At 39.2% G+C, this 60,948-nt stretch overlaps 4 protein-coding genes and 1 long non-coding RNA gene across 6 annotated transcripts in view; 4 read left to right on the top strand and 1 right to left on the bottom strand.

The window, feature by feature from the left end:
* Positions 1–2,942: 2,942 nt before the first annotated feature.
* On the top strand, positions 2,943–23,151 carry LOC122994705. Its single transcript, XM_044369524.1, has 15 exons — positions 2,943–3,203; positions 4,272–5,486; positions 8,525–8,733; positions 8,858–9,029; positions 9,181–9,231; positions 9,522–9,627; positions 11,819–11,835; positions 12,931–13,473; positions 14,752–14,955; positions 15,025–15,186; positions 19,432–19,586; positions 19,948–20,205; positions 20,965–21,136; positions 21,441–21,482; positions 22,565–23,151. Exons 2-15 carry the CDS (start codon positions 4,347–4,349, stop codon positions 22,664–22,666), a joined length of 3,333 nt encoding a protein of 1,110 aa, XP_044225459.1. The 5' UTR covers positions 2,943–3,203; positions 4,272–4,346; the 3' UTR covers positions 22,667–23,151.
* Positions 23,152–23,354: 203 nt separating this feature from the next.
* On the bottom strand, positions 23,355–33,742 carry nr2f6a (nuclear receptor subfamily 2, group F, member 6a). Of its 2 annotated transcripts, none has more exons than XM_044368237.1 (6): positions 33,652–33,742; positions 32,485–33,284; positions 28,819–28,913; positions 26,970–27,304; positions 26,494–26,740; positions 23,355–25,743 (listed from the first exon to the last, which is right to left on the bottom strand). In XM_044368237.1, the coding sequence occupies exons 2-6, from the start codon at positions 32,751–32,753 to the stop codon at positions 25,469–25,471; spliced, it is 1,221 nt and encodes a 406-aa protein (XP_044224172.1). In that variant the 5' UTR covers positions 32,754–33,284; positions 33,652–33,742; the 3' UTR covers positions 23,355–25,468. The 2 variants fall into 2 exon arrangements, with proteins under 2 accessions (XP_044224172.1, XP_044224173.1); XM_044368238.1 differs by having other exon boundaries at positions 26,970–27,301.
* LOC122993370 lies at positions 27,004–33,978 on the top strand. The gene is made up of 4 exons (XM_044367498.1): positions 27,004–27,128; positions 32,599–32,820; positions 33,165–33,219; positions 33,736–33,978. The coding sequence occupies exons 1-4, from the start codon at positions 27,004–27,006 to the stop codon at positions 33,976–33,978; spliced, it is 645 nt and encodes a 214-aa protein (XP_044223433.1).
* Positions 33,979–48,976: 14,998 nt separating this feature from the next.
* Positions 48,977–54,129, top strand: plvapa (plasmalemma vesicle associated protein a). Its single transcript, XM_044368879.1, has 6 exons — positions 48,977–49,696; positions 49,982–50,060; positions 50,175–50,887; positions 51,601–52,504; positions 53,026–53,083; positions 53,768–54,129. Exons 1-6 carry the CDS (start codon positions 49,301–49,303, stop codon positions 53,799–53,801), a joined length of 2,184 nt encoding a protein of 727 aa, XP_044224814.1. The 5' UTR covers positions 48,977–49,300; the 3' UTR covers positions 53,802–54,129.
* A 6,365-nt stretch (positions 54,130–60,494) lies between these two features.
* Positions 60,495–60,948, top strand: part of LOC122994121 — a 1,448-nt gene continuing 994 nt past the window's right edge. The window contains exon 1 of the long non-coding RNA XR_006406517.1: positions 60,495–60,775. This is a non-coding gene — a long non-coding RNA (uncharacterized LOC122994121). The remainder of the gene's footprint in view (positions 60,776–60,948) is intronic.

The following is a 60,948-nucleotide window of genomic DNA, read 5'->3' as shown; positions in this document are numbered from 1 at the left end:
AGCCCTCAGTGCAAAAAGACAAGAGAGGAAGCAGGTTGCAGAGTACTGAAGATGAACCTCAGACTACTGGGGAAGGACAGGGGGAGGAATCAGCTTGCAGGGTGTTGAGGATCATCCCAGAGTGAGAAAAAGGTCCTTCAGGGACAGCTTGCGGCAGGCACGGGAAGTCATTTATTGAATTTATTACAGGCCCACTTTTCTCCCTGTCTGCCCTGGGAGCTAATAGCTAGCAGCTGCATAATGCTTAATGCCCTCCCTATCACTTTCAGCTAACATGATTTGGCATACACTTGGGGAAATCAGAGAGAATAGGAATATTGATCTTGGTTTTTGGCCTTTTTTTAGTGTACGATGCTGTAGTGGCGGAGAGTAGGTGTGAAGGGCCTTCTCATTCCACCGAATGGTTTTTTTGAGTGTCATTTAGTTCAGCATCCATCGTTTCTCTCTCTTTCTATCTTTCGATCTCTATCTATCTATCCGTATCTCTTTTTCTGTTTCTCATTTCTCTTCTCTGAGAGATCCGAGGCAGAATGAACTGATACAAATGAGGTTGTCTGTTGGAGGCTGCCGTAGCTTCCCTGCTTCATTTAGCTGTGAAGGAAGAAAAGAGCCTTTTTTTCTGAGCCCTAAAGCCATGTGTCAGGACATGAAGCATGGACGTGTAAATATCTACAGTGTATATGTGCATGTGTACACTAGGACACACACACACACACACACATACACACACAGAATATATACATGTGGACGCTAATGTGTCCTCCACTTGACAGAATCATTTCAGCCAAGGCTAGAAATTCAGATCTATGATCACATCTCACATCAAGTGCTGTTTTTTTTATCAGTTATATCCATCTACTAATACTAGTGTTCAACACTCATCACTGTCTCATCTATAATAATATATATTCCATATAATGCATGATCATCCTGTGCATCAACATTTATTGAGGCACTCCAAGTCAGATAATTGATTGATATACGAATGTCACCTTTGAAGGAGATTTCTCATCATAACCCAACTCACAAGGTTAAGAAGAAACAGAGAACATTATGAAGGCTTGAAGAAATGCATGGGGGTCAAAGAAAAAACTGCATTAATAGACATTCTGGGAAATATCTGTATTAATTTTACCACTGAGTGTTAGATGATAAGATTGATACCACTTTGATGTTTGCACAGTAAATATGAAGCTGTGACCAAGAGATGTTAGCTTAGCTTAGCACAAAGACTGGAAACAGAGGGAAACAGCTAGCCTTGCTCTGTCTGAATGTATCTGCCTACCAGCACAACTACATCTTACCAATGTATTTGTGAATTAGTGACCACGGCCAAGAAAGCAAACAAGCATATTTTCCACTGTTTCTTCAATATTTGCATTACTCACACATGCTTTTTCATATCTATCTCATATAGTTATATATATTATATAATAAACAGCATCATTTCATCTGTGTGAATTTTATTTCAAAACATACATTTCACAGTAATTTAAATGTTTGATTCATAATTTATTTCAAATATTCAACATACTTATGTTACACAGAAGAACAAGATATTTATGTATGCTCTTTTATGTAACTATTTTACATGTTAGTCCTCTATTTTATATATAATCCATACCCTTCTCTCCACATGATTTTTGCATTGTTCTGCATATTATTTGCGGCTGAGTAGGCACCTGCGTCAGGAGTAGAGGACATGCAAGGCAGCACCAGATGAGGTAGCCCCGGGCCAAGGCCACTGGTGGGACTCACTACTCACTTGAGAGAGTGGGTTGCATTATGTGTTTACTGTACTGTATTGGCTTATGAGTACTGCAGAGTGTGTGTGTGGGGGTGGAGAGGGGGGGGGTCACTACAGATGTCCTTGCCCCGAGCTTTCTCTACATGAAAATCAGTGCTGCTCTGGAAGAATCGCTGGCACAGAGTGACGTCACATTATACAGCAGGAATGATCCCCGGAGTCAAATATGGAGGGTTAAATCTGAATAGAAGCCATAGTGTCATTGCTAAAGGGAAGTGTTGCAGTAAGACAGACTGCAAACTGGGTTACGTTAAAAGTGCCTGCAGTTAGCTCCTTGGAAACATTATCTCAATGTATTTCATGAATTTAGCTACTATTCTTTACACATGGCTGAAGAAACATGTCCTAAAGACACTGGAACAATGATGTTAGCTGATGTTCACAAGGGACAGGTCAGGTATAAAAACATAAAATGCAACAGAGAGTCAGAGAGAGACAGTAAATGGGATAAAGAGGCAGACCACACTCAATAATATATATATATATATATATATATATATATATATATATATATATATATATAGAAAGAGAGAGAGAGAGAAGGAGAGAGAGAGAGAGAGAGAGAGAGAGAGAGAGAGAGAGAGAGAGGTGGCAATGATGTGCAGGAGAAGCACAGGAGCTTGCTGCCCTCTAGTGCCAAACACTTTAGCTCCTCCTGTGAGTACAACACAATATGACACAGTTGAGATGAAAATGAATTATTCATAAATGACGGGATGATAAAGCAGTATTTCACAGATCTTAGATATGAGATGTAATTGATACCGTAGGACTGATATCAAACATGCTTGTCTCAAAAAAATGAGTGTAATCTCCTGGACAAGCTACTGCTGTTGATAGTCTCAAATGATATCCATAATACTTTAAGTACTACTAGACAAATGGGCTTGTATATGTATCCAGAACTTCATGGAAAGCAGTACTGTGAATGATCCTGAGGAAATAAAGTAACTTGAATTGAATTGTATGAACTCTAAGCAGCCTAAACAGCTGTCCAGGCCCTATCAAAGCACTTGTGGTGAGTTATTTGGATTTCATTTCAGGGTAGCTCACACCTCCTCTCCTCTGTTTTTAAATATCAACAGCTAGCCTCTCTTTCTCTCACAGTCAGATTAACCTAGTAGTGCCAGTCACCACCTCCAGCACAGGGGCAGTTCAAGTTTAATGTTTAAGCTTTAACTCCCCCTTTCAGCTCTCCACACTCATTGGCCAATCACCCTGTGTGTGTGCGGAACTGAGCGTCTAACACCAGCAGTGAGTCACCTGAGAGACTGACTAGCTGAGTAGGCCTGGTGGACAGGGAGGCCATTTCACAGTAGCTATCAGTTCCTGTTTCCTTATAAAGAAGCTAAACACCTGCATGACCAGACTAAAGTGAGAAGTAGAGGCCAAGCAGGTAAGGAAAGGTGGTGGTTTTCAGATAGTTTTCATTTTTCTCAACAACAAATGTGCTCTGTGTTGTTAATGTGTTTCCACTTTGGGGTGCTGTGACAGTTTCATGACTGTTGCTGTGTATTAAGAGCTTGTGCGGCAGCGTACTGTGAGTCACAGCTCAGCTTAAAGTCCTCTGTTATTAGTTGAGCCTGAGCAGCGCTGTAGCCTGGGATCTTACAGTGGAGCTCCATGTTGTGTCCTCTGTTTGAGTTGTTCTACTGTGTTTCTAATACTGATCTACACAATATGATGATGATGATTTTAGCCCCTGTGATACAAATAACATATATTTTACATCACAGTTGAGTATTTTGCGAATACTGTTATCAGTTGTTTTCCATTCAATCATTCAATATAAAATCTTTTTTTTTTTTAAATCAAAGTCACTTTTTTTATTGTTGTGACTGCATTACCATGTAATGATAATGTAAGATTTACAAAAAAGTAATGTCTTTATGTTTATTGTGATGGATTATAAACTCAAACCAGTTTAAGTTGCTCTAAGTGGCAAAGAAAAACTCCCTCTTAAAAGGAAGTACTGTGTAGATAGATAAGCAACTGTTTGCTAACAGGTTTACAACTTAAAAGGTGATAATATGTCAGTGTTGTGTTTGCAGGTTGTTTCTGCTTTTCTCCAATGGTAGAAAATTCACGTCAATCAGATTATATGATTATACACTGCCCTGCATTCAAAAATGTCAGTACAAATGTGAAGTATACATGCGAACGAGAAACACTGGAAGAGTCTTTTAAGATTAATATGACTGCTACCATTATTTCATGCTGTCTTTATCTTAGAGAATGAAAAAAATCTGGGTATCACAATTATATCTCAGTTCTTTTTGTCAATACAACTTACACATTTATGAAATCTGATATAAAGTTCAAAATTCATAAATCTGACTCTTGCACAGACTTATTTTGTTGTGATTCAGGAGTGTTAATCATAGATTTCAAAGCATGGTACATTTATACTGTATGCTTGCATGAATAAATACACAAAACTAATAATTTATCTTTGCCCACACAGTTTCTCCTTCTTCATGTCTCATGAAGATTCTGTGATTGCTCCTTTTTCAATGAATCACCAAAATCAGCCCGCAGCATGAAAGGCTGGAGCAGGAAATTCACAAGGCAAGAGCCAGAGAGTGTGGTCGGGTCCTCCTCTAGCAAGAGGAACTCCATTAGTGATCCACCAGTGCCTGTGTGGGTTACTCACACACCCACACCAGATAATATCAAGGATGATAGTGACACTTACTCCACAGGCCGCACATCCAGCACTCCACCTTACGCAGAGAAGGAGGATGATGACAAAAAAGGGAGCATGAAGGACAGGCTGAAATCCCTCATCCCACATTCTTGGGGGGGCATTGTCCATAAATGGTCAAGGAAAAGTGACAGTGTAAATGACTCTGAAGCCAGTACCAGCAGGATCCAGATCCTTCCCAATGGGACCAGGGTGAGCCCTCCTGTGAGTCCACTGGTGGAGCGCAGGAACTGGGATGAATCACTGGATGACTCCAGCCAGAACTTTAAGCCTTTGTTAAGGGAGAGCCCCACTGATGATCTGTTTCATCAGGGCCCACGAGAGGAATCTCTGCTGACTAGCATCCACCCTGCAGAGTACTACGCTGAGAAGTTGGAGGTCTACAACCAGAAGTACTCTTACTTGAAATCGTGGCCTGGCCTGCTCAGACTTCTTGCTGGACTTGAGCTCCTATTTGGGGGGATGGTCATTGCTTGTGTCATTGCCTACGTCCAGAAAGATAGTGAGTGGTCCAACGCCTACGGCCTCTATAATGGTGTATATAACAACGGGCAAGGTCTGTCTGGGTACAGCTACAGAGGTCCTATGACTCCCTTCATTCTGGCTGTAGCTGGAGTCTCCTGGATCATAACACTGATTCTCTTGGTGATGGGAATGACTATGTATTATCGTACCATCCTCCTCGACTCCGCCTGGTGGCCTCTCACAGAGGCCTTCATCAACGTAGCGCTGTTCCTGTTCTACATGGCAGCAGGAATTGTGTACCTGAATGACTTGAACCGCGGGGGGCTGTGCTACATGACTATAGGTATCAACCCCATCATGGCCAATCTCTGTCGAGTTGACGGGGGCCAGATGGCGGGAACTGCTTTCATCTTCATCAACATGGCAATATATCTGGGAAGTTTCCTGGTATGTCTGAAGATGTGGAGGCATGAGGCAGCACGCCGGGAGAGGGAATACTTTGAAAACAAGGTACAGTTCACTTCTGTGGAAATTTTAGATGAAAGACAAGCTCATTACTTCTAAATTCAAAGTGTGAGGGAAATAATCTTAAAAAAATATAAAAATGCTTATGCCTCTTATTGAAGACCTGCATTTAGTTGTATATGGGAGCTGCTCCGAATAAATACAGTTTTGGAGGTTTTTAAGGCAAGGCAAGTTTATTTGTATAGCACATTTCAACAACAAGGCAATTCAAAGTGCTTTACATAAAACATAAAAGGCATCAAGACAGAATGTAAAACCAACACAAGGCAATATAAAAAGACATTTAAATACAATTAAAAAGTCTTAAATAAGTAAAAATAAGCTAAAATAGAATACACAGAAAAGACAGATAAAACAGGAGAGTAGAAGTTACAGTGCAGTGTAAGATATTAATAAAAAGCCTCAGATTTGATTTGATAAAAGGCAGCAGCAAGCAGAAAAGTCTTCAGCCTTGATTAAAAAGAACTGAGAGTTGCAGTAGACCTGCAGTTTTCTGGGAATTTGTTCCAGATATGAGGAGCATAAAAACTGAACGCTGCTTCTCCATGTTTAGTTTAGACTCTGGGGACAGAAAGCAGACTTGTCCCAGACGATCTGAGAGGTCTAGAGGGTTCATAACGTAGCAGATCGGAAATGTATTTTGGCCCTAAACCATTCAGTGCTTTACAAACCAACAGTAGGCTTTTAAATTCAATTCTTTGACAGACAGAAAGCCAGTGTAGTCAGATCTGACAACTAAAGTGATGTGAGCCACTTTCCTGGTCTTAGTGGGGACTCAAGCAGTAGCATTCTGAATCAACTGCAGCTGTCTGATTGATTTTTTATGGAGACCTGTAAAGACACCGTTACAGTAGGCGAGGCTACTGAAGATAAATGCATTGACAAGTTTTTCCAAATCCTGCTTAGACATAAGTCCTTTAATCCTTGAATTATTCTTAAAGTGATAGTAGGTTGACTTTGTAATTGTTTGTAATTGTTGAAATTCAGGTCTGAGTGCATGACTACACTAAGATTTCTGGCTTGCGGTTTGTGGTTTTTAACACTATTGATTGAAGATGGGCACTAACTTTCAATCACTCTTCTTTGGCTCCAAAAACAATTACCTCAGTTTTATCTTTGTTTAATTGAAGAAAATTTTGGCACATCAGATAGTTGATTTGTTCAATGCACTTACTCAGTGCTTGTATTGGACCATAGTCTCCTGGTGATATGGTTATGTAAATTTGTATGCCATCTGTATAATTATGGTAACATATTTTGTTGTTTCCATACTCTGATCTAGTGGGAGCATGAAGATGTTAAACAGAAGTGGCCCCAGAATGGAGCTTTGGGGAACTCCACATGTCATTTTTGTCTGCTCAGATGTGTAATTATCTATAGACACAAAGTAGTCCCTGTCCTTTAAGTAGGATTCAAACCAGTTTAGTACTGTGCCAGAAAGTCCCAGTTGAGAGTAGTAGAAAAGTTTTCCAGTTGGCCTAGTGATATGTTGTGGTCGACCGTGTTGAAGAATCACAAGAATATGTGTGGTTAAAATAGAATGCAACATATAGAAAACAGTGCAATGTTCTCCTTTAAAGTGTTCACTGTCACTGGTTTTGGACAGTGCAGTCAGCTTCTGAAGATTTAACCCATGCTTTTTCCCCTTTACTCTGTCTCTGTTGCTCTATCACACACACAGGTCTTAGGTCACATTATGTGTGAGAAATAGGAAATGTCTAAATGTATATTTGTCAAGTTAAGAGTTATTTTAAGTAGACATGTTATATCAAACACCACATTTATAGTAGGAGAGAGTAAGCAATACTTTTACCGACTGCAAACCAGCCAACAACAGGCCCAAAGCAGCAGGGCAGAGCAAATCCAATTTATTTTAAAGTCAGTCAAGACAATCTGCAGTGAGCGTGCTCTTTTTTGGAATTGATATGTCAGCTTTTTTCTGCTGGCCAATGCCATGGCAAACAACCAGGATTCTTTCTAAAGCTGTAAATCACTGTTTTTTCATACCTTTATTGACCATGCAGCCCTCTTGGTAGAAATGTGCCTGAAGTAGATAAGTTAAAGGTGAAGTAGACTGAATTGTTCTGCTACTATGCGTTTGATGCTTTTTCTCAATGAGGAACATATTGTACCTGTTACAATATATCCAATATATACAATGTGTCCCACTGGTGTGGCAGCAGATACATGTGTCCCATGGCATGCTGGGTAACCCAGTTAGTTCAGTGTCTTTAGTATCCACACTGCACATGTTTATTTTTGATTTGACAGCACACTACTATGAGCAAATAACTCCTGATAGCTGATAATGGTATACTAACATCAACACTGTTATGTTACAGCCATGTGACTTAAATCCTAATAATGGACTCGCCATTGGCATCTGATATGATTTAATTAGCACAATACACCAGATTAGTAATTCAGTAAATATCCAATTCAATATTTTAAAGCATTAGATTAGACTGACAAGAAGTGGTGTCTGCTATCATTGGCACAGACACATAAGTCAATTTCTCTCCATGTTAATTCATACAGATGACTCAGATATACAAGCAATACATCTGCATGCTCAATACAATATAGTGATATGTGCAAATAAAACAGACACAATGTTGTTGATATGTACCAAGAACTTGATTGTTCCCTTCAACAGCTATCAAGCTTATTACTATTTGCAAATGGAGAACATGGAGTGCAGCATCACAGCCACCATGGGTGAGAAACAGCATGGTCAGCTAATATATTATGTCAAATAAGAGAGGCTGAGAGGCCAGGAGTGAACATAATAATTTCATCTCCCAGCTGAGGGAATGCAGCTTCACAGGATTAGCTTGTCAAAGCAAAAGAATGGGCCAGTATTTTTCCCCTCTAGCTGTGCTTTTTTTGTATTTCTCTGACATTTTGCTTAACCTAAATTTTCCCCCTCTGCCTCTTAAAAAGCTCGTTGTAATGATGACACAGGCCTGCACACACTGTGTGGTTCATGTTTTCTGAATGATACTCTTAACTTTCACCTTTAGCCTCAAGAAGAGCATCATCACTACATCCCACTCGCCCCCCAAAGAACAAAACGCATATCATTCAAGGATGAAACAGATAGGTCTCTGAGTAAAGATCACATCAATCAGCATGCACCAGTCTCTGAGGTCCATAAGCATCCAGTCAGTCTGAACAGAACCACAGCGCCTGAATACATCCCCAAAGTACACATCATCGCAGACTACATCATGTGAGTAAACTTTTCAAGTATAGATGTTAAGATATTCTTTCTTAATCTGACACCTCACAAAAAGAAGAATCAGTTCATACATGTCATGCCACTTCTCAGTCTTCCCTAAAATCCTTTCCTGTAGGAAGTATCCGGAGATCAGCTGCGTGGAAGAAAGGGAAAAGTACAAAGCTGTTTTCAATGACCAGTATCAGGAGTACAAGGACCTTCACAGAGACATCAGCACCACCCTCAATAAATTCAGAGAGCTGGATGATATGATGGCTCGACTCCTCAAAGATGGAAAAAGCCAGCAGGTGAACTGATATACTATACCAGGATTTAATATGAGGTCAAAAGGTCATGATTGGACCTCTTAATTGTACAGAGAAATTAAAAATCTCCATTCCTACATTGAGTTTGAGTGTTTTATGTCATGTGCAAACCATTTGATTATCATTTCTTTAGGATCGGCAGAGGATTCAAAACATTCTGAAGAAGTATCAGCAGAAAAAGAGTGTAAGTGATGGAGTCCCGACGCTTTGTCTGTTCACTCTGAAACAATTAAAAAATCATTCTTAAATTTTAACCCAGAGATGTGTTAGAAATGCTACTGTTGTGTAAACATCCAGGTAATATTTGCTTTTTTCAATAATGCTGTCCACTGATGCAAATAATATAACTCTGGAAATTCTCATTTAACACAGCTGCATTATATAAACAAATCAGGCAACAGCTATCAGAAGAAAAAGAAAATAAATTAATAATCAATAAATTATTCTGTGTGTTGGTGTGTGTGTGTTTTACAGGAGCCTGCATTCCTAGAGAAAAAGGAACGTTGTGACTATTTGAAAGCCAAATTAAGCCACATAAAAAACAGAATCCGCACTTTTGACGAGGAAACCATGGCAAATGGTCGGACATGAAGAATACCAGAGAGAGAATATCTGCAGACATCATGACAAGACAAAACAAATAACATATTTTTTGAAATCTGTGCTTTGTCTCTTATTTGTGAAATGTTGCATCAGTATATTGAATGCATTGGGACTATTGTGTTTTAAGTGAAAAGCATATTTTTCTGAGATAGACACATGGATTACGGACATTTTTTATGGGTATCAACATAAGGTTAGAGTTAACATGAAACCTTGTGTATGACATAATAATAACACCTGTGCTACAGCATCATAATGGATACATGATACACTCCATCATGACATACAGTTTTCATTGTATGTCATGATGCATTTTCTTGTTATATTCATGTAATTTGTGTCAATGATGGGAAATAACATGCCGATTTAATGTTTATTTTCAAATTCAAGTCCTGCCAATTATTGCAGTTTTTACAAAATGTACTGTATATGAAAATTTGTTTGATAAAGTTTTTTGTTTGTTTTTTGATTTTTTTTTCTGTATGCTGTTTGTTATTTGCACTACCATTTCATATTGTCTTTACAACTTATTTTTGGTTCTGCGTTGGCAGCTTCAAGACTAATGTAGGCTACTTGGTTTGGTTCTCACCACCTAACTGTTAACTGATCATTAGGTAATCAATGTCTTTTATGTTTTTTTATTGTCTTTTCGTTTTGTGATTTTCTGTATAAGCACCAAAGAAAAATATCTGTATTATAATTGTTGTTGTTGAAGAATCAAGTGAGTATTGAAAGCTGTGAATCTCAGCACCCTGTGAAGTGTTTTGAGTTGTTAGTGTTAATCAAACACTCAGTAAGCACACAGTACACATCTTTTTTACACCTTTGACTTATTATACTGATATTTAGCTTACTAAAAAACACCAGAAAGCAATTTGGGTAATAGAAAAACACCAAAGTTGTGTTTTAATCACTGTTTAGGTTTGACTGTTGGACACTGTGTCAGTCGTCTAGGTGTACATTTTAGACAGCAGCTATCATCCAAAGGACTATATCCAAAACATATAACATGACAATTGATTATTTCACCAAACTACAAAATTTAAAACAAATCTATTATTACTTCCCTTGAAACAATTGTAACTGAATGCACATTGCGTAAATTGAAATCCCTTAAAATGGAGTTGTCACTTTGTTGCTTTGTCTGATTAGTATAAAACATCTTAGCGATGACATACTGTAATAACCATCCATCTCGTTTATCATATGGAACCAAATGCTATTAGATGAAACTCCCACACTTCTGCTGAGTTTTACTGCATCCACTCAGCTATAAAAACACCATATATGCCTACATTATCATCAGTGCCTAACCTACAGTTTCATAACAACATCAGAGTGTATCGAGCTATGATTACATTGTTTTTCTCCTCTTTTTTATTCTGTTGCGTCAAAGGAGACAGCAGCATTTCTGGTCATTTGGACCTTTTAGTGCAGCAGTACAAAGACAGTGATGTTTGCTGCAGACTATTGGCTGGTGAAAAGTAATCTAGACACATGTATACTACAGTAGAGATAGTAAAGCCACAGTTATTGCCTACTTTTCAATCACTAAACCAGAAGTATTCTGGGTGTTGGTTCACTGCATGTTGGACTATAAAGATACAGTGGGTGGCTGCTTTCAGTATCACACTGACACTATAAAACATTAGTTTGCACTTCAGTATGTGTGGGGTAAGTTTTTCACTGTATAACCACTTAGGACAACAGCTGGCTACATAACAATGACTATTAAATGTACTACTACCAATTACTACTATAATAATAATGTTATTATTGGTAGTAGTTTAAAAAAAAAAATCATATATGGTACATATTTACTATATACTCCAAATATGTGGGTCATTAGTAAAATATCCAAAAAACATCCATACACTTTCTAAAAGGCACAGGGTTTTACATGAACTGGACTGGGGCTGATGGAGAATAATTTAAACTGAATCTAGCTGCAGCCTGTGAACTATGAGACATCATGTGAGAACAGGAGGTCAGTATGAGGTGAAATGTGCACCTGCTGAGACACTGAGTCGCTGCGGGCCCACGGTGAGTCAGGAGACTCCGCATGCTTCTTTCCCGTTTTTTTTTTTAGAAGAGAAGGTATCAGCCATGGAAAATGACGAAGTTTACGATCGTCAAAGAGCTTTAAAGCGGACATTACGCTTCTAGAGAGCAGACGAGTGTGAATGTGGACGGGTGCAAAGTTGAACAACGCTTTTTAGTATCTGGGTAAGTTGTGTAATGCCAATACTCTACTTTCATTGTTACTGTTGTTTGAAGGTTTAAATAAATAGCTCCTATTATATTTGTTCAATGATCTAAAAAAAGTTAAATTTGACTTTGAAGGATTTGAAAATGATCACTTTTAAATAAAGGTGTCAGATCTTTCACTTAAAATGGAAAGTGGACAGAGGGTAAATATGACAGTGTGTTTTGATGTGCTGTATAACAGAATGGATGAGTTTGTTTCGTTCATGTGTTGAGGTACTTGCGCCTCCTTAAGAGGACAGACAGGGGGGTTACAGTTTACATTGAAAAAAAAAACTGTGAAACTTTTACTTTTGCTGTTCTCTTTTTTTGTACAATTTTGTAAAGTTAAATAAGCTACAATATGCAATTAATCAAAAACAAAACAAAACAAAAAAACCCCAAACAGTTCTGCCACGCCTGACTGGGCTTATTTTGTAGCTCTCTCTCTCTCAGTGGGGCTGACTCCCAGCAGGTGCACAGGTAACATACTGTAGATGCAGCACAGGGAAGGAACACCTCTGTGTGGCTCTCCCTGCAGTAAACACCACGCATGGCTGCCCCAGCTCGCCTCTTATCTGCTGTCTGTCTGAATTATTGAAGCCTGTTGGGTTGAGTTCCATTGGAGTGATGAAGTGTAGATCAGCAATACCGGAGACAGGGTTCAGGGATGGGCTGAGGTGAATGAAGGGCAGAGAGGTGCATGCTGTGCAGCAGACAATGCTGAAAACATTTAGTTACATCAAATTAACAGAAGCGCTGAAAGGACTGAGAAACAAAGCATTTGTAATAAAATTATTTTATTTTTTGTATTCATAATTTTCATTTAAAGTCATTTTCTTATCAAGGAATCACTTTAAAGTACTTATCACTGTTAAATGCTTTTAAATGTTAGTTTATAGTGGCACTGTGACATGTATAAACTATGTGAAGCTATGTAACAAGAATACTCCTTTTACCATGAATTAATTTCATCATATTTTCTCCCCCTTCCTCCAGGTGAAACAGCAGGAATATCTACTAAACCATGTATGAGCCTCGGTACTATGATAGCCCCCCTGTGTACAGCCCGCCTTACAGCACCGCCTCCCACAGCTTCTATCCCCCGAGGAGCGTCCACACTCCCCAGAGCCAAAATGTTCCCCCCACCTACAATCTCCCACCAGACTCCTACTACATGGAGGGGAAACCTCAACACTTCTACCGCTGGTTTTCTCCCCCTGGTTTCGTCAAAACCTTCCAGGGAGCTACAGTGCTCATGTGTTTCCTCATCTTCGCCTTTGTGGCATCAACCTTGGTGTGGGACATGAATGGATTTGGGTATGGGGGCTACGGTGTTGGGGCCACAGGGAGTGGTGTTTCAGGGACAGGGTCAGGATACTATGGAGGCAGTTATGGCTACAGCGGCTCCTACATGACACCACATTCTGCCAAGTCGGCGATGATCTCCATGGCGGCCATCAACTTCCTGGTTTCACTAGGGTTCCTGGTGGGGAGTTTCTCACGATCGGGGGTCATGAGGGGATGCAGGTTCTACCTCACTGTGTTCATCAGTGATATCATCTTAGCTGTCCTTCAGGTGAGTCTACCTCAGACTAATGATTTAGTCCACTTCCCAGACTGGCTCACAGGACAACATGTTTCAGTTATCTGTGGTTTATACATGCAGGTGGAGATTCTAATAGTGATGTTGTAGTAAGAGGAAGAGGCCATGGGTGTTTCCAGCTCACAAAGTGTTGCACTTCTTATTCAAAAGCATGTCTTGTAGCCATGTTGCATTCTGGTCTATTGATTCAATCTCTGCCCCTTCTGACACTCACTTCTCTTTGTTGCTACCATTGAATAATTTGTTTCCCTTCTTATGAGTGTGCAAAATTATGAGTTAAAAAGGAAATTCTTGATCCTGACAAATGTATATCAAAGTCACAAAGCTGTTAGGAGTCACCCATATGGACCAGCAAGCACAAAACTATGACCTGACAGAGGCTAAAAGCTGGCTCATTAGCTGCTAAACGCTCCACTATGTTCACCAGCTAGTTGCTAATAGTCGCCTCACTGCTGTTTGGTGATGGGAAGGTAGTATGCAGTGGGTTTTAGGAACTTTTTTTCGCTAGAAACATCTGCTTGCTGCAACCAAAAACAACAAGAGAGCAGAGAAAGTGAGTTGAGTGATAATTCTCTGTGGGTTCATCGCTATGAGTGACATCTTTCAAATTTGAGATAGGCCTAGTCATTTGATCAATTGTTAATACAAAAATATGGATTATAGTCACTTTAAGCTTGATCCATTACTATCTAATGTCTACCCCAACATCCTGTTTTAAAAGAAAAGTAAGTACATCACAATAAGGAAGTTATGATACCATTTCATGTGACCAGACATTATACAAAATAATCTGGGCAGAAAAATGTTAAAACAACCAGTTCAGAGGGGATATGAAATATTGTTACAATTTCATACCCCCTCTTTAAATGAATTGGCAACTATTTTGATAATTGTGTCATTTTTTTAAGCAAAAATGCCAAATATTTTCAGCTCCTGAAATGTGATGATTTAGTGTTTTTCTTTGTTATACATGACAGTGAAGTGAATATCTTTTGGTTGTTGGCTGTTGGTTGCCAACTATTTCACTATTTTTTTGTTTTTCACTATTTCATGGACAAAATGATTAATTGGAAAAATAATCAGCAAGTTAATCAATAATGAAAATAATCGTTAGTTGCAGCCCCAGTGACATATGTCATGAAAGTGCTTGTTGTGTTTTCTAAAATGTTGCACTGGCAGCACTTTTCAAACATAATATATAATGGCATTTAAATCACAATTGTGATTGATCCTGACTTTCTATCTTTCTAGGGCATCATCGACATCATCTTCGTGATCGGGGTGAACCCGATGTCTCAGAGCTCACAGAGCATGCTGTACAACCCCATGCTGATGATGTGCCAGAACATCCAGGGCAGCCCCAGTCTCAGTGGCAGCGTGGGGGCCGGTTTTCCCGGGGGGTTCCCCATGTACAATCAATACCTGCACCACTACTGCTACATGGACCCCGAGGAGGTTAGTTGAAGTGTCCTATTTTATTCTATTCTCTTCTATTCGGTTTTATAATTTACTCTCTTTCCTCAGGCGGTAGCATTAGTGTTGGGTCTGATGGTGGTATTGTCCCTGTCCCTGTCTGCTTACTACGCCTACAAGACCCGCAGCAAGATTTGGCGCCACGGCAAAGCTAACATCTACTGGGATGAGCCGCTGGTCAGGCAGTCGGAGGGGCAGGATGTACAAGACTGGGTGAGGAAAGTCTCAGCCTCCTTTATTATTTATTTCTTCATGGTATGGTAGAAAAGGATGAAAAGACTTTGAAGCCATGTGGTTTATATTTATTTCTAGTTTTTCTCCAGCTTCTTCTCTCCAAAGAAACAAAATCCTGAGTGACTTCACTGCTTGCAATCTCATGTTTATTCTTTTCAAGTTACCAGTCAGCATGGTCATGATTCTTTTTTCTTGCAAGTGACCAATAGGTTTCACAAGCTCCCATTATGCTGTTGTTGACTCAGAGAATATTGGTCTTTATCTTTGGCACACCCAAGTTTCACTCTGACTAATCATTAACCAGCCTAGTGATAACAGATGCAGAGAGACCCATAAAAATGGGTGACAAGCAACAGGGCACAATCTCTAGTGACAAGAAACAGGTCACGAGACTCTTTTATAGTAATTAACCTCATGGTTTAGAGCCAGGTTTCCAGTTTTAGATTGTTTGAACAGATACTATATGCACATTTCCTGTACACAGTCATAATCACACATGATGTAAATGACTCAGTGTGTCCCTGACTAAAAGGTATAGTTGTCTCTAAATTGAATATGCAATATTTGATAAATCCAGTATAGAAAGTAGGGTAGAAGTAGTGAACCATGCAGGTTCAAAACACACTGCACCATAAATTTCAACAAAGAAAGACATCTATAAACTTTCTATAGCAATGATCATTTTTCTTTGGTTATGTATTTATTCTTCATTTTTCATTAATAACATTCTCTGCATAATTAATCAAAGAAAATGTCAGAAAAGTACAGCATCCTCTTTAAAGCAAGGCTCTGAAGACTTTGTACCATTTATGCTAAAGCTGTAGTTGAAATTGTAAAAACATAAAGACTTGATCTTTACATTTGTGGTTTTTAGTGAAATATCTCAACTGCTTTAGGATAGATTGCAATGAAATTTGGTAGGCCTACACTCATTGAAGCCCCCCTCAGGATATAATCACTGAGGTGATTTCCTGACTTTTCATCTAGTGCCACCATCAGGTCAAAATCTTAATCAAGGTCCAAATACCTTAAAAAATGAATGACCCGCTTCAGCATCTGCTGTAAAGTCTTTGTCTTGTTTTTACAAACATCCAGTGGTCCTCACTGTGCATTGTTCATACATACAAGTACAAGAACATACAAGTCTTGATCTCACAAGAGACTCTTGCAACCATGTGAATAATGCATTTCCACTACAGTAAAATGACAACTTCAGTTGTTGTAGCAATGGATAGATGGATGTACAAAGTGTCTGACAGTGACTCTATAGACTGCAGTTCTCTTCCTGTCCTAGTCTAGACCATCAGTGCTCTAGCATTTAGCAGGTAGTCATGCTGCTGTAGAGCCCGGTGACTGCTGTGCTGTTTGTATTTCACAGCGGTAGCCTCATGTGGTATTTATCAGTGATTAATCTATTGGAGAAGCAATGTACTATGAATGTATTATGTCCACCATGCCTCATTATGGAAAGGGAAGAAACATATTCAATCAGTTTATCCAGTGAGGCCTTGGCCTACATACTGCCTATCATTGTAAAGTGCGTATGTAGTGAGTCGCTTCATCGAGATGCAGGCCCTATTCTGGGGCACTCTTGTATCGCAGTGAAGATGCTTGCCTTGCAGGGAGGCATATATAATGTATGTGGCATGTATAATGTATAAAAAGGGTTGAGTTGCCTCAGTGTTGCTGTGTGAATCCCCACAGAGAGTGGTGGCGCTAAATGATTCAGTCTGCGATGGGGCTGCTTCCCACTGCTGCAGATTGGACGCCTGGCATAGAAGTCATTTCCTCGTGTTTTGAGCCACATCTTGTGTTTTGAGCCACATTTTCATTGAACAGAACCGGAAAAGTGTAGTAATTGAGAGAAGATGCAATTATAATGCAGAATGTAGAATACTAAATCTCGAAAGGAAATACAGTATAAACTTGGAAAATTGAATGCCGCTTGCATACGGAAAGGGACAGCTTAATTAGTTTAATTAATTATTTACATGACCAATTCTCAAAAAGCCAGAGAACTAAGACTATAAAACACGATATGATGAAGTGTCAAGTGTGTAAATAAAGAGAAGAGAATAAATATCCTATAATGGTTTATGCAAAAATAGATATTTTGTGGTGATATGGATTTATTTTATATTGCGGAACTTAAAGTAGAAAAAAGTGCTGAAATTATTAATGAAATATAATTAAGATTGATAATTGATTCATCTTTTATCAAGCAAAAATACCAAACATTTGCATCCTCAAAAGTGAGGATTTGGGGTTTTTTGAATAATTTTATTTTACATCACTTATTTGCCCCCCTCCCCCATCCCCATTTCAAGCTCTCATGAATACACACCAAATCTGCATCATATTCCATAAGCATATAAAAGAGACCAAATGCTGCTTTTTACACATAAATAACTTATTTAAATTTAAGGAATTAAGTTGCATTGTTAACATCATCATCATCATCATCATCACTACCATCTTCAAAATTTCACTTCATAGATTTTTTAGAAGCAAAGTCATCAATGATGTCATCATAGGACAGCTGCTGGCCAATCTCATGATTGATACTGATTATGGCAAGACCGCTGAGGACGCTCGGTTATGTAACTCCTGCAACGCCAAACGACCACAGGGTAGTTAAATGAATATTGGACTAGCAGTCAGGGGGGCCCGACGCACATTCATAGTCTGCGTATAGCAAGAAACAGCCTTGTGAGTATGTCATAACTGTTTACCTTACCTTTCAACACAATTACTTGATAAATACAAAAATCTGCATTTAGAATTAGTTCGGCTACTAAAATATATCCATAAAATCAGTCTGTCACTCTCTGTCTATACAGCACATCCACTTCTCTTAGCTCTCTGGATTTTAAAAACTGTGTCAGTTTCACAAATGCTGGCTGGACTGAAAAGCACAGAAATTAATAGCACTTGAATTTCACAAAGCAGAGGCTGTCACAGCAGCGTATCGGATTCCCTGCAGTTTCTAGAAGTTTTTTCCTCATAGAGGATCATCCTCCGACTTGACATTCATGAGATCTATTTCACAGGCTGCTTTTCCCAGATCCTCATCCCGTGTGACAACACTCCAATCCAGATATAGGCCAAAGACTAGAGTTCATTAATGATGCATCATACAGTAAGACAATATATTACGTAAGACATAATGCAGTTTTAGTGTTTGATATCTTTCTTAATACTTGTAGGATGTCTGACCATGCATTTTTGTAATGCTTTTCACCTCTTTCTGTATCTGTACAGGATTTTAATATTTCTGTGTTGCACTGTAGGTGTTTAAATGTTCTGTTTGATAAGCACACTGTCCTGTTTTTTGTCTGAGAGTGAAGAAACCTGATGCTCTGCTGCATGTTTACCTGATAGTTGAGAAAGAAGGAACAGCTAAAATGTTTGTTCCACTGATTTCATTCTTGTCTAAGCCTTTCTCAGTGTTATCATGATGATTGAACACACATACACATGCACACACACACACTCCTTCGCTAACATGCATTTCATGTCAGACACAGTTGAGAAAATTGCTTTTGTGTGTTTCCTCCCAATTTATTGGTTCTGATAGTTGATTTAGGAGACAAACAGGAGAGGAAATAAAGGATTTGAGGTGAGACACTGATGATCCTGGAAACCCAGAGGAAGGGACTTTCTGCTCTCTGGGGTTGATGGATGTTAGAGCTGCTTTTCACTTTACTGCAGTGTGTCACATTGTAGCAAAGGCTACTGTGTGTGTGTGTGTGTGTGTGTGTGTATGTGTTTGTTCTTGTATCTGTCTGGCTACATGCATACATGTCTGGCAGTGCCACAGGCTCTCTCACTGGAGTGTTTTTGAGCACAGTGCGCTGAGCTGTGTAGAGGACTCTTCAGTTTTGCACTTTGCTGCTACAGTATGTGACAGATTTAGTGCAGTCTGAGCATCATAGCAATGCAAAGTTCTGTATGTTCTGTAAGTTCTCATGTACACTACTATGCTGTATGTTTTCCCTTGTAGAATAAATACAGATCACACAAACTTGTGTTTTCTGTTACCCTTGATTTTCTGTCTCCACACGAACAGAATCAAATTATTTGCACTTTGGTGGAACATTTTAAAATTCTAAATGCAGAAATTCATTGTAGTGTTTAGTGTTTTCAGCATTCTGCATCTGCATCGCACAGAAACCGCAAACATTAAATATTGAGATTCAGATTCCATTTTCCTGAATGTCTTAGGTGAACGATGTTGGAGAAGTGCGCAGCACCCAGCAGGCACCGACTGTTGTTATATCAGAGAGAGCAGCTCCTGACCTCAGGGCGGAGAACAGTGTGGTCTCCTACGGCAACAGAGCAGTCAGTATCCACAGAGAGGGAAAATATAACAGCAACAGGTGAGTGATGATTGGACCTGATGAGTTCATAAAGCAAGGACACGTATTCCTTTTTTGTTTTCTGTAGTTTTAGGCAGGAAAATGCTCAAATTAAATTAAGAGATGAAGAATGTCAATTTAAAGGTTGACTATCAGTACAGGTTGACTTTTCAGTCCAACTCAATTAAACTTCATTTATACAGCATTAAATGCCACCATGATCAATAAATACACACACAGTAGGAAAAGAAAAAAGAACACTGTTAATCACCAAACTAAATATAATCTCACACTTGACAAAACTAAATATGAATGTGGCTGTAGAATTTCAAGAACTTACACACAATCAAACACTTTGTGTCTGTGTCATTCTTTTTTAAAGTTTTCATGCTGAAAAGAGTAAGTGTGCCGCTGAGCCTCTGTACCAGAACAGCGGGGTCCCAATTTACTCCAGCAGCTCCTCAGATGAAGGTGACAACATCAGGGAACCTTCTCATCACGCTGAGAGGGACCGGAGGAAGGACAGAGAGCCTCGGCCTGCTGCTCAGGAGATGGTGGAGTCCCAGTATGAAACTGGTTACACCACCGGAGGAGACACTGGGAACGAGCTGGACCAGAAAGACACAGATTACCTCTTCAGGTAATCTGTGTAAAGATAAAGACATTAAGATAACATATAGACTTAATTTAATTGTGGAATGGAAATGCAAATTAAGTCTATTTTTCCTAAACTGTGTAATTAATAATTAACTAATTTCAAAGATGTTGACAGATGAGTTACTATGGACCATTATTTTAGTTACTGTAATGAAACTGGGACTTATTTTGAGACTTTTATTTCGATGAGTTTCACTGAAGAGCTGAAGAGTCTACATGCTGGTTCAGAGGTTTTTTGCCCCTTTAAAATACTGAGCATTGTTTTTATCATATTATTTTTTGTAGTAGTTGTAGTTTTAGGCAGGAAAAGGCTGAAATTTAAAGATGTTGAATGCCAGCATAAATGTTGACTATCAGCAGCTTGAAGCAAGCAAATCAGCATCAGTGTCATTTTTCAAAAATGTCTATTGGTTGAGCCTAAATTAAAATATCCCAGGCCAATCTGAGATTAAGCTTGACTTCCCTCTGACTTAACTTTCCCTAATCAATCACATATTTAATATGTCCAGCCCTGAAACAGACAGTATTCATATTATTTCAGAGGACAATGTTGTAACTCCACAAATACTGGCCACCAGTGTCCTCGAAAGGCACGATGTCCAACGGTTTAAATGTTTTTAACTTAATACTGGTAGAAAGACTGATGAAAAGCTAATTCCCCTCTGTATTTGTCACTGCTTAGTTTTAAATTAGTAATCATTTCATTCTTTCATATTCACTTCATATTAATATACCACTCCAGGCTGTACCCAGAGATAATTTCAGACCAGCAGCGCCGGCGGTACAAGAGGGAGTTTGACTCTGACCTGGCCCGTTATAAGAGTCTCTGTGCTGAGATGGATGACATCAGTGACCAGATGCACATGCTGAACCGAGAGTTGGACACGTTGGACGAGGGCTCCATGAAGTACCAGGTAGGGAATAAACAGGAGGGAAGACCGCTGAGTGGAAAAATTCAGGGCAGACTGCCATGAGAACATTATCATAACTGTGCCTTTAATTATACCCGCCAGTTTAGTCCATCCTCAGTGTCAACAACAGTCAGGAGGACAAAACCAATACAGTTTTCATCCAGTTTTATGTATGGGTCATTCAATTATTTAGTTTTCGTTGTTGTTTTTGTGATTAGGATTAAAATATACTTTCAGAATTTGCTTATATGGTTTATGACATAAAGTCAGCATAAGTCACAGAGAGAATTTGTGTTTCCATTCTCAGGGTGTGGCTGATGAGTATAACCGACTGAAAGACCTGAAAAAGGTGAGATAAATTAGATCTGTGGTATCATAATGTGACATTAAAGTAATAGATATGCATTTTGGGACAAAATACATAAGAATGAATTTGAGAATTTAATTTTAAGAGGCTGCTAAAAGATGATGCTAGAGAAAGTGAGAAGAACATATATTTATAAACAAAACACATATCTGATGGATATCTATGTCATATACTGAAAGAAGTTTTCTGAAGGACAGAAGCCACTTCAGAAAGTTGCCAATCTTACAAATCTTTTTTGCAGCACATAAAGTTTACAGCGATTAGAGGGGTATCATGTATGAGCCCAAATAATGTTACCATAAATCAGAGGGATAAATCATGGAATAATATAGAGTTAATAGACAAGACACATTGAACAAACATTGTTAATATGAAGCTACAGCCAGCAGCCAGTTAGCTTAGCTTTAAGAACAGGGGGAAACAGCTACCCTAGCTCTGGCCAAACATAACATTTCTTGGCTAGGTGCAGTGAATTCCTAGAGTCTCTGTGGGCACATAACCAACCATAAAACCACAATATGTAACTTTTACACTTCAGGTTTTGAACAGATTAAACTAATAAGAGTACCACTTTCTAGTAAGACACCCTTTACAAATTGTCTATAAGCATTCATTAATGGCTTTAAATCATTTGCTAATGCTTTAGAGATCATTTATAAGCCATTAATAAGAATGACTTTTGGGTTGCCAGGTTGTGGGAAAACACCCAGCATCACACTGTCTTTTTAGCTCATCAGGAAGAGCCCTCCAACAGTCTGTTTGGGTATTTATCTTCTAGAAAAGGACGGCAGAGCATCTGAAGCAAAAATCCATTTATAACCTTATTAACATTTGCAACTGCAGAATTGATGGATTACTATAAGAACCTTATAAATTGAGAAACCCATAAACAGTTATTAATGGTTTGCCAACATTTATAACTGTATCATTACCAAATAACATCACAAAGTCATGTCAATAACAAAACCTTTTATTAAAACTGAATGATGTAATTTTTGTAAGTTTTAATATGAGTGTGGATCATGTTAACTATATCTGCTTCTTTAAACTTGTCTTTCCTTTAGACCCCAGACTATCAAGCAAAGAAAAGACAGAGCAAAGAACTTCGGCAAAAACTTTTCCATATCAAACGTCTGGTGAAAAACTATGACCAAGGTCTCTGTTAGTGTGTCTCAATAATCCCTTGAAACAGCTGAGGATGATCGCTTACAGTGTTTGACCTGGCTAAGGAATCAAGTACTCACGCAGCATTCGGCTGCTTCGTGTGGGCTCCTGTTTCATTTTTTTCTACTTGGCTGTAAAACTGGTCATATCAATACAACCCTCGTGCTGGCCTCACAGTCACTGAACCTCCACTCTGTTTTTGACCTTAATGTTTACAACTCTTGTATTACTTTTGCAGCTGTCAGAATAGATTACCATCAGGGCTACTGACAGACTTTGCTCTGTGTGGTTGTGATATAAACTGCTTGACAAATGGCACTGAACTTGTTGTACATTGTGTGAAAATTTCGCCTTTTACTTCACATTGTCATGATTACTTCAATACATTTAATTTAATTTATGTTACAGTACATTTTAGTTTTGGAAACTAATGAATGTTGACTTTTATATGGAAATGATGTGTGGAATGAATGAAATTAGGGAAGGATGAGACAAAATAAAAAAAATATATATAATAAAATAAAATAATAAATAAAATAACTGTTAAAACTCCTCAGTTTTTGTCATATGAATACACTTATTCATTTGTGGTACATGTTGCTGTGTTTATTTGGCATTATTCATACAGATGTAATTACAACACTTTTTCAAGTAGTTTGAAAAAACAAACATAACAAAAGACACATTGTCCTCTTTTGAATCTTTTAATAATGTTGCCATACACATAAAATTGAAAAACATAAGAACTCATTAACACAAAGATAAGAAAACATTAATAGTATATTTATCTTTTTTTATGACATGGTTGAGTTTGTTGACTAAAAGAATAATATTCAGATAACGTTCAAAAGGCCCGATGGTAAATCAAGAAGCAGAGTTACATCCTTTGACTTTGAGTTTTTTAATCAATAAATGCTGAAATACGTAGTTTTTTTATTCTTTCCTTTTTACTTGTGATGTTGTAAATTTGCCTCTTGAAATACCAGCGTGAGGTAAGTCCAGGTGGACCAGCGAATCAGGGCCCGTCCTCATTAAACTCGTGACAGATAGTGTGATGTTTTGGCATTGAAGATCCTCCTAGTGCAGTTTTTCCACAAGATCCTCATCCATTACAATATCGTCTCACATCCTTCACAACAGTAGGTACTCGCTGAGATGCTTAGAGATGCGAGCGTGAACATCCCTTTCTTCCATCTATGACCTATCAGCTGCAATGGCATGAAGCTTCTTTTTCTTTGACATCTGAACAGATGACAGAGGTATTTTCATGTAAATACATATAGAAAAAATAACATTTAGGAGCTAACAGTGAAAGCAATACTTTAATGTTTAAACGAACCTTGAATTACATAATGTAAAAAGAATGAAAACCATCTCAATTCAGCAGAGATTCAAAACAACATTTGAACATGCAAAAAGACAAAGTTGGCCTCAATATATACACATTTCAACATCATCATTACCCCCAGAAACAGCATTGATTGACGTAAACTGGTATTTAACTGGTGGTGTCGGTTATAAACTCTCTGATCACCAAATATATTCAGTAAGCTCATTATTATCATCTTGAATTGTCTTTCATATTGGAACCCAAGTTGAATTTACCTACATGTCAGCCTGCCGTTTCGTCAGTCAAACTCATATTCAAAAACACAAGTGAAAATTACTTCGGGGGATCTTTTAAAAAAGATACAAGACGAATGTTTGTGATGCTCATAAGACTCATTTCATATTTCATAGGTGTCCCAAATTCATACGGAATAACAAGGCAGTTGTCAAAAAAGAAGGCGGTTTCTGGTGAACAACATTTACAGAGGTTTGTGTTTACGAAATATCAGACTAAAGCCTTCTGATGGCTAGTGAGGTATTAGTCCGTTCTCATGTTACTGTGGCTTTTAAAAACAAAAAAAAAGCTTCTATTACAGCGACAGTGAGCCCTGTGAATGAATTTAAATGTATTGTTCATGTCTGAGGGTCAAGCAGTCAAAAGAGTCCATTCGTCTCTTTCTCTCTGCTTTGTGTTCTAATCAATCCATCTAAAAACCATCTTTTAGGATGATATGATAACTTTGGTGATTTTTTTCCTTGGTTTGATTTAATTTCTGTGCCATTTGAGCAGTTCCTTAGTTTCTTCCTCAGTGTTGAGGTAAGAGAGCAGTTAGTTCAGTATGATCTAAGAATGTCCTCTTCAGCAAAAAGGCCCTGCAGAGAGCCTTACTGTGCCTCATATTCAGTTCACTGCACAACCGCAGCTTTCTGACACTCCAGACTGTTGAATAACATCCATTGTAATAATAATATTGTATTTTAATGTCATGTGGATAAAAAGGTCACTGCATCACAAATGGAAAATGAGCCCAGTGTGGGAAAAATTGTTCTGTTGACTTTCAGTGGCAGGACAGTTTTGTCCTCTAAATGTGATTGTAGCAGGGTGCTGCTGCCCTCTACATGAAACTGCGGTGTCTTTAGTCACTGTGGCATGTGGGTGGTGACATGACTGGCTGTGGTGGCCATATCGGAGCCCAGCATGAGGAGCTCGTATCTGGCCTGAGACCTGGCACTAGAGCGACGGGGCTGGCAACGAGACAGATCCAGCCTGGCACCTGCTCCTCTTCTCTGGAGGCTTGTGTGGAGACAGAGAGCTTGTTTCATGAGGGGGAATAGAGCGGTTACAGTACAGTACATATGACGGCCAGCTGGCACTGCAGTTTGATAACCACACAGATGGATAGTGATGAGTCAAGAGGTTTCCTGTGGGTCCTTGTCGTCACTAATCCCAGACGGAGACCTCGTCCATCAGGGGGCTACTGTCCTGGGACATACGGCCAGCTGATCGAGCTTCCGGAAAGCTGCATGTCACGGATCAGCGTCTCGATGGGTGTCTTTCCTACCAGGCGCATGAAAAAGAGCTGGGAGATGAGGTTGGCGGGAACGGCACGCAGGGCAGGGAGGCGCAGTAGCAGGCGGCCGAAGCGCTGAGGCTGACTCGGGTACTGCATCCTCTCGTACTCTGTCAGAGCCACCTGAGCCTTCTCCTGCAGAGACTCCACGTGGACTGGGTCTGTTAGACCACAGGCATCTGAGAGGGAGGAGGAGGGAGTTACTTAATAGTGTGGGCAGGTTACATAAAGAGTCGTGATTAGCCTAGAGGAGAGTCGAGATCCCTGCAAATAACATGATAAAAAAGCCCCTGAGGGGAACACTTACAATATAGTGCCTCATCACCTTTACACTCTGTGAAGAATATATCATTTAAACCCTATAAACCCCAAAAATAACTTAAAAACATTATAACTTAAAAAAGATTTGAATAATTCAGGAGGTGGCAAACACAATAAGCATTTTGTTTATACAAGTCTTGCAAGTCTTAAAATGTACGGTGCTGCATGATGATCAATAACAGCACTAACTATTCAGCACATATGTGCTGTAGAACATTACTGCATTTTCATTAATAAGCCAGGAGATGGTGCCATAGTAAGTACATTCACAGATTAATGTGGCAAACTTTACTACAGCTGTCCTGTCACTTTAAGACAATTTTAAAACATATTTAACATTAACAATGTTTAGACAGTCCTTTAAAGTGCCTTAAGACTCACAGTTATCTATCAAAAGTGGCATCTGGGTGGCCTTGTGGTCTGACGAATACCATATAATCACATTCACAGTGTCCCCATTTTGATCTATGTTGCAAGTCTCTCCCCATGTTTCTTGTCTGTTTCTACATTTTCTACAAATGCCTCAATAAATGCCTCCACAAATGTACATAAGTGGCTTCCTAGTTTGGCTTTGCTGTGCGACTTGTATTGATAAAATGGTCAATCACCTGGCGAGAACAGTGCGATGGCCTTGAGACAGCTGTACTCAGCCGAGTCCACTTGCAGTCTGGTCAGCTTATCCACCTGGTCCTGGAACACCCTCACCTGGTCCATGAAGGACACCACGCGCTCAGCAGACATGGGCGAGGAGTGGAAGCCGGCCGCGGCCAACAAGGGAGCCATGTGGAGCGGTAAAGCCGACTGGGCTGCGTTGAGGATGAACAACTCGCTCCAGCTCAGCCTCAGCAGGGCCACCTGAGGATTTGTTAGCGTGTTAATCAGATAGCACTGCACTTTTATCATCAATTTTTAATGTGCATTGCATTCATTGTGTATTAATTGATGTGCACATATTTCTTCAATGTATCTTGTCTGTTTCTCTCCAACATTTCCAAGAATATCTTCTGATAACAAGAGAAAAAACTCTCTCTTATTTGTATGAATTGTGCAACACATCAAACATCAATAGAGTGAATCTGCTAACCTGGTCTGACACAGGCAGCTCAGGGAAATAAGGGATGTTCCTGGCCCACTCCACAGTGCTGAAGAGTAGCCGAGCGGCCAGTTCACAGATGTTATCAATGCCCATGGCATTATCCGGACCAGCCTGCTGGTTGTACTGGTGCCCGTACCGACTGCTGGGGTACGGCTCAGCTCTCAGCAACTGGGAAATGAGCTCTGACACCGGCTGACCTCCACCACTTCCTCCATTGTTGTTGTTGTTATAGAACTCCCCGCCTCCAAGGCCGCTGGCGCCACCTATAGGTGTGATGGAGGGGCTGAGGCTAGGCTGAGGTGGGATGCGACCGCGTTGAACTGCTGTAGTTTGGTTGGGGGACAAAGGGGAGGAGAGGAGAGGAGAGGAGAGGAGAGGAGAGGAGAGGAGAGAGGAGAGAGGAGAGAGGAGAAAGGCAGACAGAAGACAGAGAGAAGATTAGAGAGGAGATTAAAGCAAGATAAAGAGAGGAGGAAATTGTGAAGGACAAGGGGAGGTAAAGGAGGGGATTTGGAGAGGAAAAAAAGTTAAAACTGAGTTCAGCCAGCGGTATACGTCAGATTATAGACCGACAGGCTTGACCCGATTAGGAAGCTATTCTTCAAGATTAAAAGGAGGCACAATTGAGCCCAGACGGATCCCTCAACTAGAGCGTGAAACTGAGGAAATTTATTCTTATGCTCATCAGGCTAGATGAAGGTTATCTGGGAAACATAGACATGGGAACATAATATCATTTTCCATTCAAATGTTTGTTTTTTTTTGTTTCTGAAATATTAGCTCTGCAGGAGAATTATAACATGCCAATGCAGTAACCACAGTATATCTTCCAATAAGGAGATTGCTTCTGCACTCAAATATACCCTGTGAGCCTAAAAACACTGACGTAGGTAAAGAACCGTGGCCGTGACAGACAGCATTACTGCAAAAACTGAAACAGCAGCCAGATGACTGATGAGGCTTTCATTTGGGGTTCTGAATTCATGTGGAAACCATCTGTCCTGCTCTAGTGTCTTTGAGCAAGGCACTGAATCCTGAAGAAGCCACAGGAATGCTGCTCTGTAGCTGACCCTGACCTCTGACCTCCCTGTGGAGGCGGTCAAGCGAAGAGAATTTCTCTACAGGGAGCTATAATGTGTCTCATTAACATGCTTTATATTCTGAGGGTATGAGGAAAAAACAACAAATCACATACTCTTGTTTTTGAATTGAGACAACCTGTAACTACAGTCACAAACACTAAAGGTTAAATATTTTCTCACGTTTTAAAAGGTTGGGCAATGGAAAACGAATTTAGAAGTATTAGAGAAAATAATGGAAGAAAAGTGACTCTGCTAAATTTCTACCACAAATTATCCCATAAAGTATCTACATCCTGTATGCACAGTTCTGTGCATCTATCGGCATGACATTGAATGATGCCTCACTTGGGCTTCACCACTTAAGGTGAAATCCCATATTGGATTCTGCCTGATTGAGCCAACAAGGCAGAGGGTTTCTGCAGCTTCAACCAGAGGCTTAAGGCTCAGGGACGCAGGTGTCTTAGCACTGTATCCCTCTCAGTCACTCTTACGCAGGCACTAGATTAAGCCACTTAGTACATGGCATTGAGCTGACACGCATCGCTTGCTTAGCCATGATAGGGCCCAGACAGCCATGTGTGGCAATTTCTCTGGTCTGTGGAACTCGTGGAGAAGAGGCAAGATAATGGCAAAGAAAAATTGAACTATTTAACTATTAACTTTTTCTAAGAGCAGCTGTCACAATCACAGTGACTCCTGTCCTTGCGGTGGGATCAGAATGGATGGTGGATTTATGGATCAGGATGGAAAGATACCTTCTTTGCGCATGCCCACACGAAAACACTTCTTCAGGCGACAGTACTGGCACTGGTTCCGGTGGTGTTGGTCTATCTGACACTCTCTGTTTGACCTGCAAACATAAACAAATAATTATGGTAACATTTGTGATTGATCAGTTACTATGACACCAACTTTCAACATTGAGTTTTGGAAATAATCATTCTGTATTAATGCAGTAACAGTCTGGTTCACTGCAAATGTCAGAAAGTGTGATCTGCTTTCACCTCAACAAGTGGCTTTCTGGTTTCTTTTTATAGATTACATACGTGTCTACAGCCTGATAATGACGCTTCCTGTATATGATTCTCCTGAACATTAATTAATACTGTATATTAATAATGCATCAGCAAACTACATTTCCTACTACGGGCATTGCTACGGGCAATGTAATCACATTTAGATAGCAGATGGTTAAATGATTCAGGGTTATTTCAATCACATATCTCAATTGTTCTTATGTGTACTTTACAACTTACCCTTTAATTCTTATTGAGGAAGATCACAATTATAGAACTAAAACACTGTATGTGGTGAATAATTTAGATAAAAAATTAAATATGACAATTTATTTCTATGATGAATGACAACAGAAGTTTTTGTTTAACTCTGAAAATGTAGGGTAGATTATAGTGAGACCTTTAATATTGTCCATGTTATATTTGTAGTGTTGTGTATGACATGCTTATTTTAAGCAATATAACAAAGTAGGGCTGCAACTAATAATCATGGTCAGTATCAATTAATCTGCCAATTTTTTTGGAATATTTGGAAAAAAATTTTGGAATTTTAGCTTGAAAAATGAGTCAAACAATTAATCAACTGTCAAAATAGTTGCCTTTTAATTACTGTCGATCAACTAATCTATTAATCTAAAAGACTTGGAAAAACTACATTTACCAGAATAAAGCCACATGACTCGCTCTGAACTGTAACAATAGAGCTAACATCATCAGAATGCACATAACCTTAGGTTGGTGAGGGGACAGGATGGTTATTTCCCTGCTGTTTTATAAGAAATATTTAATTGTCTAAAGTCCCAAATGTCCTGTACCATAACTTTTCATATAGTAATGACCATAACATTAATACTAGGTGTGCATCAAGAGGTTGTTTTTCACTTCCTGTCTCAAAAACGAATGCAAAGCAACGTACTGTTATGAACAGAGGAATGAAAACATGGACTGGTTTGCCATCAGACATTTAAAAAGTAAGTCTGTTTTTAAAGAGTTTAAAGAAATACGTAATGGTACAGAACACCAGCTGCTCTCCAGCAGGAGGATGTTTTGCTACAGAATATGTGACTATATGATTATTAAGTAGGAATTTCTGTCATTTTATTCCTAGTCACTGTATATGTTGTTTTTAGTGGGACAACTGACATTTTTGAGCTGTAAATGTTTTTACTGACTATTTAGATATAGTGTGGGTACATTTTGTTGTTGTTCTTATCGTTATTGGTAGTTTTATTGTTGTTGCTTCATTGTTTTTTGTTTGTTTGTTTTAGTTCCCTTTTGCCTTGGATTTTATTACGCTATTGTTTTGCATTATGATGTAATGTTTACTTGGGTGGACCCCAGGAAGAGTAATTGCTACCTCGAAAGTGGCTAATGGGGATCTAGATTTGTAAAAATAAATAAAATAAAATAAAAAAGTCTGCTAATTGTTGCAGCTCTATAGCAAAGATATTTATGTAACTGTTATAGCACAAAGTAAGATTATTTAAATGTACATTTCAGTCATCAATTTATAGCCACTGTCTAAAAACCCTTAGATTATACAAAAAAATAGCAGAAATACAGTATATAATGTAGGATCAGTTTGTTTATTAACAGACTAAGATTTAGACTCAGCAATTTAACAACATGTTGGAAAGAGAGCAGCCACATTTCTTATGAAAATCAGACACTACAATGAATGTTATGACTTTTATCTCAGCATATACATTATCATCTATCATTAGATATAATCACGCATTGCTGTACTTTCCAACAACTTATTAAGTGTTAAGTTTTCTCAGAATTATATCGATAAACAAAAAGTTACCCATAATGGCCCTCCCTGGAGATAGGAGGTTTGACTCTTTTTACTGACTTCAGTTTTTATGAGTCACTCACGAAAGAGAGTTGGATTTTTGAGTCAATCGAGTCACCGAGTCAGTCACCCAGATCCTAGAGAATCCCCCACCAGTGAACGAACACTCGTCTACTGATTACAGCCTACAACTCCAACTCGGGCCCCCACTAGTACAAATACATAAATCTCATGAAATATTTCTCTCTCATCCCATCCATGAAACATACCATAAATTCCCGGGACTTAAATAATGTATTTGCTTCAGCTGCATCATTGGAAGAAATAAATTATTTTACACAACATATGAATTTAAAATGATTGTATTGCTTCCACTATAAAACGCCTGTTAGATTAATGTTACTAAACACGCGCTGTACTTAATCCCACTAAATAAATGGCTGTTTATGATATGAATAAATTATTTTATACAAAATAATGGTAATAAAAAATAACTCAAATGATTGTATTGATTATCATCTCTGCCAGGTGTAAGCCTGGAGGGGATCATGTGTCTGGTTGTGTGTGTGCGTACGTGTGTGTCCGTAGCTAATCTCACATACTACTGGACCAATCAGCCTAATATTTTTTGCGCACATTTATGACTGTATGCTCAAGGACCTCTCATGGTTGTGGTGATTCACAATTTTTGAAAAAACTATTTTATAACGCCATTTCTTATGAGCCTATAGTAAAGCTTAGACTTTCACCTTTTCAGCAGTCCTCACTATTTTACCATACACATTACGACATAGCAAAAGGCATTTCTGGCAATCGGCTAGGCTAAAAACAAGGCTTACATCTGTTGCAGGCCACATTTTGGCCTTTGTCGTGGCTCAAAAACTGTCATCCATAGAAAAGTTTAATCTCATCTTGAACTGGAGAATCTGCTGATTAATTCCATGTTTGGTATGTTACGATCCGCTAAAGTTTAAGCACGATACGACATGAATAAATCTGTTTCTGTTATGTTTGCTGCCATCTTGACTGTACACACCTGGTGGAGATCTGCACTCTTCTAGTTTAAAATGATTTTATTGTCATTCTGCTTAAAAGACGTGAACAGCCGTCAGTCCCATCTATGATCAGAACGGTCAGACTGGCATCCAACAGTCTGCTAATCATAAATTACAGACTGTTGAATTTCATGATTGATCAATCAGAATTGAGTGGTAGTAAACTACTAAAAATGGACAAATTCAAATTCATGGATGATTACTGACTGTGGCGGGAAACTTGTGAGTGAGTGAGTGAATGATTTGTTCAAGCTAGGAGAACAAGTAACGTTACTGAGTTTAAACAACAGCCAAAGTAGTTGCTTCTCTCACAATTAATACAGTAATTAACTTGACACAACTCCACAAATATAGTTAATTTAAGAGTTGCACAATAGTGACACATCATCTCACCGCCTTTTCGCAGTTAGCACTAATGTTAGCTAGCTAGCAGGTAGGAGGGGCGAGTCAGTGAATGAGTCAGTGGAGACGAGGACTCGTCACTGCCGAGTCAGTGAAATGAGTCGTTCGTCTCCAACGATTCGTCCACGTCTCGCACATCACCACCTCTCTCACCTGCAAGTGTAGCTCAGGTTGCGTCTGACGCTCCTCTTGAAGAAGCTCTTGCAGCCCTCGCAGGTGAAAACGCCGTAATGTTTCCCGCTTGACTTGTCGCCGCACACCACGCAGTCCACCACGCAGGCTTTGTCATCGTCGCCGGCCTCCATGTCGCTGCCCCCCGCCTGTGGAGACCCGTCCTCCTCCTCCCCCCTCAGGTAGCCCTTGTCCCCCAGCCCGTTGGTGCCCCCGTTGGGATCTCCCCAGCCCCCACTCACCATGGCCATCGCTTGGTTACCGAACCACCGCAGAAGAAAATGGGACAGTCAGCCAAAATTACTGGCTGCTGTCAAGGTAACATAAATATATATATAAAAAAGTCCAGATTGTTTGTTTCCCCTTCACCTGAAGAGAATCAGTATTTTCTGCTTGCCTGTGCTTTCATTTGTTAAATAAGTCTTGACTTTCTTTTTGAGAGTATATACAAACTGAGAAAAAAATAGTCCTCAGGCTAAACAAGCAGATGTAAATGAGAAAAAAAATAGGTTACAAGCTTTGAGGAGTAGAGTGTTTGGCAGAAAAAACAAGAACAGTTCAGTCTCCTCCCACTCCACTATGACCTGGAAACAGTCTCAGTGTGGCAACTTTTAGTTTTGCATGCCTGTAGACTTCAGTGTCTCTTTTCTTCTCTTATCCAGCTCACAGACACTCTGTGTTGTTTTCTTCCTCTCTTTTGGACCAATTCCTGAGATGGTGAGTCTTTTTTTTTTTTTTAAAGAGGAGCCCGGTCGCACGGTTTCACACTGCAGCCAGGGAACCTTTCACAGGAAACAATGAGTCAAACATACAGTACACATTCTCCAAAAGAGTGCAATGAAAGCAAGATTTGCTAGTTCTTGCAGATGACATGAGGTGAAAATTGTCTACTGCACAGCCCCACATACTCGTTCTCTTTTTCACTCTCACTCATACACTCCCAGCTCTGTCTCTGTAGCAACAGTAATGGCTGAAAAAGGACCTCAGTGTAGCTCGCCTTAGCACATGCCTGGAGAGGCTTTGACCAACCCTCTTAAAGTACCCCTTACACTGAATTTGTCCTTGCTCATGCTAATTATTCCTCACATAAGGCAGCCGTCTACATAAATATCCCCCTCTAAATCTCCCTAGAAATTATGTCAAGCTTACCTCAGAGTAAACATTAATGTGTTATGTCTATGGCTTCCCTCGTTCAGAAGGCGTGCTGGAAAATAAATCCTTTTCTCGCTCTAGATCTTCCTTCCATCCAGCGAGACTGAGAGCGCAGACACAGCTCTCCTATTCTGCTGTAATCCTCTCAGCGTCAGCAGCGGCAGCATTGTGACCCACAATGAAGACATTCCAGATCACCGCAAGCAAAACAACTTGATGGCCCCCACAACAACATCACTTCTCATGTGGTCGTGGGCTTCTTCCTCAAGGCACTGCCAGCTGCGGCAGCTGCAGCAGCAGCAGCAGCGGCGGCGGCGGCAGTAGCAGCAGCAGACGAGGCGACGTGGACTTGCCTGACCTGACTTACAAAATGCACAGTCTCTGTTCAAGTAGATCCTCCACACAAGGAAGTGCTGTCGTCCCCGCTCGCCGTAGCACGAGTGCTCGGTTGTGACAGTGTCCCTCTGTGCTGCTTCCTTCCAAAGGAAAAAAAAAAATTAAAGAAAGCAGGAGAGCGTCTGTCTGCTCAGCCCTCCATAGTTCCTGTGGTTGCTCTCCAGGCACTCATGCAGGCTTCTCCTTCCAGCCTTTTGTCAGTGCTTGCCCACCAAGAACTAATGACTTGCGGCCTAGCCCTGTGTGCTGCCCTTCGTCCGTTTGTGTGTGTGTGTGTGTGTGTATGTGTGAAGCCTTTCCCTATGGCTCAGGCGAAAAGGAGGTGGGGGTGGTGGTGCTCCTCTTCCCCCTCTCTCTCTCTCTCTCTCTCTCTCTCTCTCTCTCTCTCTCTCTGAATCAAATTATGATTCAAGAAAATGGCCACAGCGCGAGACTGGCTGGATTTTTTTTCCTTGCCTCTCTTTCCTCTTGTGTGTCTGTTTTCCTCCAATCTATTTGTTTGTGTGTGTTTGAGAGAGAGAGAGAGATCAAGCAAAGCGAGAGAGAGAGAGAGAGGGAGGGTGGGAGGGAGCAGGAGTGTGTGAAGAGGGGGAGGGGGCAGTCTATGTGTGTGTGTGCTCCCAGGGATTTGACACTGCTATTCAAGCCCTGCGGTTACCATGGTGCCGGCTGCCTTATATGGCCATTGGAGTCAAAGAGCAAAGAGAGTGGGCTGTGTGGGGCAGCATGCACACCCACACACACACACATACACACACAGGAAGAATGTGGAGGATCTCTCTCCTCAGAGATGCAGAGAGCATGACCCCAAGGCCTCAAAAACCACCCCGACACTACCAGATTACCCTGAAGCCCTGCAACAAATACAAGCAAGCTGATCTCCTGCCTGCCCTTTGTCTTTCAGAAAGCAATCGAATGTTGCATCTGAAAGTTTTGCACAATTTAAGAAGACAAGCAAAAGCAGCAGTGACCTGAATGTTATTTCTCAAAGCGAGACTACATCTTTCCCTCCCTTGATGAACACGCTTTGATCCTGCGTACGTGTAGAGAACAGCTTATTGTGCTGGAAATAAAGGTTACCATTTTGTGGTCATTGCTCATTTCTCAAAGACCCTCTGTCTCAGCGCTTTGTGGAGCACACAGTGATTTGTGTTCGAGGTTACCCCAAGAGGTCAAACTGACTTTCACACCCCTGCCACGCTAACGCTGCAGGGTCAAACGCAAGATAAAGGGGAGGAGGGGACGCAGAACAACCCTGGATAAGAGCTTAAGAGATAAGTGATGAATCTGCTTGTAAAATGTGCCGCTCTTTGGGGGTTGGGAGGTTGCAGACGCAGATACGGAGAGATGAAAGTGCCCTGAAAGATTCACTATATGCAACTTGTTGTCTTATCTAGGGAGCGTTTACAGAGATTTTTAAAGGCATTCTTTCCCTCCAAGGACACTTTTATGGCACTCCTAAATTTAAACCCAGCTTTACCCCCTGGAGAATGTGTGTGTGTGACAGAGGAGCATTGTCCTGGCCATTGTGCAGCTAATAGGTCATCAGAGGGGTGTGTGTGTGTGTGGGAGAGAGAAAGAGTGTGTGTGTTAATTTGAATGAAAGTCCCTTTAATTAGGCCGCTGTGCCTGCTTATTGTCACTTCTTGTGTAGGGCAAGATTAGGCTTGTCAAATAAAGGGTCCTTGTAAAAGACTGTGCGTGTGTGTGTGTGTGTGTGTGAGTGTGTGTAAGAAGATGAGATATTCAACAAAGCCGTTAATTAATAGTTTGACACCAGAAACTGCACACTTTGACTGAACTTGCTTTTTTTCAGAGTGTCAAGCTTTAATACAACAGTGAAAAGGCTATTTTGAAGGTTGATTTGATCCATTTTAGCATTTAATTGTAATAATTTTATTGTAATATTTGAATATGCCCTATATTCAGAGTACTTAGTTTTTTGTTATAGGGTGGTTAAATTTAGGTAGGTCGGATCGTCGTACAGGGAAAACTAGGCATGGCTAATCTTGTTTTAATTCATCTCTGTTTCAGTTCTTCTGTGGATTTCAACCCATGGATACCAGATTTTTTTGTGAATATTTCACGTTAGGAGAAAAGTATGATAAGATTCTGATAGTTTAAGCAGAAGAGATGCTGTACATGCCTGTCATTTCCACTTCAGTGTGTGTGTGAGAGATACCACAGGGGGCAGGAGTGACATGACCTTTGAACCAATCGTCAGGAATGTCGAGGAATCCTGAAATGCAAGACTGCAAAAGATGTCAGCCAAGATGCCAACCAGACAGATATAGAGATACACAGACATGAAACACTGGAGCACAACAGCCTAGTTGCAACTGATCTTCATACCAAACATATTAAATGACCCAATCGTAAAACTGAAAGTAATAATTAACTATGTGCATTCAGGGTCTCCTGCCACTTTTAGTATTGTAATGTCAGTCTATGAGACAAATGTTTTCTGCGCTGCATTTTTTGTTGTTGTTGCAGTACTGCAGTTGGCCAGCATGACTTTTTTTTTTAAACTTTTATAATGCCATCTATAACATTTGTACCCTCAAATTAATAATTTGTGTTCCCAAATTAATAACTCCTGTGTAGTATCAGTAGTTTGCTCCCTCAAATATATAACTATTTGCACAAATAACAATCATTCCCTTTGAATCAATTATTTTTTATTTTGGAACAAACAGAATCTGTTATGTAAAATATGTTAAAGGGTGTTAAAACAAAGTTGACTGATAGAAGCTGGGTTATATCTAGAAATCTATAAATGATCTAAAATCAAAATGAACCTACATTAAACCCCAGTGACCCATCTGTGTCCATCTCCTGACAACTACCCCAGTTTATTTAGCAATGCATTACTCAGTGCCATGAGTAGTGCACAGCCAAAGCTAGCTAGCATACAGTAAATATGAAGCACTGAAACAACAACCAATCTATCATCATAACTGTGTGAGAGAGTGCTGAGGGGACAAGTACAAAGTAAATTAATGTGATAGCTTATTGCTATTAATTTGAGGGAATTAGAATCTCTCATACTAAAATAACTTTATAGCCCCGAGTAGCCACAACAACATATAACCTCAGCTCCTTCTGCTTAATTTGATACTATTACATTGAAGGCACTCATTTTAAATCATTTGGGAGCACTAATGATTTAAGGGAACTAATTACTAATTTTGTGATTTAAATGATCAAATATTTTACCCCCAAATAGTCGCCATATTATTACCTAACCAGTAATGTGGTCTAGTAAAAGTAGTTGAATAATGGTAATTTTTTTTGTTTGAATAGTTTATTCAAACGATTGATTGATTGATTGATTTTTGGTGCTGTTTAATTGTATTACATTACACTGCGAGGTGTTTCTAGCTTTTGTTCATCCCATTTATGTAATGTGAGTAAGCAAACATTATAACCTGTGTGTGCTGTAGGTATAATGTATTGCAGGGCTGTTGTATTAGACTGTGTAGGTTTACCTAATAAAGTGGCAACTGACCCAATGTTTAAGCCTTCAGCAAACCAGCAATTTATAGCAACCAAGCAGCAAATGGTTGACAATCACTAATTTGTTAAAATTTTTGCTAGCATCTCACACTTTTGTTAACCTTTTCTGCATTGACCAATTTAAACTCTTATATGGCCTTGCTGGCTTTTATTTTTACTGCTGCCATTTTTTTGTGTTGTGTGAGTTTTAGTCACTTCTATTTCTGTTTTCCCTGGGTTACACACACCTGTTGAGTATTCCTGGACCACCCACAGATAAGCAATTCTAAATAACTACAGCAGGTATACCCACATATGTGTGCACCACCATGTTTAGTTTTTGAAAATAATTTGCTGCCAACAGTTTGTGTCTCAAGCGTCACAGACACTGTGATGTATTGAGAGCAACTCAGGACGCACCATTTAGCTTAACATTGGCCAACCGTCTTTGTTCTGCCGGCTGTCTGTGGCCCGCTTCATTGGGGTGAAAGGTCTCAAAGTTTGTTGTGGATAGAGGGAATATAGTTTATAAGTCATAGCCATAATTTGAAACATTTCATTGAGGTTGAGCGTTTTTGACTGGGGTCATAACATGAGACCTATTGTTCTGTCAAAGGTCTGTCATAACTTTGATGGGATACGGTGAATGTGTAAACTGTTTGTTTTTTTTTTTACTCCAAATCAGGAGTATTGAGCGCTGAGTTGCATGGATAATTTTTCTGTGTACAAGGGTTTTGGGGTTTTACTACTATCCTGTACTTGTGGCCTGTAGTTTGCATGAAAGTTAGTGACACATAGGATAATTTCAGATTTCTACCTTCATACATCAAGCATTTTACATGTTTATCTGCACTCAAATGTTTGATTACTGAGATTATGCATTTTTCATAATTTGTTTCTCTAAATTTCTTCCAAATTAGTATTTTATTTGAACGTATACATATATTTTTACATTAGTCAATTTTCTAGATTTTAGGGGATTCTCAGCAGTCATCCAGATAACTCGGTAATTCTGTTTTTTTCCTGTGGGAGCAAATGTTTACATCATCAAAAACATGAATAACATTACATTAAAGAGTTTCTCTTTTGTCTAATTGTATGCAGTCTGCCTTTTTATACCCTGTGCTCCTGTTCAGAAAGCCTATCAATGGCCCTATAGGTGAAGTTTAGGATGACCCTTCATTTTTTTTGGCTTTAAGCAGTCAGACTTTTGTTAAAGTTAAGATTACAGGGTGGGTCATTTAGCCCCGCCAACTGGCATTTCTGGGCAGGCCCATACACGACACCCCCAGCTATTGATTCAGTTAACATTTCAGCTATTTAAGTTAACCTTTAAGGTCCGTACAGAGGACCTCCCTCAACAAATACGATCACCCCCCACCATGTGTTTGAATGTCTAAAGTTAGGCCAGCCTCTCTCCCCGAGGCATCCCCAGCAACCACTGTAATTCAATCTCAGGGTGTTAGCTGTGTTCTCTCAACCACATCAGCATATGGAAACTAAGTCTTTACTTAAAGTAATCATGAGGCGTCTGTGCAGCCTTCCTGCAGGAGGACGGCGTTTTCATCACGCTCTGATGGCCGTCAAATGTTTAGACTTGCAGTGACAGCTTCTCCCTGAGACCAGAGTGACCTGTGACCTTTGAGGAATGGACAAGCCTGGAAACAAAAACAGAGGCCTTTTGTGCGGGTCAAAGGGAAAACATCTGCTGGGCTGAAGACACGGGGGGGTGGGGGGGATTAACTGTTGGGTATTCATCATTTTGTTTTTTCACTCACCTTTGATTAGAGGTACCTGATGGGAACACACGGAAAGCCACTGTACATCACATCATTACGACATAAATCCTCCATATTTTACCCATTAATGCACCAGCTGCCTCTTGGCTCAACAGGAAATATTGATTTAAAAAAATTTAGATAAATACAATATGAGGGAGAATTTCTTTGATATGAATGCTGCACTCACTCTTATCACATCAGCACAGGAGCCACTGGTCACAGCCAGTCTTTCATTTTTAAATTAGATTTGAGCCTGAATAAATGATCTGAGAGGATTGCACATCACAGTTCCAGTTGAGAAAATTCATTTGAACAATTCTGGCTTTGATATCATCATGCATTGTCATGATAAATGAGTGTCTGAATTTTTTTTAACCCCACTGAAGCAGTACAGTATCTTTGTCTGTCACATTTAAATTCCACCAATGGGATGTAGCCTAATCAGGTGCTGGGGTGTAACAAAAGAAAGCATTTCCACTCTCTCTGTTTTCTTTACACACACTCAGTTACACACATGCAGTTATTTAGCACCATATTGTTTATTTGTCTCCCCTGTAGTATGGTATTGGACTACGGTATTTACCACTTCCCCTGTGCTGCAGCTCTGTCCCCTCTGTATACTCTCACAGTAACAGAGAGCTCTTTCTTCACGCTCGCCACTTGATCTAGCACACGGCTGTGATATGAGTAACCAGATCCTTCAGAGCAAGTTACCAATTAGCCAAACCTCTCTGGAGGGAAACCTCATGGTGTGATTCTACATGTTATTCAGGGATTATCATGAGGAAGATAGCTTGTTGTAGCTGTTTTATAAGCACAGGTAAAACAGTACAGCAGGTAGGTGGAGTGAGGAGGAAACAGCAATTTGATTCTTTTCCAAATATAAAATTTACCCTACTGAACATTTGTTAAGTGTGGTCTGCAATTTTGAATATTGTTGGACCACAGTAATAACGGACTATTTTTTGTTTTTATATTGTTATAAAATCATGTACTAGTATAGCTGTGTTCATATCATCAAGCCATTATAAATGCACATTTCTGCAAGATTCTGGGTTAGTTTACATTTTTCATACTTGGAGGATTGTTGTTAGTTTAACAATTCAGGAGCATAGACTATAGTGAGACTTGGTCTATCAAATATTGAATACAAATAATCTGATCTAAGCAGTAAAAGCCATAAATAAGTAAAATACAATTTTTTAACATGACATATCCTTTACAGTTGTTTACCTTGTCTCCCATGTACTACCATGTTGGTGGTTTTCTTAAGTATCATTTACTTCTGAAATCTTGTAGCTCATTCACATACTGTACATTCATTTGCTAAATTTATCAATAGGCAGTCTTCAGCTGCAGTTGTATTAATTCCCCACTAAGTGGCAGTGTGCTCCATGACAATTGATACTGTGTCTTGAATGATGTATTGAGACCATCCTCTCACTGTGCTCTTTAAAATACTCTTCAGGCTATGTTACTACTTAAACTACTGATTTCTGACCAGCTGCATGTAAAAATAAGTTCTAGTAACCAGGTTACAGCAATGAATGTGAACACCAATATGCTTCCAAAACCGAATACTTGTGTCTTGTGTGCACATGAACATTGTTTATATGTGTATATGTCACTATTATAAATGAGTAAATGGGGGTTTACATTTATAAACATGAAAACACTCACAATTCTCTTACATCATCCAGCTGTTTAATGCATGACTGTTTGGAGGTAGTGCTGAAAGGAGCCAGACACTTTCCCACTACCATTAATGTTGACAGTGCAATGCAAAAGACTGGACCCCTCATGAGATTTTTCAGTATTTTTTGATTGTCTGAGAACTATACAATATCTTCCATTACGCAATTTATAAGAAAAGATTTACCCACGTTATGACACTGAGACTTAATTGTGTCAATGAGAAATTAAAAATTAAAATTCCATCTTCGTCTTATGCTGCTCTGTTAACCTTTTATGGTTCAGTGCTGTGTCTAAGTAACATACCCATTTTTGGCCTTTTACACCCACACAATACATCCTCAATTATGATGCAGTACTTAAAAAAAAGAGGCAGGGCCCTTAGAAAACCAATAGCAGGGTTTTAATTTGTGACACGACTCTCTGGAGGCAATGTTGAGTCCCTTTTTTACAGCTTTCATCAGATGGTTCAGATCCATCATCTCTCTCCACAAAACTGGCCTTCTGTCATTTTACAGTCTGGAAAAAAAGTGAATTCACAATAATAGATGAATAAAGTTTAATTTTTAATCTTTATTTGATTATTGAGTAATGGATAATAAAATCATCCATCCATCCATCCAAAATAATAAAATTGTTAAAAATCCAAATGTTGCCTTAAAGCAACACCATACCATTGTGAATTCCCACCATGAAATTTTTTGGTATTGTGTATTTAGGTTTATAGACTGTTCAAAAGCATAACAGTAATCATAATTTTCTTTTTATCTCTACAAATTAGCCTAGGTAAATTTGATAATGTTAGTTGTAATAAAGTTCAGGTTATTGCACTGCATTGCCTACTATAACAGTGCACTTTGTCAGTCCTCTCTGCGAGCATATATTTTACACACATTCTTCTTCCATTTAGAGAATGAACGAAACACCATTCGAGGGTTCTTCATAGAAGAAGGTAGAATTGGCACTCCCAGTTTATTTTAGTGAGGAAAGTGAGAGTGAGGGTGAGAATGAGCCTGAGAGCGAGGATGAGGAAGAGGAAGAGGAGAGTGAGGGTGAAAGTGCAATGACCAGTATTACCAGTATAAGATAGAATGTAAAAGGCAGCAACACAACAAATGGTGGCAACATATGTCAGGAAAAACACACACCAGGAAACTGAAATTAAGCATTTAAATGTAAAACAAATGAACAAACACTGACATATGACTCACTTTCTTGTTTTGAAGAGGGTTACAATAGTTTAGTTTGATAGATTGTTGATGTAAAGTTTGCTAAAATATATTTACACCCTTTAACGCATTCATTCCTATAGGCCGTTCCATATTGGCACAATGTTGCCTGAGGGTAACATTCAGACAAACACTTATAAAAAGAATTCATTTTTAATGTTTTTCAATTTCAAATGGCATGAAGTTTAAGATGATGAGACAATTGAATATTTACCATGAGTACTGTAATAAATTTTATTCAAATTTTTAACAATAACTCTTATTTCATTTCTTACCATTATGGTACTGTGTTGCTTTAAGGTAATGCACCCTAAAGGGGTTTTCATTATTTCTTGAAAATTTCTTTAAATTATGTTTACTTAGTCTATTTCATGACAAAAAACATTACAAACATTTTTTTACTGGCATCATAATGCGTACCATAGAGGGTTAAAGAGGACGTTATTGTGTATTTTTAGTCAACACAAACTGATCTCAGTGGATAAAGTGTTTGGTGTACAATGTGTTTGTATTAAAGAATTGAGAGCACAGTGTGGAAAATGAGATTCACTTAAATGACTTGAAGTCAGAGTTTTACAGAAAATATGAACACACAACAAAACCCTCCTTTTGACTTTTTTTTAACCACCTGAGCACTTTGAAAGATAACCTACAGGTGAGTCAAATTTTAGGGCTCAGATGACTTGGTTAAAGTCATCAAGAGATTGGAGTCAGAACTGCTTACAGGAGATCACTGTATGCCCAGAGAAAAGCTCTTCTTCAAAAAATACACACAAATAACAAAATGTCGGACAGAAATTCTTCCCACAAACTGGCATCTTCTACAACTTCATGACAACACAAGCCGTTATTTAATAGTAATGTCAAGAACCTCTATTTCATGCTCAACCTTAACCCTGATTAACAGCTGACAGGAAAGAAGCAAGTGGACACTGTTCAGTTTCCTAAACACTGCCAACACAATAGAGCACTTTTCCCTCACTACTCGTGCCAGCAAGGGTGTAATCTGTGACATCCATCCTTGCAAAAACTGTACATTCTGTGAAGCCTGTATAACCTCAGCTATAGCAGCAGATGTTACACTTACAGTAACTGGGTGGTGTGTGGGAGAGGTACAGCTTTGGCTTGTTCACCCTTATGGTGCTGCCAAATGCTGTTACATCAACATGGGGAGCTTTTGAAAACAGCTCTTGAGTTGAGAGATAATTTTGTGAAATATGTTTATCTGCTTTCTTGCAGAGAGTAGTATGAGAAAACCGACAACACTCTCATGTCTGTCCAGTAAATGTAAAATTACAGTTAGCAGCTGATTAGCTTAAAGGATTTGGGCGGCAATTTTCAACATTTTTCTTATTGTGAACAAATCTCTATGGAGGACCGAACTGACAAAAATTTCTTTAAATTATGTTTACTTAGTCTATTTCATGACAAAAAACATTACAAACATTTTTTTACTGGCATCATAATGCGTACCATAGAGGGTTAAAGAGGACGTTATTGTGTATTTTTAGTCAACACAAACTCATCTCAGTGGATAAAGTGTTTGGTGTACAATGTGTTTGTATTAAAGAATTGAGAGCACAGTGTGGAAAATGAGATTCACTTAAATGACTTGAAGTCAGAGTTTTAAAGAAAATATGAACACACAACAAAACCCTCCTTTTGACTTTTTTTTAACCACCTGAGCACTTTGAAAGATAACCTACAGGTGAGTCAAATTTTAGGGCTCAGATGACTTGGTTAAAGTCATCAAGAGATTGGAGTCAGAACTGCTTACAGGAGATCACTGTATGCCCAGAGAAAAGCTCTACTTCAAACAATACACACAAATAACAAAATGTTGGACAGAAATTCTTCCTACAAACTGGCATCTTCTACAACTTCATGACAACACAAGCCGTTATTTAATAGTAATGTCAAGAACCTCTATTTCATGCTCAACCTTAACCCTGATTAACAGCTGACAGGAAAGAAGCAAGTGGACACTGTTCAGTTTCCTAAACACTGCCAACACAATAGAGCACTTTTCCCTCACTACTCGTGCCAGCAAGGGTGTAATCTGTGACATCCATCCTTGCAAAAACTGTACATTCTGTGAAGCCTGTATAACCTCAGCTATAGCAGCAGATGTTACACTTACAGTAACTGGGTGGTGTGTGGGAGAGGTACAGCTTTGGCTTGTTCACCCTTATGGTGCTGCCAAATGCTGTTACATCAACATGGGGAGCTTTTGAAAACAGCTCTTGAGTTGAGAGATAAACAGTATTTCAGTGGTTTGGAAACATTTAGATAAACAGTTTTATCAGAGCTACTGCGCTGTAAAATCATTCACAAGCAGCTTCTACAATTATCGAGCCTCTTATATATTATATTAATCATACAGTTACAAATTTGGATATGAAGCTGATAAAATCCCACTGCTGCCATGTTCTGTATATGCTGTATATATAGTATAGTATGTGTTACATTTGTTTTGATCATTAACTTTGTGCATATTGTTGTGGGTAGAGACTTTTTGGGGTTTCTGGCTCTTTGGGTTTCAGCTATGAAGAACTGTAAGGACCACTTTGGTAAAATAGATATGAGAGATTGACAATATATGTATTTTTGAAGTTACCCCTTCTACACTGATTTCTAAGCTGCAGAGCATGTGACTATTTCAGCTCTCTCTTGTTGAGGCCCACACATAAGTGATCCATCTCAACAAGCCTCCATCTTAAAGTACTGGAGAGTGCAGTCGGTAATGCCCTTCACAGAAGATACACTTATATCCTCTCCATACAGGATATATCCATTCTAGGCACACACACCACTAAAACTTTGACCATACTTCTACCTAAGTAGCTCAAAGTGTAAGAAAGGATATTACACTTCCATGTTGCACAGTTTTGCTGTTTTAATGAACTTGATTTAAAGCAGCATGTCTTTGCTTTCCGTAGTGGAACAAGCCTGCATTTGTTCTCTTAGTTTCTTTTATTTTTTTATAATCTCACAATTACTATGAGTTACTTTTTAAAGGAATAGTTTGACATTTTGTGAAATATGCTTATCTGCTGTCTTGCAGAGAGTAGTATGAGAAAACCGACACCACTCTCATGTCTGTCCAGTAAATGTAAAATTACAGTTAGCAGCTGATTAGCTTAAAGGATTTGGGCGGCGATTTTCAACATTTTTCTTATTGTGAACAAATCTCTATGGAGGACAGAACTGACAAAATCAAAAATATATAAGAGACTCAATAAGAAATTAAGATGCCATTAAATGCACCAAAAACAATATTAGAAATAAACGTAGGCATTAATTCCCACATATATGTACTTTCCCATTTAATTTTTCATTTTATTTATTAGTTTTTAATTTTATTTATTAATGTATTCATTTTTAAATGTATTTATTTATTTATTTATTATTTTCCCTTTGCATTCCCCCCCCCCATTTATTTCCCCAAACTTATTTATTTCTGTATTTTTTCATTTCTTTATGCATTTCTGCTTTGTTACACAAATGAGGGAGCTGTCATTCAAAGTGTGTCATGGGGTCAACTTTTTGCCTATTGGTTGAATGACATCAGAGTACATAGATCGACAAGGTGGGTGTCTGGTGTTGAATAATGGGAAACACTAATTCTGAAGCACTATGAGTTAACAGTTTGAGTCAAACATACAGGCTGTATTATGTGTGGCTTGGAAAATAGTGATATGGGGCACTGGATTTGATGAATTGACTGTTTATCAGACCACAGTGCACCACAGGACGGATAGACATGCCACCGAGGTCTGCCTCTTGAAATTCAGTTTCGGGACATTTTGAAGGTTTGCACCGTCCACCAGCACTGGCCGATCTTGTCTCAGCATCTCCCAGCACCGACGTCACATCAGGCTGCCCTGTGAAAGCGACAGACTTTGGCAACATGTCTATCTGTCCTGTGGTGTGCTGTGGCCAGCGTGCAGCTTACCTCAGTGCAGTGCAGCAGTCCTGGGAAAAGAGATCTGACAAGGAAGAAAGAAAAAGGCAAAACAGGATCTCTGAGCAACTAGATGACTCGCCTATAAAACTGTCAAACCATACTCCTTAACGTTTCCCATTACTCAACACCAGACACCCACATAGTCAACCTGTGCCGTCAACCAATAGGTGAAAACTTGACCCCATGACCCTCACTTTGATTGATGCCACCCTCATTTGCATAATGATGCAGAAATGCATTAAGAAATGTAAAAATACAGAAATAAATAAGTTTGGGGAAATAAATAGGAGGGAAAATGCAAAAGAAAAATGATACAGAATAAATAGATAAATAAATGAATGAATTTAAAAACAAATTAATTAATAAATAAAATAGAAAATTAAATGGGAAAGTAAATAAATATGGGAATTTATACAAAGGTAAATAAATACAGAAGCAAATTAAAAGAGAAATATGAATTTAGAACAAATATTTTTAATAATATTTTTGGTGCGTTTAATGGCATATTTATTTATTTATTGAGTCATTTATTTATTTTTGATTGTGGCAGTTTCGGTTCTCCGTAGCCCACCAATGAAGTCTTATGGAAGTTACCAGGCCCAGCCAAGAAACAGTCCAGAACAAACAGCAAATTGTCATTTTTACTCTTTGATCTTTGTATGGATTATACAAACAAGATATAAGATATTAATTAGTGAGTTTTACAATTGCTGGTAAGTGGATTTTGTTACCTTCGGACAGAGCAAGGCAGCTGTTTCCCTCTTTTTCCAGTCTTTATGCTAAGCTAAGCTAACTGCCTCCTGGCTGTAACTTAATATTTAGAGTACAAACATGGGAGTGGTATCAATTTTCTCATCTAATTCAAGAAAACAGATACCCATATTTCCCAAAAAGTCAAATTATTCCTTTCCCACATTTTCATGATTTGGCCTAAAAAGCTCATATAACTGAACCTCTGTTTCGCTATCTGTCAGGCAACCTCTGGTAAAACTGTTTTTTTTTTAATTGAAGTAGAAATTGAACAATATATGGCAAGTGATAAATCATCAGTAGTGGGCTCTTTAGAAAACAGAGCACACAATGTAAACAGAACGATAACTTAATAAAAGACAATAAAATAAAATGGAATAAAACAGTTAAGGGTCTCCTAATAAGGTATCAATAACAATAGTTTTTTTGCTGTTTTCTTTTTTATATACTTCAGTGATTTGCAGTACAGTGCTAGTTCTCTCATAAAAACCACTAATAGGCGTTGTGTCTCAGTACATATACATTTGTGGATAAAAGATTAACAAACATTCAGTTTTCTTATCCTCCATGACCTCTGGTTAAATTGTGCACTCAATAGTTTGGGCTACAGTTTAGGCAGTAAAACCCAAAGATCATTTGGACAAAATATAGTGTGATTTGTAAATTGTGTGATTTGTAAATTCATGCATACAGTTTGCTGGACATCTCCTTCTCTAAATTATAGCTATCTGAATATTACTACAACTTAGTAAAGTTGAGTGGAGTGCCTTCTCTGTCTTTTTAAAAATATTTTTATTGCATGAGAACTAAAACATGACATTAGTGAGACTGATGTGAGTGAATTATGCAACAAGCCTTTCTAACTGACATGAGAACACTGTCTCAGCCAAGTTGGAATCAATCCATGAATGGATCCAAAATGTCACAATATCTAAAAACGAAAACCCTCCCATTCCCGGTGTTTAGTCATGAAGATAAAAACAAACTACTCCAACCTCAATTAAATCAACACGGTGACTGTTTAGGTCTCATGTTTGTGTCTGATATCCTGCGTTTGTTGGTGGCTTTTATCTAGGATCTTGTCCTCAAAGTTGCTGCAGGTTGGGCCATCAACAGTTCCTCTATGATTTACTGCTTCCTGTCAAGATGAGGCCTGGCACGTCAACAATGCCTGGCAGGAAAAAGTTGCTGCTGTTGCTGTCAGGCTCTTAACATTTCATTTAAACTTGAGTGTTGCTGTGTGTGAGTTTGTGTGTGTGTGTGTGTGTGTGTGTGTGTGTGTGTGTGTGTGTGTGTGTGTGTGTGTGTGTGTGTGTGTATGTGTGTGTGTGTGTGTGTGTGTGTGTGTCCTGTGAGACAGAGGGCAGCTTACCCACGTCATCATGTTGGACTGAGACTCGGGGCATCAAAGAGCCACTGAACGAGAACGTCAGAAGAATAACATGAGCCATTGTCCTCCCAGCCTGCTGTGCACCGGAAAACACTGTTCATGATCCCATAAAAATCTTTTTGGCACATGGAGATGGAGATGCACACATCAAGTCCGGTGAGTTATTTATGGCCCGTAGGTCATAGAAATAATAAACAGAAGGTGCTATCAATGTAAATGTCACCTTATCAAAAACACAAACATGAGAGTAATCTATTTTGCATTCCCACTTCAGAGCTTCATACCAATTTGCTCAACACTAACTGCTCATGAATGAGATCCAATCTTTAGATTAACATTCTAAAGATCTAAAATGTTGTCTGTCTTCTGCTTTGACTGGGGGCACAACACTTCCAAAAGCAACACTGAAATGGCTTAATGTGTTAAACACAAACTCAGACTCAAAACCTTAATGTGTTTGCCCTTAATGTTCATGCTTGCATACTGTTGATAACCTCTGTAGTAGGGAGGTTCCAGCCAGTCGAGGAGGCAGATACAGATGAAGGGAGGGGACTGAGGCCAGGACAACTTCCCATCATGGGAAGTGTGTGGCCAGAGCAGTTTATAAATTCCTACTCATGTTTACACCTCACCCACAATCTGATCAATCCTCATGTTATCAACGCTGCCGAGAGGAAACGTCTGGCCCACATCTTTAGTGTTTTGGGCTTTGTTCAGGGAGGAAGGAGCGCTAGCTCTACAAGAAATGGATTGTGAAATCTGCAGGCTGGTCTAAAATATTTCAGCATTGTCTTATCTGTTCATTTGGCTCGTAGAGTGCTGAGGACGAATGTTTGTGTTCTCTGAGTTGGAGATGAACCTTGCTTGAACTTGTCTTGGTCGCTCATAGTAATCCTCAACCCAAGGACTGTACTTCTCTCTGACTCTCCTTTAGCCATCAGCACCAATGTACAGCAGTGGCTATTCCCAGGTCTCCAAGTACAGCCCACAAGCCCAAAAGAAGATGCAGTACCGCTCAAAGGGCAAGAGCTGCGGCTACTACATGCGCATTGTCTTCTTCTTCTCTTCGCTCATTCAGTCTCTCATCATAGTCAGCCTTGTGCTCTTTCTGGTCTATGGTAAGAAGCAGGACTCGGCATCCACAACGCGCATTCAGGACCTGGAGGAGAGCTTCAGCCGACTGTCCATAGAGAATGTTGCCCTGAGACAGCAGAGGAAGAACCTGACTAACTTTCTCAACACCTCTCTGACTGAGAAGACCCGTATCGAATGGGACCTGGTCAAGTGCCGCCATTTCTCCAACATCTCAATGTACCTTATCGATGATCTCAACAAGAAGTTGGTGAGAAACTGAAGCTAAGCCTTTTTAATTATATTTAACATGCATGCAAGTTAAGTTATAGATAAAAGGAAAATGGATATCTTTGTCTGTGGTGTTTATATTTTTCGGGGGATTCTGTATAGGTGTATAATTGATTTCTGTTTTCTTTAGTCAAGTGCAGCCTCAGCAGATAAAAAGTTGTTAAAGCTGGTGCTGTTAAGATAAGTTTAATGGTGTCATACTGGTTTCAAATACTGATTATTGTCTAATTACTGTTAATTGCCTTTCTTTCTTCAATATAAACAGCAACAATGCTTAGTAAGTGTGACGTCTTGCAAGAACACTCAGATCACAGGTAGTGTTGGTTGCACTCCCCCACATGGAAGTAAGTATGACATTTCTTCAATACAAATTCCTAAATATTCAAATAAATTGTTAATGCTATTTATGTTGACCTACTTCTTTTCCCTTTTGCTATTTTTTATTATTTTTTAAACAGGACAAATGCCAGTCAGCTTTGTGTTGCCGAGTGAACCGCTGAATGCCAGGCTTCAGCTATTAGAGTCCAACTTCACACAAACAATGCAAAGGATGAGGATGGAAAGGGACCAGATCACCAAAGACAGGGACAACATTAACTTGGAGGCCATCCGTCTGAGGAGGGACAAATCTACATGTGAAAAGGAGTTGCAGGTCTACAGACTAAAATGCAAAGAAGACTTTATCCAGTCCTTGAGTGGTGTCTCCAATGTCTCCAAGGCCTTCCTACAGAAGATCGAATCCCTCTTCCCTACACACATTGCCTTCCAGCTCACCTGTCAGAACCAGAGGGACCACCTAGAGCAGATCCGCACCAATTGCACCAGCCTGTCCAGAGAGGTGGAGGACAAGTTCCAGCGCTACCTGAACAGTGTGGGGGAGCAGGTGTCAGCCATCCAGGCTGAGAACAGCCGCTTAAAGGCAGAGAACTGGCGACTGTCTGAGGACTACCGCTGGTGCAGCCAGAACCGCTCAGGTCTGATTCAGGAGCACAGGCAGAACTTCGAGAAGTTTCAGCTGAAACATGATAAGGACAAGGAGAGACTCCTGATGGATAAGATGACGCTTCATGGAGAGATAGAAGTCCTGCAAAAGAAAGTCAATTTTAAAAATAAAGAGGTTGAACACCTTACACAGCAAATCAAGCAGCTCAACATGTCCTGCATGTTTAAGGTAAGAAAATTCCATGAACATGTTAGAAGCTCTGCAGGGATGTCAGAATCAGCAATGTAGTTGTCATCTAAATTAAAAAATCCCCCTGTATGTAATGGTTTGCATACATGTGTGCCGCAGTCAGGTCCTTTTCCTTTCTTTTGTTGTCAATGATACACTCCACCTCAACAGTATCAAAAGACATATTTGCTTTTATAACACCTGTAGAAATGTTACAATACAAACAAAGCCCATATCTCACTTCTCTGAGACTAGATCTTACATAACATGTATAAGATGAAAGCAGCCTTATAGGTCATTGGAAATAATCCAGCTCTAAGTGCAGAGGAGGAGGTGGAGGAGGGAAAATCTCCACCAGTAAAGAACAAGAGGGTATAAGGGTGAGAGCTGGGCAAATATTTCTGTCCGTTGTTATGTTAAGTGTCTGCCATTTATGTTAGGAAGTATTTAGAAGCTAGACGTGACGCTCTCTGGCTTTCTTTTAAGCAGGGAATTAAGGGTTTTCACTGTTAATCAGTGCAAGTTCAAGACTGTAACTTATAGCATTAACATACACTGTGACTTAAAACAGAAAATGCATTTAAATGTCATGTTGTGTGTCAGATCAAAATAGTTTGGTTGTATCATGTAATGTTAATGAAATCCATTTATAAATACATAGAAATACTTTGATCACTTTTTCCCATATTAACATTGCTCTCATTTGATTTCAGCCTGGTGGAGGCTCCATCCCCGGGATAGGCCAACCCAGTCAGGCTGGGGCATGGAATACTTTCAACGGGGGGTCCAGCTCTGCCTCATCCAGCTCTTCTGGTTTGGGTCAACTTGGTAGGGCAGGGTTTGGGGTAGGCTATGGATCAAGTGGGACAGGATTCAATAAACCAGGATCAACAGGGCTAGGCTCCTCAAGCTTTGGATCAACCGGGTCAAGTCCAAACCTTAGCTCAACTGGGTCAGGATTAAATAAACCAGGATCAACAGGGTTAGGCTCATCAAGCTATGGATCAGCTAGGTCAAGTCCAAGCCTTAGCTCAGTTGGGTCAGGATTCAATAAACCAGGATCAACAGGGTTAGGCTCCTCAAGCTATGGATCAACTGGTTCAAGTCCAAACCTCAGCTCAGCTGGGTCAGGATTCAATAAACCAGTGTCAACAGGGTTAGGCTCCTCAAGCTATGGATCAACCGGTTCAAGTCCAAACCTTAGTTTAAATAAGCCAGCAACGAGTGGTAGAAACACACCAAGCTTTGCGTCATCCTCGGGGTCCACTGGGTCAAGTCCAAACCTTAGCTCAGGTGGGTCAGGGTTAAATAAACCAGGATCAACTGGGCTAGGCTCCTCAAGCTATGGTTCAACTGGGTCTAGTCCGAATCTTAGCTCAGGTGGGATAGGCTCCAATAAGCCAACATCAAGTGTGAAAAGCTCCCCAGGCCTTGGCTCAACCGGGTCAGCGAGTAAGAGTGGGTCAGCCAGCTCTGGATTATCTTGGTTTGGGTTAGGATTAGGCAACAGTAACACAGGACAAAGTAAGCCAGGAAGTGGAACAGGGAAAGGAACATCAAGTGGAACTGGATCTTTATTTGGTGGCGGAAGGACGAGTGGATTGGGAGGTGGCCCAGGTAAGAATGAATAGTTGTAGTAGATGCAGTGGGACTGTCCGTAGTTTATTATTACCATTCTGGGAAATTTTCTCGATAAAGCTTTGGTTCACCCAAACTACAATATATACTGTATGTATATGCAGTGTCTCCCTGGATAATCCAAAGAACAATTGTTGACAGTAAGGTCAAGAAGCTGCTGTTGTATTTGTTAAATGTAACTTCTCAATGCTTTGGGCAGCACAAAGGAAATTATATTAGTAGAGTTAGGTGGGAAAAATATCTTTGGAATTCAAGATACATACACAAACCCAGACAGCAGATACTGCACATACTTAACATAACCATCCATTTGTATTCAATGTATCTATGTGATCATTTCATGATCTCTCATGTTTGTACCTCTGCAGAGATAAGACTGTGTGTCATTCAGTAGAAATGCTAGCAAAATGTTGGCAATTTAAAAGCATAAAAGCAGCTTGATTGATTACCCTCATGGCAAAGTAATGACACATGACTGTTGTCTTATGTTTAACCAACAGTCAGTGTTAATCAGCATCTTCAAGATCTGCAACGCATCATCAACCCTCCTGGCCCAGAGTGAGTACTGAATAGTAGAGCCTTAGGATGTGAATGAAATGAAATGAGTGTTGCTGTCTGAACAGTGTGTGCATAGAGAGCCCAGTGAACTGACCCTTACATGATAAGACAAGGCACATATTTTTGTTATTTCAAAAGAAATGAAAAGACCAAGACCAACATCTGACTGTTGACTTCAGCTTTTCAATACTTTCTGACTTCCTTACCCCGCCTATGGCTCTCAGAACAAAGGCCATGGGTTCCTACTGAAGATGTAATTATATTTAAAAACAGATCACAAATATACAGTATGGTTTCATTCTTTTTTAAAGGCTAAATCATTTCCTAAAACAACTGTGCACTGTAGTTTTTAGCAAAGGTTATTCAAACAGGAATAAATAGTGCATTTGTTTGGGGCTATTTTCAGCGGTAGATTTGGTGCACTACTTAGTATTTGTGGCAGCAGGACAGTGCCATGTTCATGGTAATGAAGAAACACGTCAACCAGTCCACAGGCTTTGACGATAGTACTTGTTAGTAGGATCAGTTCACTGTTGGTCTGGATATTTGTGACAAAATATAGAATATAACAAGATTAATCCTTTCACAAAGTGCTGTGATGTTTTTTGTTATAAGTTTGATGCACTCGGTCATCAGCATCAGATCTTTTCTTTCTTTCTTTCTTTCTTTCTTCCTTTTTTCCAGGGAGAAACAGGATCTTTCCAGAATGTTGGGTTAGTCCACCTTGATGAGGAAAACCAAAAACTGCAAGAGATTTATCCTCATATTAAGCTATTACACACAGCTAAATGTAAGCTTCTCATATTGAGTTCACATATTGTACACAGTATCAATCAATGTACCATATAATATACACTGTTTATGATTGTTTATACTACAATATGCATATTTAAAAGGAATTTGAATAACATTTGCACTTTTCAATGTAAAATGTGAACTTTGTGTGTTAATCATTTGTATCTACACAGTATGCAACTTAGCATGAATAAGCACATAGTATTTTTACACTGTGAACATGTAAAAATAAAGGCTTTGTTCAAACTTAAGCACATCAACTGTGTCTGTCTCTTCTTTATAAACAAAGCTATTTGAGATATTACCCTATTCAGAGCCGGAAATAACTGTTTGTCTCCATGTGCGTCACCTATTGTGTGACTAATTGTCTACAAATGACTCCCCACTCCCCCCATGCGATGTGAAAGCTAGCTCTACTGGCAACATGATTTAATCCTTCCAGCATGTTTATGTTTACCTGCCAACCTGTCCGTGGGTCGGTGGAGGCAGATGGGAGGAACCCCCATGAACACTCTTGCATACTGTACATGCTGTTGTTAAAAACAATGTCCCGTCTCTGAAACTGTAGAAAACACAGATATCAATACTCTAAATAAAATCCTAATAAATCTCTTATGAAGAACACATAAGGGGGGGAAAGATGGAGCTTTGACCCTTTCCATTACAAGTCTAAAAATAGCAATTGTAGCCAGATTGTATCTTTAATCTTTGGTGATTCCTTGGGTTATAAAACAAAGAAATAGATTGTACCCCCCTCACCACATCAGTAAGAAAATACAAACAGGGTTGTTTGTAGAGAGAAATCCCCTGTTTGAATATTTAGTATATGAATGGAACGTTCTTTACATCTCTGCAATAAAAACTGAATGTCATTTGAATCAGTAAAACAAAACCATGGAGCCAAAATGGGGCAAGGAAACAAACGATCATGAGAACAGACAAACATCCTGTTCGTTGTACTGTGAAAGGATGGGAACATACTGGTAATTCAAGGAGTAAGAGTGTATTGTGTTGGTGCCAATTAATAAATACAGTACATAGACTTGAGCAAAGGCAGAGCTCCTGTCTAAAGGATATCCTTTGTTTAACATCAAGTGTTTTTCCACGTTGGGGTGTGCAGTTTACTGCAGGAGTCACTGTGAGGATATTAAAGGTCAAGTGTTTGGATGCTTCTGGGAGTCACTTTATAGGATGTGTTAAAACGACCACTGGAAAATCATCATAATGATACTGGTCTGCGCAAACATGTTTCCTGTAACCTCAATGTATTTTCCTGTCGAGTCATGTCATTTCTTTATTCCCCTTGCTCAATAACACTGTTGACTATTGTTTCAGAGCATGTTTTGCCTTAAACTGACACAGTGCACTGACAATAAATATTACTGAAGAATTAATTAATTTGTACTTACAATTTCATGATCCTATAATATACAGTAGTCAAAACTAGTAGACTACAGACAGAAAATACACAGTTAAGTCTTGCCTGCATGCATAACTTCAGCAGGGTTTCAAAATACTATTGCTAAACAATCATGTTTTTGTTCATAACTTTTATGTTTTTAATCCAACTGTCATCCAAACAGAATTACATACTTCCAGCAACCCTGCGCAGACATACTGGAGCTCAAAGGCTATCTACAGCAGCAATAACTGTTAACGGAAGTGGAGTTCTACTTTCCCACCTTTTATTTTCCTGGCTGCTTTGAGAATGAAACAACCCCCTGGGGTTTATTTCATTATTTTTTTAACAGTAAAAATAACAATTATATTTTGATTATGTTAATACATGTGACCATTCTGGCTCAGTTACAAACTTTTTTACTGCAGGTGCCTGTTCTACGAGACAATACAAATCACAGAATAGGTACAGAGAAAAAAGTTTAAAAAAAAAAATACAATTACAACAATAATACCAACCTATAAATACACAAGAAGACAGTGGAAATAAGTGTTCAGCTTTAAAGGCAAGAGTCAGGAGAACCCAAACAAAATTTGAAAGTTATGACCCTTGTACAAAGTGGATTTAATTCTAAAATGACTGTTGAACCCAACAGTCAAGTTATTTGTGTAAAACGGACTGGGTGTACCATGTCAGCTTGTGAGCGTTTAACACAAAGGCTCCAAGAGAGGGTTTGACATGTATCTCAAAACAATTGGCTATCAAAATTGTTGACATAATCTTTTTGTCATTGACCACAATTTTGCAATAAAACAGACACTAGTGCCAAAAATGTTGAGTTATAATTTCATTATATGACCTATATTATTATAACACTAAACACTTTTCTACTTGGCTTTTACATGAGGTGTGAACAATCCTTTACTATCCATACTTTATTTCTTAAGTCCTTATTTTACAAGTAGGTCATTATTTGGGCCAAGTGTGCTACTGGGATCAAGAGCATCCAATCAGTCTGAGGCTACAAGACTTCCACATATTATTAGAGTCATCACTGACTGTACTTTGGGGATCTTGACTGTCAGCAGTGTGGACAGCACTCAGACCACTGGCGACGATTACAGGCCATTGTGTCACAGCCTGGCCGGCCACCTTCCTACCCCTCCTGATGCAGGAAAGGGAATGGGTGTTTATAATTACGACCTCCTTCCTCACCTGGGGTTGCAGGACTCTGACCTCTTTTGTCTGTGGCTGCTAATGTTCCCTTTTACTGTGTCTTCTAATTGCATTTCCTATTTGCCTGGCCTCTCTCAGTCCCATGGCTGCCCAGGCTGGTAAAGACATCAGGGGGCAAAACCCTTTCTCTTGTGCAGATACTATACTGTTGAGGGGGGAGAGAGGTAAATACTGGAAACAGCTGCCTGGGAGGGAAAATGTCCCCCAGCACTGGGGATCCTTTTGTGTTGAAGTCCTTAAGCGCCTGACTTTCACCTTGGAATCTTTCAGCAGAAGAGTTATGGAGAGGAAAACACGGGTTCGTTTAATTGCTTAAAGAGGATGGGTTTGACTTCATGTAACCCCTGTTTAAGCAGCTAGACCTACGTAGCCTTAGTTTTATGGACAATCCTGCAGTCGTCAAGTTGTGCATGTGATGTCAACATAACAAAATACTGCAGCTACAACTTTTCTTAGGCTTTTTGAGTACCACGATCAGGGCTCATAATATATCATCTAACTTAGTTTTGTCTCTTTTTTTCCCTCTTATGCTCCACTGTAGATGCAGGTGATGGCTAGCATGTGTAGAAAAGTCCCCGTTTAACTTATTGGTTCATAATATCATCATGTTTTTTAACTAGTTCATTTAACTTTTTTGTTGAAAAAACATATCAGATGCAACTTATCATTCAATGCAAAGCATTTTTGTATGTCCAAAAACATGTCTGGAGGGGGCCTTCAAAATAATGTCAGTTTTTGTCAAACCTTCAAACATGTAATATGTGAAGAAATGTTAGCAGCTACCATCAACATGCTAAAATGCTCACCATGACAATTCTAACTTGTTGATATTTAGCAGGTAATGTTTAACAAATTCATCTTAGTTTAGCATATTAGCATGCTTATTGTGATACAATTTTGACTTGATGATGGCACAAGATGAAAAGTCAGGGGACCAGTTATAAAATATATCCCATTCAGATTTTTACACTAACATGCATGGAAGAATAATATTAAAATGTTATATTATGCTGTTATCCATTTGTCTGTATGCTTATCAATAGTATGTACCAAAGCCAAACTATACAGACTGGAAAGAAGAGGCTTTATTAAGGTACAAATGACCTTTTCCTCAAAAGTCATTTGTTGCATACACCGTGGATGTCATGAGCTGAGATGCTGTAGGCCCAGACCAGCTGCAACAATGTCCTATACATCATTGATTATCCATCACATAGTGAGAGCCTACACCACAGGCAGGGATATAGAGAAGATTACTGATCATCTAGTCCGCTAAGAAAGAGTAACAGAGTTAAAGCCACTGCAGTCATATGGTTTCGATCCCTCACACCCACTGAGACACATCAGTCATTGCAGAAGGTGTATATGTACACACTTGTTGACAGCTGCTAAACTGGTTAGGCTGACGTTAGGTGAAGTGATGAACCTGACTCAGCAGAGTGAATGTCGACTGTCTGACCCTGTCATACTCTGTAAAAATAAATAATTGGACATAATAAATAAATAACCTCATTTTACATGAGACCAAAGATTAGTCTGTTTCCCGGTTGCTAATAAATTGTCTGGAGGTTATCAGTTCTCTCTTTATTTTGAATTAAATAGAAACTAAAACCAAAAGAAGTGAGCACTGTGGAACAATTATTTCTTAAGTTTGCAGGGGTCCAGTCGAAAGTTTTGACAGAGATGCCAAAGGCCTCACCTTCATTTGTTTCTGTTATCTGTCCTTGACACTAGAACTGGAATATGGGAAAGTACCCAAAATTCCCATGACTTTGGACATTTTTTTTAGAATCTAATCTGGTTTTTTTTGTTGTTGTTTTTTTGGCTATACAAATAAAATTGACTTGACTTGATTTGACCTAAAACTGGCTTTGTGGATAAAAAGGAGTCAGCTTTTTTCAACCTAAAGGTCAAAATTTGTCTTCAGAAACTGATGCAACAGAAAATCAGAAATACTTAAATGCCACCGTAATAATGTCGATGTAATGTTTATTGTGAAGTAATCTGAATGTAAACCTTCCCTGGTGGCTTTAAGCCTTATTCTGTCTACTGACTCCATCTAGTGTCCATAGAAGGTCATTGTTGTACTGGAAATTAAGGGATCACAAATGTGTAGTTACCTTCTGGTTCAACTTCTTTTTACATGTTTGAAAAGTATGTATTTTACAAAACATGAAGGAGGTAACTTTGTGGCATGAGTGAATTTATTGAATAAATATCTGTTGCTGCCAATAAATTCAGAGGAAATGGAGGCTTTGTGATGATGTTTTTAATCATTTTAACCAGCAGCATATGTTCTTGAATTACAAATTGCTGGGGAAAGAGAATCCATCAAGAGTTACTGTTTTAAAGAATCAAATCTTCATTCTCCTCCTCCTCTCTTCATTTACCTGCCAGTTGATAATCATGGTGATCAGTCCTTCTCTTATATATCCTCACTGTGCTTGAGGCAGTGAAATAACGACACATAACACCCTCTTCCAACAGGCAAGGTTGAGAGAGAATTTTTCTGTCCATGTGTTGACATGACAGTGACAACCTGTGACAGGCAGACAGACAAACCTTTGGGTGATGGACCCAGTAGAAGGTTAGAATGAATAATTGATCCCAAGAAATCAAATCCTGACATTAGCTTTCACACAATGGCTTTTATGGTTATTGTTGAACGAGAATTAGACATGCAAATTTAAATACCATATGGTATTAGAATTACACTGTCATTAAACCTGTTCACCTATCGAATTGATTTTAGGATGCAGTTTTGGAAAAGTGCTGGCTGACAATACGTGTTCATAGGGCTTGGAACACCCTTGGCGTGGCATGCCAGTCAATTTGTGAATAATTAAATCAGTAAATCAGCATTGTTTGGATTGCTGTAAGGCTGCATGAAGAACATGAGTGGAAAGTGCAAACTGTAAATTTCCATGGAAGCTCTGAGGAAGGCTACAAAGCTTTTTGCAACTCAAACAGAATTAAAAATCTCTATGATCATATCAACATATGATAACCTACAGTAAAGCTCCATGATTATATCAACATATGATTGACTATATCTATTGTTATATCAACATATGATAAACTATATCTATGGTCATATCAACATATGATAACCTACAGTATATCTCTATGATTATATCAACATATGATTGACTATATCTATTGTTATAGCAACATATGATAAACTATATCTATAGTTATATCAACATATGATAAACTATCTCTCTATGGTCACACATTATATAGGATATACTATATCTCTATATCTCTATGGTCATACAGTACATATGATACACTACATCTGTACAAACATCCTACATATGATATACTATATCTGTGGTCCCACTTCACATCTAAACTCAGAAAATGCAACTGATTAGTTAATCATTATAATATCTTACTCCTGTGACTGTGCTGCAGGACTGGTGTAGGTGAGGAGTAAGGAGGAGTAAGTTTGCAACACCAATTAGGCAACTCTGTCAGGCAACAGTGAATTAAGTGTATGTGTCTGAGTTCAGAACAGGTGTGATGGTGTGGTGATAAAGGTGATGACAGGGCTTCAAACAACATACTTTTGGTCAGGCCATGTTGAAGATAAAGGGTCTTATCTTACGCTCAGCGCCCGATACAAAGTGCGATGCAAGTGTCTTTGTCCCCTCCAGCACCCATGTTGTTTAAATAGCAGATGCACTTGTGCCCACCAAAGCACCCATGGGCGTGTTGGTCTTAAAATGAAGTGTAGTCAGGCGTATTGCTATCTTGAGGCAGCAAGAGCGATTGCACTATTGACCTACAAAAACCTGGTCTGAAATTAATGGCGCATTGTTTCACTGTTATTTTAAGGGCGCATTATCAAGATAGTAATATGCGCCTACATAGGTGGGTGCACAACATACACTCTGCTTGTTACACACACAGGACACGCAGCAACGCACAGACATTCAAAAGATTACAAATAAAAGGATAACAACGTGAAATATTTTTTTGTGTACATCATCATATTTTAAAAAATATATGTCATAGTGCTTAGTCATAATTTTTTTTATCAGAATTAACTAGTCGGAGTAATGACGGATAAAATTGTCGGTAACACTTTATAATACAGCCCGCGTTTTACGGTGTAATTTCCCATCACTTACCATGTAACTTACCGGAATTTACGGACAGATGGCTGTACCTGTGGCAGTTAGCCTGCAAGAGCCAGTTGCTCACTCTCTGCATTCACTAGCTTCAAATCACCTGCTTCTGTCATATTCTCCTGTTAGGTGAGCAGTCATATTTATGATGTGCAACATTGTGTGTCTTATCGTAATGTGTTGCCTGCCTTATGGTAAAGTCTTAACAACCAAATTCATGTATATTAGCATGCTAATCGCGAGTTATGCTAATCGCCAATTAGCCACCATGCTTGGCGAACTTCGGCAAGGTTACAAGTTAC

This window comes from Thunnus albacares, chromosome 12, assembly GCF_914725855.1.
Source record: "Thunnus albacares chromosome 12, fThuAlb1.1, whole genome shotgun sequence".
NCBI lineage: Eukaryota > Metazoa > Chordata > Actinopteri > Scombriformes > Scombridae > Thunnus > Thunnus albacares.
Note: the sequence above shows the minus strand (reverse complement) of the source record. Positions and strands in the feature narration are given on the sequence as shown.

Bases quoted from the DNA above. Each gene is read 5' to 3' on its own strand.
- plvapa (XM_044368879.1), top strand. From the start codon at position 49,301: ATGTACAGCAGTGGCTATTCCCAGGTCTCCAAGTACAGCCCACAAGCC. The intron at 49,697-49,981 runs GTGAGAAACTGA...CAATATAAACAG, and splicing joins ATGATCTCAACAAGAAGTTG to CAACAATGCTTAGTAAGTGT. The intron at 52,505-53,025 runs GTAAGAATGAAT...TTTAACCAACAG, and splicing joins TGGATTGGGAGGTGGCCCAG to TCAGTGTTAATCAGCATCTT.
- nr2f6a (XM_044368237.1), bottom strand. From the start codon at position 32,753: ATGGCCATGGTGAGTGGGGGCTGGGGAGATCCCAACGGGGGCACCAAC. The intron at 28,914-32,484 runs GTGAGAGAGGTG...TTATGTTTGCAG, and splicing joins AACCTGAGCTACACTTGCAG to GTCAAACAGAGAGTGTCAGA. The intron at 25,744-26,493 runs GTGATTGACCAT...CCTCCCTCTCAG, and splicing joins CATCGCACTGTTCTCGCCAG to ATGCCTGTGGTCTAACAGAC.
- LOC122994705 (XM_044369524.1), top strand. From the start codon at position 4,347: ATGAAAGGCTGGAGCAGGAAATTCACAAGGCAAGAGCCAGAGAGTGTG. The intron at 9,232-9,521 runs GTAAGTGATGGA...TGTGTTTTACAG, and splicing joins AGTATCAGCAGAAAAAGAGT to GAGCCTGCATTCCTAGAGAA. The intron at 19,587-19,947 runs GTGAGTGATGAT...TCTTTTTTAAAG, and splicing joins GGAAAATATAACAGCAACAG to TTTTCATGCTGAAAAGAGTA.
- LOC122993370 (XM_044367498.1), top strand. From the start codon at position 27,004: ATGTTCCTGGCCCACTCCACAGTGCTGAAGAGTAGCCGAGCGGCCAGT. The intron at 32,821-33,164 runs GTAACATAAATA...TCTCTTATCCAG, and splicing joins AATTACTGGCTGCTGTCAAG to CTCACAGACACTCTGTGTTG. The intron at 33,220-33,735 runs GTGAGTCTTTTT...TTCTCGCTCTAG, and splicing joins TTGGACCAATTCCTGAGATG to ATCTTCCTTCCATCCAGCGA.